This window comes from Cervus elaphus, chromosome 31, assembly GCF_910594005.1.
Source record: "Cervus elaphus chromosome 31, mCerEla1.1, whole genome shotgun sequence".
Lineage (NCBI taxonomy): Eukaryota > Metazoa > Chordata > Mammalia > Artiodactyla > Cervidae > Cervus > Cervus elaphus.
The window spans coordinates 41,701,104-41,765,674 of NC_057845.1; the positions used below are offsets into that span (position 1 = coordinate 41,701,104).

General features: G+C 37.3%; 4 protein-coding genes across 4 annotated transcripts; all 4 read left to right on the forward strand.

Moving 5' to 3' along the window:
- The first annotated feature begins 21,158 nt into the window (after positions 1 to 21,158).
- Positions 21,159 to 22,094, forward strand: LOC122687537 (olfactory receptor 5K4-like). The gene has a single exon (XM_043893077.1). The coding sequence runs from the start codon at positions 21,159 to 21,161 to the stop codon at positions 22,092 to 22,094; it is 936 nt and encodes a 311-aa protein (XP_043749012.1).
- Positions 22,095 to 32,733: 10,639 nt separating this feature from the next.
- On the forward strand, positions 32,734 to 33,660 carry LOC122687531 (olfactory receptor 5K3-like). Its single transcript, XM_043893069.1, has one exon. It carries the CDS (start codon positions 32,734 to 32,736, stop codon positions 33,658 to 33,660), a length of 927 nt encoding a protein of 308 aa, XP_043749004.1.
- Positions 33,661 to 43,942: 10,282 nt separating this feature from the next.
- Positions 43,943 to 44,869, forward strand: LOC122687532 (olfactory receptor 5K3-like). Its single transcript, XM_043893070.1, has one exon. The coding sequence runs from the start codon at positions 43,943 to 43,945 to the stop codon at positions 44,867 to 44,869; it is 927 nt and encodes a 308-aa protein (XP_043749005.1).
- An 8,415-nt stretch (positions 44,870 to 53,284) lies between these two features.
- LOC122687311 (olfactory receptor 5K3-like) lies at positions 53,285 to 54,214 on the forward strand. Its single transcript, XM_043892661.1, has one exon. It carries the CDS (start codon positions 53,285 to 53,287, stop codon positions 54,212 to 54,214), a length of 930 nt encoding a protein of 309 aa, XP_043748596.1.
- Positions 54,215 to 64,571: the final 10,357 nt, after the last annotated feature.

Consider the following 64,571-nt stretch of genomic DNA (forward strand, 5'->3'; position numbering starts at 1 on the left):
CGGACACGACTGAGAGACTGAACTGAAGGCTTTCCAAAAGAAACTAAAGTTTCTTCCCCTATGTTCATTATTTCAGTTTATTGCTAGCTTCTAATATTTATTCTGATTTTTCACATATTATTTATATAAATCAATAGCTTAAAAAAGCTGATATATTAAAAGAGACTCTTCTCTCATTTTATTATGAAACAAAATGGAAGGGCTTTTTCACATATTTCTTAGAACAGAAATCACCAAAATATTTCCCTTTTTCAGACTATCACTAATCTTTGGAAAATAATCCATCAGTTGAGATCACTGAGAATAGTACCTTGGCTAACTCTCTCATTCACTCATTAACTGTAGACATACAGACAATTAACACTCTCTGCTGAAAATACAATAGTGAACCTGAGAGTCTTCTCTAGAGACTCTATTAGAAGTTTGATGCTCAGAGATGAGGGCTAGGGAAACTTCTGTAATTGTAATTATGTATCCATAATCTACATGCAATGCTCAGTAGACATTATTAGGGAAGCAACAGGGATTTCTTAGGAAAGGTAACATTGGTGTCATCAAATGAAAATAATATTTACATATATGGACAAAACCCAAATCAACCTTGGCCTTAAGGGCAGAAGACTTTGCTCTGCCCTGGCCCTAGGCCAAACTGACTGCATTCTCCCACTCCTCATCCACTATGTACCTGAAGCTGACTCATTAAAGCAAAATGTTAATGGCAATGGTTGCTCCTGAAATCTCTTATAATACTTTTCTCTGTGCATTCTGATTCCTTAGCTCTGATTCTTTCCCCTCTAATTTCTAGCTTCATTTTCCATCCTATACTTTCTCAGGAATTCCCCAGATCTGGCAGTACTGAGTTATAGGTACTGCAAAGGAGGGGTCTCATTTTCCTAACCTTGATTGAAAGTTAGCTCTAGATTATATTAATAGAAATCGGCATCAGGAGTTCATTAGTACTTCTGATTCTCCCACAAATCTCCTTGGACTAATTATGTACAAGAAATGGGATATTGGCCTGATTCAGGCCAGCACTATCCTCATTATTAATGCTGACAATGCAGAATAGTTAAGTGCATAAACTTTTAGGTTTAGACTCCTGGGTTTTGAAGTTTGACTCTATCATTTACTAGTCATATATAGCCCTGGTTAAGTCACAAACTCTCTGCACCTCTGTTTTCCCATTTACGAGCCAGGTGGAGGGCGAAGGTGAAAATAATACTGACTGCATAGATTTGTTATGAAGATTTACAGGGGTAATTGTTGTAAAATATTTAATACAGAAACTGGCCCACATAAAGAGCCTAGAAAATGCTAGTTGGAATATTATAATATTCTTGGCAAACATGAGGTCTTCTTGGAATTATATATACACAACTATTTCAAGTCTGAGATGATAGCAATAAGTATATTTGAACATATGTAAGCTTTCATTACATTTAAATATTGAATGTTCTCATCATTTTCCCAATGTGAATGAACAGGTTCTCTCAAGGATTTCTACAGGATTGAAACATTATTTTTTTACTTGGATGGCATTTTGTTTGATTACTAGACATTTTCCCCTATAACTACTGAGATATAATTGACATAGCAGAATCATGTAAGTTTAAGGTGTACTATATGGTACAGTCCACGGGGTCACAGAGTTGGACACGACCCAGCGACTTCACTCACTCACTCATGTGATAATTTGATATACTTATATATTGCAGTGATCACCACAATAAGGCTAGTTAACATATTCATAAACTCATATAGTTACCATTTTTGTGTGAATTTTTAAGATCTACTTTCTTTGCACTTTCAAGTGTATAATATAGTATCATTAAGTAGAGGCCTTATATTAGATCCCCAGAACCCATTCACTTATAACTGGAAATTGCTACCTTTTGACCACCTTGACCAATTTCTCCCACCTCCACTCCCACCCTTAGAAACCACAAATCTACTCTCTATTTCTATGAGTTTGGCTCTTAAATTTTATTAGTTTTGTTTATTTTTATTTTCAATTTATTTCTTTACATTGAGGTAAAATTAACACAACATTAGGTAAGTTTCAGGTATACAACATAACGATTTGCTATTTGTATGTATTGCAAAATGGTCAACTACATTTGGTCCACATCTGTTGCCATACTTAACTACAAATTTGTCTTGATGAGAACTTTAAAGATCCAGTCTCCTACCTAATTTCAAAAGTATGACATAGTATTGATTTTTATTTCCAATTGGAGGATAATTGCTTTACAATATTGCATTGGTTTCTGCCATATGTCAACATGAATTAGCCAAAGGTATACATATGTCCCCTCCCTCTTGAACCTCCCTCTCTCCTCCCACGCCATTCTACCTCTCTAGGTCATCACAGAGCACCGGCTTGAGCTCCCTGGGGCACACAGCAACTTCCCACTAGCTATCTGTTTTACATATGGTAATGTGTATGTTTCAATGCTGCTCTTTCAGTTTGTCCCACCTTCTCCTTCCCGGCTGGGTCCGTAAGTCTGGTCTCTATGTCTGTGACTCTATTCCTGCCCTGCAGATGGGTTCACTAGTACCATCTTTCCAGATTCCACATATATATGTGTGTGTGTGTGTGTGTATATATATATATTCATATACAATATCTATTTTTGAATCCATGTCTCCTGCAACGGCAGGCAGATTCCTTACCACTGAGCCACCAAGGAAGTCCTAGAAATTGTAACTTTTGACCCCCTTTACCCATTCTGCCCACATTCTATCCCAGGCAACTTTCAATATGTTCTCTATATCAGTGAGTTTGGAGGCTTTTTAGGGCAGGAGGGGAAGCTGTTTGGTTTTTGACTAGTTTTTTGGCTTCCCAGGTAGGCCTAGTGATAAATCCACTTGCCAAAGCAGGAAATGCAAGAGATGTGGGTATGATCCCTGTGTCGGGAAGATCACCTGGAGCAGGAAATGGCAACCCACTCCAGTGTTCTTGTCTAGAAAACTCGATGGACAGAGGAACCTGGTGGGCTACAGGCCATGGGGTTGCAAAGAGTCAGACATGCTGAGCACACATCACAATATATCAATGAGCTTGGGGGCTTTGGGAGTGGGGAGGTTGTTTGGTTTTTTGCTTGCTTTTAGATTTAATATATAAGTGAAATCATACAGTTTTTATCTTTTTCTGTATGACTTATTTTAGTTAGCATAATGCCCTCAAAGTCCATGCATGTTGTTGCAAATGGCAGGATTTGTTTCATTTTTAGGCTGAATAATATTGTGTGTATGTGTGTGAAAGAGACTCTGTCTCCATTTATACATACATAATATATATAACACTTTCTTTATCCATTCATCTATCAATAGACACTTGGGTTTTTCCATGTCTTGACTATTTTAAATAATGCTGCAGTGAACATGGGCTGCAGCTGTCTCTTAGAGATAGTGATTTCATTTCCTTTGGATATATCACCAGAAACAGGACTACTGGATCATATGGTAGATGATCCATATAAAAGATTTTTAATGAGCCTCTATACTGTTTTCCATAGTGACTATACAAATTTACATTCCTACCAAAGTGTAAAAGAGTGCCCTTTTCTCCACATCCTCACCAACACTTGGTTACTTCCTTTCGTTTTGATACAGCCATTCTGCCAAATGTGTGGTAATAGCTCTTTATGATTTTGACTTGCATTTCCCTGATGATTAGTGATGTTAAGCACTTTTTCATGTACTTGCTGCCCATTTCTATATCTTCTTTTAAAACATGTCTTTTCAGGCCCCTTGCCCATTTTTAAATCAGATTATTTATACTTTTCCTATTGAGTTGTAGTAGTTCTTTACATTCCTTTTGGATATTAACTTCTTTAGATATATGGTTCTCAAATACTTTATCCCATTCCACAGGTTTCCTTTCATTGTATTGCTTCTTTGGCTATGCAGAATTTTTTTAGTTTGATGTAGTCCTACTTACTTATTTTTGCTTTTGTTGCCTCTGCTTTTGATGTCATATCCAAAAAAATCACTGCCAGGATCAGTATCAAGAATCTTTGTCCCTATTTATTCTAGAAGTTGTAATGTTTTAGGTCTTACATTTAAGTATTTAATGCATTTGGAGTTAATCTTCATGAATGGTGTAAGATTTGTTGTTGTTATTCAGTCACTCAGTCAGGTCTGACTCTTTGTGATCCCATGGACTGCAGCACGCCAGCCTTCCCTGTCCTTCACTATTTCCCGGAGCTTGCTCAAACTCCTATACATTGAATCGGTGATGCTATCCAACCATCTCATCCTCTGTCATTCCCTTCTTCTCCTGCCTTCAATTTTTCCCAGCATCAGGATCTTTTCAAGTGAGCCAGCTCTTTGCATCAGGTTGCCAAAATATTGGAGTTTCAGCTTCAGCATCAGTACTTCCAGTGAATATTCAAGGTTGATTTCCTTTAGGATTGACTGGTTTGGTCTCCTTGCAGTTCAAAGGACTCTCAAGAATCTTCTCCAGAACCACAGTTCAAAGGCATTAATTCTTCAGCACTCAGCCTTTTTTACTGTTCAGCTCTCACATCCGTATATGACTACTGGAGAAACCATAGCTTTGACTATACAGACCTTTGTTGGCAAAGTAATGTCTCCGCTTTTTAATATGCTGTCGAGGTGTGTCATAGCTTTTCTTCCAAGGAGCAAGAGACTTTTAATTTCATGGGTGCAGTCACCATCCACAGTGATTCTGGAGCCCAAGAAAATAAAGTCTGTCATTGTTTCCCCTTCTATTTGCCATGAAGTGATGGGACTGGATGCCAAGATCTTCGTTTTTTGGATGCTGAGTTTTAAGCCAGCTTTTTCACTCTCCTCTTTCATTTTCATCAAGAGGCTCTTTAGTTCTTCTTCACTCTCTGCCATAAGGGTGGTGTCATCTGCATATCTGAGGTCACTGAGATTTCTCCTGGCAATCTTGATTTCAGTTTGTGCTTCATCCAGCCCGGCATTTCACATGTACTCTGCATATAAGTTAAATAAACAGTGACAATATACAGCCTTGATGTACTCTTCCCAATTTGGAACCAATCTGTTGTTCCATGTCTGGTTCTAACTGTTGCTTCTTGACCTGCATACAGGTTTCTCAGGAGGCAGGTAAGGTGGTCTGGTATTCTCATCTCTTTAAGAATTTTTCCACAGTTTATTGTGATCCACACAGTCAAACACTTCAGTGTAGTCAATGAAGCAGATATTTTTCTGCTTTTTCTATGATCCAATGGATGGTTGCAATTTGATCTCTCATTCCTCCGCCTTTCCTAAATCCAGCTCGTACATTGAGAAGTTCTCAGTTCACACACTGCTGACGCCTAGCTTTAGGATTTAGGACATTACCTTGGTAGCATGTGAAATGAGTGCAATTGTGCAGTAGTTTGAACATTCTTTGGCATTGCCTTTCTTTGGGATTGGAATGAAAAATGACCTTTAATTTTATTCCTCTACATGTGAATATCCAGTATTTCCAACACCATTTATTGAAGAGACTAACTTTTCCCCTTTGAACATTCTTGACTCCCTTGTCAAATATTCATTGACACATACATGTAGGTTTATATCTGGGCTCTCAACTATGCTCCCTTGATTTGTATATCTGCTTTTATGCCAATGCTATACTGTTTCACTTCTATAGCTTTGTAGTATAATATAAATTATTAAATGTGATGTCTCCAGCTTTATTCTTTTTCTAAACATTACCTGAGCTATCGGAGCCTTTTGTAGTTTCATATGAATTTTGGATTGCTTTTTGTATATCCATAAAAATTGCTGTTGAAATTGTGACAGGAACTACATTGACTATAGAGATGGCTTTAGACAGTATGGACATTTTAATAATATTAAATCTTCCAAATTATAAACACAGGATCTTTCACCTTACTGATTAAATTACTCCTAAGTGTTTTTGATGCTATTATAAATGGAATTACTTATTTTTTAGAATTTTCTTCATTAGTATATAGAAACAGAACCAACTTCGTATGTTGATTTTTCATCCTGCAACTTTACTGAAACCACTGATTAGTTCTAACAGTTTTTGGTGGGATCTTTAGGGTTTTCCATATATACGATTATGTTATTTGCAAACAACTGTATTCCTTTTATGAATTTTTCTTGCCTGATTGCTCTTGTTAGTACTTCCAGTTATAGACTGGGTAAAAATGGTGTATACTTGTATTGTTATTAATCTCAGAGGCATAGATTTCAACTCTTTTCACTAATGAGTACTATAATATTTCAGCTGTGAGTTTGTCACGTGTGTCCTTTTTTAATGTTGAGGTACATTATGTCTATGCTCAAGTTTCAAGAATTTTTATCATGAAATAATGTTGAATTTTGTCAAATGATTTTTCTGTATGTATAGGGGTGACCATATGGTTTTAATCACTCATTCTATTAATATGGTATATTTCACATGCTGATCTGCATATACTGAATCATCCTTATATCCCAGGAATAAATCCCATTTGATTATGGTGTATGATCCTTTGCTATTGAATTTGATTTGCTAACATTTTGTTGAGGACTTTGTAACATCTATATTCATCACAGGTATTAGTCTATTGTTTTCTTTCCTTTAATGGTCTTATATGATTTTAAGTCACATGAAAAAATTTTTTTATTTTGTGGTGCATATCAAAGATATGTTTACACTATCCTGTAGCTTTTTTTTCTCACTGCTTTCAAAATTTTTTCTTGTCTCGGACTTTTGACACTTTGACTACAATGTGTCCGGGTGTGGACTTCTTTTGGCTTTTCATTTGGGCATCTCTGGCGGGCTTCTTCAATCAGGATGTCCATTTACTTTCCCAGATTTGGGAAGTTTTCAGACATTTATTTTGTTGAATAAGCTTTTTGCCTCTTTCTTTTTTCTACTGGGATTTCTATAGTACATATATTAATCTGCTTCATGATATACCAAAGTCCCTTAAGTTTACTTCAGATATTTTCATTCTTGTGTTTCTTCTCTGACTAGATAATTTTCAATAACCTGTCTTTAATTCTGCAGATCTTTTATTCTGCTATTCTAAAGGGATTCTGAATTCCTCTAGTGAAGTTTTCAGTTCTAGTATTTTTTTCCTTTACTTCATGATGTCTGGTCCTTCTTTTAAATTTTGTATTTCTTTGTTGAAATTCTCCCTTTATCCATGTACTGTTCTGCTGACACTGTTGACTATCTTTATTAAAGTTATTCTGATTCTCTGTCAGGTAAATCATATATAGGGTTTCCCCTACTGTTCAAAAATAGGACATTTCTATAAAATCTTGCATAAACCAAAATTATATAAAACCAAGAAGCAAATGCTTTAGTACAAATGTTGCTAAAGAATGCACAAAATATATCAAGATAAAGCACAGACGCTCACAGACGAAGTTCAAAGCGGTGGCAGCATGATGCTGAGACGCTGGGTGCAGTTCCCAGGAAAGGAGCTTGGAGGAACTTGGGGAGTGCACGATCTCTATAACAGTTTACTGCAAAACACATGCTGAAAGCTGTTTTCACTTTTCCCTTTTCTCATAAAAGCAAAAATCCTCTTCAGATTTCTTTCAGTTAGTTAAAACAGGTACTACTGTAGGCCTTTCATAAAAGCAAAGTGGCATAAAGAGAACTGTTGAAAGCATGGGATATCTGTATTTTCATTCCATTGGGGTTGGTTTCTAGAGATTTGTCTTACACTTTCTTTAGGAACATATTTCACTGTTTCTTCATTTTTCTTAATTCTTTGTGTTGATATCTCAGCATTAAACAAACAGCCACCTCTTCTAGTCTTCTTGGATTGGCCTTGTACTGAAGAAACTCCTCACTGATCATCATGGCCAGAGATTCTGGGGGGCCTCTTAAATTTTTATGCTAGTCAAACCTACCAACTTTACTTTTAGTGATCCCCAGCTGTCTAGAATATGATGGATCATGATGGGCAAGGCAGAAGCCAATCCCTTGGATAGCATCTAGAAAAACTTGAACACTGGACACATTTAATTTTTTCCCTCTCCAGGGAGAAGTTGGGATCCAGTATTTTTTGCCCTCTTTACTCTGTGCTGTGAGGACTGGATGAGCTGTGATGAGTGCTAGCATGCTAGGTTCAAATTTCCTTCTTTATTCTCAGTGACCTCACAGACATCTGGAGTTTTCTGGGTCCCATCAGCATTCCAAGACAGGGAAGACAAAAGCAAGTGCCTTGGGCAGTCCCCAGAAAAATTAGACCGTTGGAAATACGATGCAGTCGTTTCCTTGTTCCCCAGTTAGAAGCTAGAATCTGAAAGTTTCCTCCCAATCACCTGGTACTGGGACATGATTCATAATTTCTGAGGGTAGGAATTATGGGATAAATAGGTCCCAAACTTTCCTATTGGCTTCAAGGTAACTGGTTTTATGCTCACTCAGGATGCAGTAGGCATTCAGCTTTCTGGGTTTTACGCAAAGGCAGTTGGTCTGTGTGTTGCTGTTGAATTGGTTTGTTCATGGGAGCAAGGAGAGTCCAGAAATTCCTATTCTGCCACCTTGCTTGTTTCTTATCAGACAGATGATGACTGAAGTTGAGCGTTAAAGGGCCTATGCTTGTTATTTTCTGTAAGCACTTTAGTGCACTCAGAATCCACCCCATGTCATAATTCTTATGGTCATTATTAGTGCCATATTGATCAAGTGAACTAGCCACTTTAGTTCCCAAAGAATATGCTTCAATTGACACTGTAGTTTATAGCTTAACTGTGATTGCTATTTATGTTGCCCTGAATCACTAGTTGGCATGTCCCATTGTCAAGGATTGTAGCACAATGATTAATCCAAGAATCAAACTTATTTCATAATTCCTTTTTTGTGGAATCTATCTCCTGAAACCACTCCTAGCACCAAACCTGGATCAGCAAGAGTCCAGTTAAGAGACAAAGAAGTTGGGAACAGGAGCAGATAACTAGAGAACTCGGAAAAATAGCCTATGGCTGAAGGAAAGTTCCTAAGTAAAGGTAAACTTGGAAGTAAATTTTTTCCCAAGGCTGGATCCAAACCTTGTTGTAGACTGGGACTTGCAGCCCAGTGGATGGGAGAGTAAATTTGCTAGATTGCTTTGGGCCAGAGTTTATCCAAAGCTAGCTGGCTAATGAAGTAACGAAGAAAACAAATGGGCCTGGAGCATCAATCAGGAAATCTACAACTGAGGTGACTCTAGCAATAAAATTTGCTGGTGAGTGAGTGCTGTGGGTATTGCTCATGAATTCATTGCTCATGAATGCTCTTGGTATTTATGTTGCTGCATCAAGAGGAGAAGACACTAACTGGAATTAGATAAGAACCAGCCTCTTATAATATCCTTCTAGTTCCCTCTACTGACAAAATTTATCACTGCACCATCTGACAAAGAAGTGTCCATGAGGTTCAGTTCCAGCATCACAAATAGATTAATAAATATTCCTATTTAGTAATAAAAAGCAATGAGCTGCTGGTATGTACAACAATGTAAATGAATCTCAAAAGTATGACACTGAATGTGCTGTGTGCTTAAGTCGCTCACTCGTGTCTGACTCTTTGCAACGCCGTGGACTTGTAGCCCACCAGGCTACTCTGTCCATGGGGAGTCTCCAGGCAAGAATACTGGAGTGGGTTGTCATGCCCTCCTCATTACACTAAATAAATATATCTAGACACAAGATCCTACAAACTGTGTTTTCATTTTGGAAAAGACATTTTAGCGGAGGCAAAACTATAGTGACAGGACACCAGGTTAGAGGCTGCCTAGGGCCAGGTTGGGGCAGGAGACTCACTGCAAAGAGATATTCAACAGCTTTTTAAGGTGATGAAAATGTCCTGAAATTTGACTGAGGTAGTGGTACAACTCTATACAGTTTAAGTGAATAGACTTCACTACATATAAAATATACCTCAAAAAGCTGTAAAATAATCTCCAGTGATTTTTGCTCTTCTCTCTGCTGTCTTATTTATATAAACTATCCAAATTTTGTAATTTCACTCTCAAAAATTAGTCATCAGACATCAACAAGATAAGATATCCCTAATAAGATATCCCTAACTCATACTCCCTCTCTAACAATAATAATCTGGCGTCCATCCACAGACAAGAATAACTTTGTGAGAGTTTTGAGATCTAGGTAGAAGACTGTGAAAACCCAGTGCTGTCCACAGTCTAGGAGAGCTGTTTTGAGAAAGACTTGTTCTCAGGTAGCTGATTTAACTGACCATAGTCCCAGGTACAGGCCTGGAAACAGCTCCATAACTCCTAAGAACTTGACTACAGCCCCATTTAGCTTTGGTTCCATGACCAGTACCATATACCAAGGATTCCAGGAGGAGTCATGCACACCCGTACATCACACCTGTGTGTCAGGCACACACACCTCTGTCTGAGGTGTTCCTGAAGCAGTCCATGAAATGGCTGCAGTCCCTCTCGGCTGTAGTCCAGGTGCCCCTGGAGGGCCTACCAAACTCAGTCTGACGGTAGACACAGAAAGAACCCTGTAACTGGAGGCCTTGCCAGTCACCATCCATGAACATTCCTCCTGGCTCAGGGACCCAAAGGACGTGCTTCTGTCTGCACCCCTAGAGATTTTGAAAGGGCCCTAAATTCAGTTCCTGCTTACTCCCAGCTGCTCAGAGATAGCACAACAAAGGAAAAAGTAAATATTAGAGCATAAACAAATAAGAGATTAGAAGGACAAATAAAAAGATCAATAAAACTAAGAGTTGGTTTTTGAAAGATAAACAAAATCAAAAGACCTTCAGCTAGACTAACCAAGAAAAACAGAGAGGACTCAAATACAGTTATAAATAAGAAGAGACATTAATCAATACCACAGAAATACAAGGGATGACAGAGGCTATTATGAAAAACTACGATCCAATAAATTGGATAATTTAGACCAGTGGATAACTTTCTAGAAATATACAACCTACCAAAACCGAATCATGAAGAAACAGAAAATCTGAATATATCAAGTAAAGAGATTAAATCAGTAATCAAATACCTACCAAGAAATAAAAGCCCAGGACCAGTTCATTTCACTGGTGAATTCTATAAGACCTTTAAGCAGAATTAAAGCTAATCCTCCCTAAATTTTTCTTAAAAATATAAGAGGAGGGAACACTTTCAACCTCATCATACAAAAATTAAATAATAACACTACAAATACACTACAGGCCAATTTACCTGATGAACATAGATACGAAAACACTCGGCAAAATACTAGTAGATCAAATTTCATAGCACATTAAAAGGATCATATACTATGAACAAGTGGCATCTATCCCTGCGTGGTCAACATATACAAATCAACAAATGTAATAAGCTACACTGACAGAATGAAAGATGAAGTCATATGATCATTCAAAAGATGCAGAAAAATTACTTAATCAAAATTCAACTTCTTTTAATAATAACAGATTTCAACAAACCAAATGTAGGATTAAAACACCTCAACATAATAAAGGCCATATATAACAGGCTCACAGCTTAAATCACACTCAACAGTGAAGACCTGAAATTTTTCCTTTAAAATCAGGAACATCAGGGTGCCTACTCTCACCACTCGCACTTAATACAATGTTAACAAGACTTTGCAGAGTAATTAGGCAAGAGAAAGAGACAAAGACATCCAAATAGGAAATAAAGAAGCAAAATCATCCTTGTTTTCAGATGGCATGCTCTTATATATAGACAAATCTAAATACTCTACCAAAATACTATTAGAACTAATCAACAGGTTCAGTAAAGTTACAGGATACAAAATCAGCATACAAAAATCAGCTGCATTTCTATACAACAAAATATATGAAAGAGAAACAAAGAGAATAATCCCACTCACAAAAGAATCAAAAACAATAATACACGAGAATATACAAAAGAGAAAAGATAGTCTCTTCAATAAGTGGTGCTGGGAAAACTGAAAGGCTACATGTAAAAGAACGAAATTAGAACACTCCCTAATACCAATCATAAAGATAAACTCAAAATGGATTAAAGACCTAAATGTAAGGCTGGACACTATAAAGTTCTTAGAAGAAAACAGCCAGAACACTCTTTGATATAAATTGCAGCAAGATCTTTGTTGACCCACCACCTAGGATCATGAAAATAAAAACAGAAATAAACAAATGGGATCTAATGAAACTTAAAAGCTTTTGCATAGCAAAGGAAACCACAAACAAAAAGAAAAGACAACCCTCAGAGTAGGAGAAAATATTTGCAAATGAAGCAATTGACAAGGGATTAATACTCAAACTATACAAACAGCTCATGCAGCTTTATATTAAACACAAACAAACCACCCCATCAAAAAATGGGCTGAAGACCTAAATAGAAATTTCTCCAAAGAAGACACGCTCATGGCCAACAAACACATGAAAAAAATGCTCAATATCACTAATTAGAGAAATGCAAATCAAAACTACAATGAGGAATCACCTCACACCCATCCAAAAATCTTCAAATAAATGCTGGAAAGGGTGTAGAGAAAAAGGAACCCTCTTACCCTAATGGTGGGGATATAAATCAATACAGCCACTATGGAGAACAGTATGAAGGTTCCCTAAAAAACTAAAAATAGAACTACCATATGACTCAGCAATTCCATTCCTGGGCATATACCCAGAGAAAACCAAAATTCAAAAAGATACATGCACCCCAATGTTCACTGCAACACCATTTACAATAGCCAGGAATGAGAGGAATCTAAACATAATCAACAGAGGAATGAAAAATGAAGATGTGGTACATAAATTCAATGGAATACCACTCAACCATAAAATAGAACAAAATTGTGCCATTTGCAGAGATGTGGATAGACCTAGAGACTGTCATACAAGAGTGGAGTCAGAAAGAGAAAAACAAATATTATATATTAACACGTATATTAACTTGTGGAATCTAGGAAAATGGTATGTATGTTAGTCTATCAGTCATGTCCAACTCTTCGCGACCCCATGGACTGTAGCCCACCAGGTTCCTCTGTCCATGGGATTTTCTAGGCAAGAACACTGGAGTGGGTTGCCATTTCCTTCCCCAGGGAGGAAAATGGTATAGAAGAACTTATTTGCAAAACAGGACTAGAGACACAAATATAGAGAACAAGAGTATGGATACCAAGGTGGGAAGCAGGGTGTGGGGTGGATTGGGAGATTGTTACATATACACTAGTACCTATAAAATAGATAATTAATGAAAATCAACTGTATAGCACAGGGTACTCGACTCAATGCTCTGTGGGGGTCTAAATGGGAAGGAAATCCAAGGAAGAGGGGATATATGTGTACACATGGCTGATTCACTCTGCTGTACATTATAAACTAACACAACATTGTCAAGTAACTATACTCCAATAAAAAGTAAAGTAAAAAAATAAAATATTCATAATATTACTTTGCTAGCTATGGGAAAACCTAGATGAGATCACCTATTGTGTTCTGCCTTTTTGCCAGCTACTATACATCAGTGATAATGATTGTCACCAAGTTTTCATTTATTATTTAACTTTGCACAAATTGCCAGAAGCTTTCGTGTTCCCAACAAACTTTTGAGGCTTCATTACCTTACTGTGTATAGAAGTCTTTATACTACTTTTCATGACTTTACTGTGTATAGAAGTGTACAGAAGTATACATACTGTATATATATTTTAATGCTATTAAAATAAATTAATTTTTCCTATTTAAGTTATAGCACAGATAAAATCATCCTTCATTTCAAAACACTCAGCCTTATAAGCATCCATAGTACATAAATTTATTCAAATGGTTCCAACTGACGATATAACAAATATACAACAAATATACAAAGTCTGGAGCCAAGAATGACATACAACCCTCTTGGTGGCACTCAACCTAAAGTGTCAAAACTAACTTCAGAAATACTTGCTCATGCTTGACATGAAACACACAACTAATAATACTCAGTATATGGCAGTTTAACAAAGAGAATTATAAGGACTGACTGGACCAAATTTTATGCTTACCACTCCTGTTTCTCAAGTGTACCCTCAAATTTAAACAAGTCTTTAGCAGAGAGTTAAGTCTAATATGATGCTTTAGCCAATTCCTAGAGAACACTTCTAAAGTATAAAATCAAGAATATCTTGAACCCCTGTTTAAGTCACATCTCTTTCCTCACTCTCCTTCTGATTCCTGTGAATCTGTTTAATCGGCATCACCTCAAATGATACTTTGGTAAGAAAACCTTCTCTCCAATTCCCCTGCTAAGGCTAAGTTTATTCTATTCTACTTCATTGTATTCTACTTCTACTTCATTCTATTCTACTTCATTGTAGCGTTTTCACAATTGTGAAGTGAAGTGAAGTGAAAGTTGCTCAGTCACGTCTGACTCTTTGCGACCCTATGGACTGTACAGTCCATGGAACTCTCCAGGCCAGAGTACTGGAGTGGGTAGCCTTTCCCTTCTCCAGGGGATCTTCCTGACCCAGGAATCAAACCGGGGTCTCCTGCATTGCACAACTGTAAATATAAACAATTCACACAACTTTGTTTAATGCTTGTCTCTCCAGTTTTATATCTGGCACATTCGTGCATGCTTAGTCACTCAGTCATGTCCGACTCTTTGTGACTCCATGGACCACAGACCGCCAGGCTTCTCTGTCCATGGAATTTTCCAGGCAAGGACACAGGAGTGGGTTGTATTTCCTACTCCAATATCTGGCACAGCGTTCAATAAATAACTGTTGAATGAAGAACAACAAAGAAACCCAATGATATACTTAGGAGTAAGATGAAACAAATAGGTAAAAGATTTACACACTAAAAACAATAAGGCGTTGATGAGAGAAATTAGAACAGATGCAAAAAAAAAAAAAATGGAACAATATCCCATGTCCATGACCTGGAAGAATTAATATTGTTAATACGTCCATACTACCCAAAGCCAACTATAGACTCAATGCAATCCCTATAAAAATCCCAATGGCAGTTTTCATCAAAATAGAAAAAAACAATCTTACAATTCATGTGGAAATCACAAAAAGACCCCAACAGCAAAAGTAATTTTGAGAAAGAAGGACATAAAAAAATATTCCAAAGAATTTCAATGAGGTGTAGGTCCATTTAAATATATATATGTAATGTATACATATATATATATATATATTCAACACATTCTGATTAGTTAGCAAGAACAGCTGACTGACATCAAGGAATATGGTAATTTACAAACTAAATATTAGAAAAATTCTTTTTACAGGACTTTCATGGCAGTCAAGGGATTAAGACTTCACCTTCCAATGCAAGAGGTGTGGGTTCCATCCCTGGTGGAGGAGCTACAATTCCACATAACTTGTGGCCAAAAAAACAAAACATAAAACAGAAACAGTATTGTAACAAATTCAATAAAGACTTTAAAAATGGTCTACATCAAAAAAATTTTTTTAAGAAAAATCCTTTAAATTAATAGTTTTTTAAAACAAAGTGCCATGATTTTTTAAATGTACTCAAGGATGGGCTTTTTTAATTAAACAAATATGTAGTTGTGAGGAAAAGAGGATCTAATATAACACTGAGAAAAAAGTCAGAGATGCAGGAATAAAAATTATTATCATAGAATCCTGAGGAGGCAATGGGTATCAGAGTGTGATCAATTGCTACTGCTAAGTCACTTCAGTCGTGTCCGACTCTGTGCGACCCCATAGACGGTAGCCCACCAGGCTCCTCCATCCCTGGGATTCTCCAGGCAAGAACCCTGGAGTGGGTTGCCATTTCCTTCTCCAATGCATGAAAGTGAAAAGTGAAAGTGAAGACGCTCAGTCGTGTCCAACTCTTAGTGACCCCATAGACCGCAGCCTACCAGGCTCCTCCATCCATAGGATTTTCCAGGCAAGAGTACCGGAGTGGGGTGCCATTGCCTTCTCTGTGTGATCAACAGTGACTAATTATTAATGTATAGCTAATTATAATCTCACATGCTAGTAAAGTAATGCTCAAAATTCTCTAAGCCAGGCTTCAGCAACACATGAACCGTGAACTTCCAGATGTTCAAGCTGGTTTTAGAAAAGGCAGAGGAACCAGAGATCAAATTGCCAATATCCGCTGGATCATCGAAAAAGCAAGAGAGCTCCAGAAAAACATCTATTTCTGCTTTATTGACTACGCCAAAGCTTTCGACTGTGTGGATCACAATAAACTGTGGAAAATTCTGAAAGAGATGGGAATACCAGACCACCTGACCTGCCTCTTGAGAAACCTGTATGCAGGTCAGGAAGCAACAGTTACAACTGGACATGGAACAACAGACTGGTTCCAAATAGGAAAAGGAGTACGTCAAGGCTGTGTATTGTCACCCTGCTTATTTAACCTATATGCAGAGTACATCATGAGAAACGCTGGGCTGGAAGAAGCACAAGCTGGAATCAAGATTGCCGGGAGAAATATCAATAACCTCAGATATGCAGATGACACCACCCTTATGGCAGAAAGTGAAGAGGAACTAAAAAGCCTCTTGATGAAAGTGAAAGAGGAAGCAAATGAAGCAACAGACAAAGGATTAATCTCAAAAATATACAAGCAACCCCTGCAGCTCAACTCCAGAAAAATAAATGACCCAATCAAAAAATGGGCCAAAGAACTAAACAGACATTTCTCCAAAGAAGACATACAGATGGCTAACAAACACGTGAAAAGATGCTCAACATCACTCATTATTAGAGAAATGCAAATCAAAACCACAATGAGGTACCATTACACGCCAGTCAGGATGGCTGCTATCCAAAAGTCTACAAGCAATAAATGCTGGAGAGGGTGTGGAGAAAAGGGAACCCTTTTACACTGTTGGTGGGAATGCAAACTAGTACAGCCGCTATGGAGAAGAGTGTGGAGATTTCTTAAAAAACTGGAAATAGAACTGCCATATGACCCAGCAATCCCACTTCTGGGCATACACACCGAGGAAACCAGATCTGAAAGAGATACGTGCACCCAAATGTTCATCGCAGCACTGTTTATAATAGCCAGGACATGGAAGCAACCTAGATGCCCATCAGCAGATGAATGGATAAGGAAGCTGTGGTACATATACACCATGGAATATTACTCAGCCATTAAAAAGAATTCATTTGAATCAGTCCTAATGAGATGGATGAAACTGGAGCCCATTATACAGAGTGAAGTAAGCCAGAAAGATAAAGACCATTACAGTATACTAACACACATATATGGAATTTAGAAAGATGGTAACAATAACTCTATATGCAAAACAGAAAAAGAGACACAAATGTACAGAACAGACTTCTGGACTCTGTGGGAGAAGGCGAGGGTGGGATGTTTCAAGAGAACAGCATCGAAACATGTATATTATCTATGGTGAAACAGATCACCAGCCCAGGTGGGATGCATGAGACAAGTGCTCAGACCTGGTACACTGGGAAGACCCAGAGGGATCGGGTGGAGAGGGAGGTGGGATGGGGGATGGGATGGGGAATACATCTAAATCCATGGCTAATTCATGTCAATGTATGAAAAAAACCACTACAATATTGTAAAGTAATTAGCCTCCAACTAATAAAAATAAATGAAAAAAAAAAAAAAAAAGAAAGTGAAAGAGGATAGTGAAAAAGTTGGCTTAAAGCTCAACATTCAGAAAACTAAGATCATGGCATCTGGTCCCATCACCTCATGGGAAATAGATGGGGAGACAGTAGAAACAGTGTCAGACTTTATTTTTTGGGGATCCAAAATCACTGCAGATGGTGATTGCAGCCATGAAATTAAAAGACGCTTACTCCTTAGAAGGAAAGTTATGACCAACCTAGATAGCATATTAAAAAGCAGAGACATTACTTTGTCAACAAAGGTCCATCTGGTCAAGGCTATGGTTTTTCAAGTGGTCATATATGGATGTGAGAGTTGGACTGTGAAAAAAGCTGAGCGCTGAAAAATTGATGCTTTTGAACTGTGGTGTTGGAGAAGACTCTTGAGAGTCCCTTGGACTGCAAGGAGATCCAACCAGACCAGCCTCAAGGAGATCAGTCCTGGGTGTTCATTGGAAGGACTTATGCTGAAGATGAAACTCCAATACTTTGGCCACCTCATGCGAAGAGTTGACATTGGAAAAGACCCTGATGCTGGGAGGGATTGGGGGCAGGAGGAGAAGGGGACGACAGAGGATGAGATGGCTGGATGGCATCACCGACTCAATGGGCATGAGTTTGAATAAACTCCTGGAGTTGGTGATGGACAGGGAGGCCTGGCGTGCTGTGATTCATGGGGTCACAAAGAGTTGGACATGACTGAGCGACTGAACTGAACTGAACTGAATTAAGATAATAATTGAAAAATGCATTTGAATTTGGTAATTAGGAAAGGAGAAGTTATCTCGGTGAGGTATAACCGAGATATGGAGGGTGTCAAAAACAGAACTAGTTACAACCAGAACCTCTCAGCCCCTCCTATTCCTAGAATACACACAGACTCTGGCTACCCAGTTTACTCTCTATTCCTTAAATATGCTGTTTCTTCCTATTACACCTTACCACACATGTTCTGCTTAGTGAAATTTAGCTTTTCCTTGAAGAATCATTGGAATTCTTTGAGATGCTTGCTCTTAGCTCTAAGTTATGCCCTTCTTTGTGTCCCTGTATACCTAGATCACAGTTATTTTGATCAAGTGTTTGAAAAGTCAACATGATCCTTAAGCTAGCTTTAGAGATGGCCATTTGATTTAACCTAAGACTTTCAAAAGATATCCATCTTAAATTGATGCTCTCTGGTTTACCTTTGTTTTGGGAACTACGCCTCTCAGGTTAAGAGTTTCTGCAGAAACACTGATGCAGATGCCAAGGAAATCCCTTTAGAATCAATGGAAAACTTTTACTTTGCTCCGAGGCTAACATAATTATTGTCACTGACATATTGGTGGATGGAGTGTTCTAAATTTTCATAATTGATTCCCAAATGTTTTCAAGACCAAGGCTTTAATATTAATTTTGCTAAAAACAAATAACATCAGGTGGCCAATTAGATACTATAAAATATCTATCAGTGAACTCAAAATATGAGGACTAATTTCTAATTTATTTAAAATGTTAAAATGCAGAAACACCCATTTTCCTAAAATGTCAGCATTTTTAATTGGTTGCTCATTTTATCTAATAATTTTCTTGGTTCCTCTCTAAATTGAAGACACTATGAAAGGCCATAACAAGACACAGTACCTATTCTGACTGCAAAAGTACCACTATCTTATCAGCAGATATACAGGTAAGGCTATAAACAATTCTGTAAAATAATTCTGGGAGATAAAGTAAACTGACTTCTAATTCAGTTTAATTTACACAATAATGCATGTTTCAAGTTGGGGAAGAGAAAATGAGTTTTCACTCAGGACTACTCTGATCCAATATCTTCTCTATAAAATATGATTATTGAAAACTAATCCACAGTCCACGTGACAAGTAACTTTAGTTGACTCACCATCAGGTATTGCTAAAATAATAATAAAACGTTGTCTTTGAATATTTTTACTAATTTTCATAAAATGCTTTAATTCTGAAAGATTTTTCAAACACTGTTATAGACCTACATTATAAAGGGTAAACATATTTTACTCATTTTACAGCCCTCTAGTGATAAAGATCCAGAAAACCTCATGATGCTATGTGAACAAAAAGTAAAACAGTGTATTAAATTCAGAATAGACAAGAAAGGGAAAAAAAGTTAAATGAAATATGTTCTTAAAGTAATATACTTTGAAGAACTTTCAGGTTCTTCTCCAACATTATTTATTTGAAAAATTCAGAAACCAAAGATTTTATCAATTTATGGAAAAGAAGAAATATGACTTTACCATTCCTTAAAACTTATCCTTCTTGTAATATTAACTAAACATAACTACATTAAATTTATACTAAATCTGGGTGATCAGTGAATTCCAATAAATATATAGTGCATTAGAAGGAAATGATGAGTTTGTAAACATAATCATATAATAAACGTAGAACTTCCATGGGATTCGCCAAAATGATATTAGTTGCTTAGAAGAGGTATAACAGAGTGTGTGATGTGCTCAATCGCTTCAGTTGTGTCCGACTCTGAGTCTCCATGGGCTATAGCCCACCAGGCTCCTCTAACCGTGGGATTCTCTAGGCAGGAATGCTGGAGTGGGTTGCCATGCCCTCCTCCAGGGAATCTTCCAGATCCAGGGATCGAATCCCTGTCTCCTGCATTGCAGGTGAATTCTTTACCCACTGAGCCACCTGGGAAGCTCATAATAGAGTACAAGATAGGTATTTATATAAACACTTTGAATGGAGACTTGGTAACCTCATAATCTCATAATGTTAAACATGTATTTAGGAGTTAAACCTAAAGACAGGAAGTATTAGGATAAATGAATAATTAGGAATAATAACTTCTTGAGGCAGCATGCCATATCACCATAGTAGTAGGATCCAGAATGTGATGAAATAAATATAAAAATGATAACAAAATTAACGTATTAGTAAAACTTCTAAAATTGCTATATTCTTACTGTCTTAAAGGCTGAAAATGTCTTCCTTTAAATTTATCCCTTGGTAAAGGGATACTAAGCAAGAGAAACAATTTTTAAAGCCAACTATGATTCTGGGCAGTTTTAAAAATTAGACATTTAAATGTCTAAATTAATTTATTTTCAAATACCACATCAATCCCATAGGACTGTATTTAAAACTTTTTTTTTCCTGGAGAAAAAAAAACACCATAAAATTTTCTTATGTCTGCTAATTTTGGAAATGTCAAATTATATATATTAACCAGGAATTAGTACATCAGCATTAGGTAATTCATGCATAAAAATGTTTTCTGCCCTGAGAATTTACACAGGATTTCTAGACTACCCCTCAGTACACAGTCTGTGATACTTTTATTGTCACAGACTTAATCTACTATGCATGTACTAGTATTCAGGACACAGCACAGGATGATTAAAAATGAGCTTCTTACTTTTTGTATGTGGGGAAATTAGAGAAAAGAACTGCTGCAGCTGCTAAGTCGCTTCGGTCGTGTTCGACTCTGTGCGACCCCATAGACGGCAACCAACCAGGCTCCCCCGACCCTGGGATTCTCCAGGCAAGAACACTGGAGTGGGTTGCCATTGCCTTCTCCAAGAGGAAAGAACTAGATACATTCTAATTTAGAATCTCATTTCTCTGCCATTTCTATCCCAGCTGAAAAGCCAGGAATGGCTAAGGAAAATCAATCTTTGACAACTGAATTCATTCTCAAAGGATTTACAGATCATCCAGAGCTGAAGCCCCTTCTGTTCCTGGTGTTCCTTGCCATCTATCTGATCACTACAGTGGGCAATCTTGGTCTGGTGGCATTGATTTTTAGGGAACGTCATCTTCATACACCAATGTACATCCTTCTGGGTAACCTCGCTCTGATGGATTTCTGTTGCTCCAGTGCCATAACCCCCAAGATGCTACAGAATTTATTTTCTAAAGACAGAATGATCTCCCTCTATGAATGCATGGCACAATTTTATTTTCTCTGCCTTGCTGAAACTGCAGATTGCTTTCTCCTGGCAGCAATGGCCTATGATCGCTGTGTGGCCATCTGCAAACCACTGCAATACCACACCATGATGTCAAAGAAACTCTGCATTCAGATGACCACGGGGGCCTACATAGCTAGTAACCTGCATTCTGTGATTCATGTAGGACTTCTATTGAGGTTAACTTTCTGTAGATCTAGTCAAATTGACCACTTTTTTTGTGACATTCTTCCACTATATAGACTTTCCTGTACTGACCCTTATATTAATGAACTAATGATATACATTTTTTCAATGCCAATTCAAATCATTACCATTGCCACTGTCTTGATTTCTTATGTTTACATTCTTTTCACTGTTTTCAAAATAAAATCCAGAGAAGGGAGAGGTAAAGCCTTATCCACTTGTGCATCCCACTTCCTATCTGTCTCAATATTCTACATTTGTCTTCTCATGTATATTCGACCATTTGAAGAAGGGGATAAAGATATACCAGTGGCAATTTTTTACACAATAGTAATTCCTTTATTAAACCCTTTTATTTATAGCCTGAGAAACAAGGAAGTGATAAATGTTCTGAAAAAAATTATGAGGACTTATAATATTCTTAAACAAGCTTAACCTTCTGTGGAAAACTGATTTTATTAAAATGATTTATAGATTAAGGGATATAGAATATGAAAAATATATTCTTATGTAAAGTATTAATCTATAAATCATTAGACTATGTTGGTTTAAAGATATATGAATGAAATTCAAAATTGTCTGGCAGCTCTTAATCTAAATTCCACAAATACCAGACTAAATCAGAAGGAAACTCAATAATAACTTTTATTACCAACTCAGATTATTCATATAGAATTGTCTCAGATCAGTGTTTTCAACTTAATAACTCAACAAAGAATCAAAATTAAATGTTTAGAAGAATCTGCCTTGATGTACCTTGTTTAGCTAAAGGAAAACATTGTATCTGATTCTGTGTAGACTGTTTGAAATACTTAAAATTTTCTGGCAGACTGAAAGGATAATTTTTATTCAGAAAACTGACCTGGTAGACACAAGTAGATGAGTCTGAGGGATAGAGAGACTAGAAGCAAGCTAACTAATTGCACGTGTGAGCGTGTGCTCAGTCGCTCATGATAGCTTATGGTGAACGGCGCCACTGGATTCATGGTCTCCAAATGAGAAGATTTAACTCTGGGACCAAAGACAGTCTCAGTCACTCAGAGCCTTGTGTAGAATTTATTAAAGTAAAAGGGATGGAGAAAACGTCCAGCAAGAGGCACTGGAAGGGGTCAGGACAGTACCCGCCTCACTAGTTTAGGCAGGGCTTTATGTACTTCTCAACCAGCTGCTGAGAATAGACAAAAATGTGTCAAGGCTATGAGAATTTTGCCCAGACCCTTTCCTGTAACACACATCCTGGGATGACATCAGCACAAGATTAGCCAGAAAGAACAGGTTAACTCAGAGCTCAAGACTGTGGAAGTTTTTACCCAGACCTTCTCCCGTAACATACATCTGCAGCTCAAAAAAAGGCATGTCCTTGAACAAGTGATACTGCTGCCTACAAGGCCTACTTGTTTCAGACAAAAGAAAGTGAAAAAGAAGGAATGTTTACCTTCTCCTTAAAGGAGACTTAGGCTTGGACTCATCAACCTGCCTTAGTTAACTATTTTACTCAAGTCGTATCCAACTCTTTGCAACCCCTTGGACTGTAGAAGACCGTCAGGATCTTCTGTCCATGGAATTTTCCAGCGAGAATATTGGAGTGGATTGCCATATCCTACTCCAGGGAATCTTCTTGATCCAAGGATCAAATCTGAGTCTCTTGCACCTCCTGCACTGGCAGGCGGATTCTTTACCACTGCACAACCTGGAAAGCCCCTAACTTTGCAATGATCTATATTTAAAGTAATGAAGTTTGATCTAGATCCAATTACAAGAATGGGGAAAAAAGGAGTGAGAAGGAATAAACACACACACACACAGTCACATAGCCATTTTGTAGAGTAATTAACAACAAATTATAACAAGGTGGCTACAGTAGATTCAGATCTACTTTAACCTGAAGTATGATTAAGGTCCTTCACCTTTTTGAAGGCATCAACCATATTATATATTAGGGAACACAGAATAGCAACTTACATAATATATTCTCAATAAGCATTCTAAAAAATATTACTGAAGGCAGTTTTGTTATTGTTCTAATTTTTGAGTAATGCTGAAATACATTAATATTTTATTTGTTTTCTGGCCATTTTTACATCTATGAATTTTCTATTCACTTTCTCTTTGTCTTACTAATTTTTTCCTCATTTATTTGTACCAATGTTTATAGAGAAAAATATTAAAATGTTGTGACTATTAGTGGTAAATAATTTCTCTGTGTGCTGAGAGTATTTTCATACTTGTTTGTGTTATTTACAATTAATAAAATTATAAAATTGATATATTATTTTTTTAAATACAATCTCTTTCAGGCACTTTTGTTTAGAATTTCTTTTCTTAATCCAAATTCTATTAGCCAATATTTCTGTTTCTCCTACTTTTCTATTTTTTTTCTCCTTTTCCTCCCCCTTGTTTTCCTCCTTTTTTGTGTGTGTGATAGTTTGTATTTGACCTTTGATTCTTCCTGGAAACTATTTAGTATATGGCATGAATTGAACATGTAACTTTACATGGCTGTTTAATCCAAAAATAATCCACAACTTAATTCAACTCAAATAAACATCAAAGGAGGACTTCTTTGGGAAAGCAGCAAAATTAATTCTAAAAGTTTTGTAGAAAAATAATAATCAATAAGCAAACAGACTTGATGTATTATATATTAAAATATATAATGAAGTACCAGTAACTGAAATAATTTGGTTGCAAATTAAGAATCAGTATATAGACAAATGAAAAAATGAGATTATCCAAAAGTAAATTCCCAAATAAAACAGGAAGAGCAAAACAAACCAATCAGGAAAGAAAAGGTTGTTTAATTAATAGTCTTCCATCAATTGATTAACTGTTTCTTCAATTTGTATTAAACTTTACAAATCTCCTCTCATTCAGAGATATCCTATAAATTTACTTCATATTTTTTTCCACCTTAAGTTTTTATACATAGCACTTTTACTCAACTGGAATTCATTCTATAATGTTGTGAAGTAAAAATTAAAATTTGGCTTTATGGCTAAACGGCATTTATTAGCTAACTCTTCTCTTACTAAATATGTATGCCTCCTTTCTGTTTATATACTCACATACACATGCATACACAAGAGGTCTATTTCTAGCTCATCTAGTCTGCACAATAAAAATAAGACGGTTCTAGGGGATCAATGTGGCAAATTAGGAGGGTGTGGACCTCATCTCCCACCATGAACACATCAAAATACATCTATGTGTAGAGTAACTCTCACTGAAAACAAACCGGAGACTGACAAGACTCTTGTCCAACCAAGGCTGTAAGAGAGCGCCACATTGACTTAGATAGGAAGGTAAGAAAAGTGAACAGATCAGGACTTGCACCTCTTAGAGGGGACAGAGAAGAAAAGAGGGATTACACAAGTGGCGATACTTTCTGGCGAGTGAGAGGTAGGAGCAACATATTGGGTACTCCAGTCCAGGGCTGTAACACTGAGAAGTGGAGTCCCCTTACCTGGTTTGAAAAGCAGGAGAACTACCAGGAAGGCTGTAAGAGAGCTAGACTGCTTATGAAGAGCATGCATATACTTGCTTGCTCCCAAAGCGAGATAGAGGAAGCAGATTTCCCATGACTGCCCTGAACTGAGCACTTGTTTCATCCCTGCTTGTTCTACGGCATAGCTCTGCGCGAGAGCCAGGGCTGCTGTGGCTGAGAGGAAAACTCAGCTGTGAGAGATGGAGTAGGCTTGGATCTTGAACACATCTGAAAGAGGTGAGTGAAGTGAAAGTCGCTCAGTCAGACTCTTTGTAAAACCATGGACTGTACAGTCCATGGAATTCTTCAGGCCAGAATACTGGAGTGGGTAGCCTATCCCTTCTCCAGGGGATCTTCCCAACCCAGGAACAGAACCAGAGTCTCCTGCATTGCAGGCACATTCTTTACCAACTGTACTATCAGGGAAGCCCCTGAAAGAGGTGGGACAGCAATTAATGGTATTTAAGAAGGCAGTGCATCAGAAGCATTCTGCAACTCGGAGTAAGCCCAGAACCACCATAGCTCTTACCAGACCCATGTAGAGTATCCACTCCAGCTCCAGCACTGCTTCCTTCTGGGATGTGGGCACTGGTGCTGGGACGGGGAGAACCCACACATAGAAGGAACAGAGCTACCTCAGACTTGACACCTCTGGCTCCAACCTTCTCACCTCCCGCCCTGCCTGCTACCAACGTGATAACTGTCAGGACATCCAGAGAAAATGCTAAGTCAGATGCAGGTTTCCCACCAATTCTACTAGGCACAGGCAGACTGTACAAGCATGCTCCCACAAAAGGACACCACTTTAAGACCAAAGTAAGTAAATGTTTCACCTAATTTCACAGAAAGAAAGTGAAGCAAAAAATGAGGAGACAGGCAAATTTGTCCCAATTATGTGTTGTAAAAAAAAAAAAATAAAAAAATAACAGGACAAAATCCATGAAATAACAACTAATGAAACAGAAATAAATGATTTACCAGATAAGGAGTTCAAAGCATTAGTAATAATAATGCTAACTGAATTAGGGGAAAGAATATATGAATACAATGAGAATTTTAACAAGGAATTAGAAAATATAAAAAAGAATCAATCAGAACTGCTAAGGGTAGACTAAGTGCATTCATCATACACACAAATGATAACTATGTGAGGGGATGATATGTAAGTTAGCTTGACTGGAGTAATAACTGTTCTATGTATATGTTAAATCATGTTGTACATCTTAAATATCTACATTTTTATTAAAAGTGCATAGAAATATTATAAAAGAAATAACATTACCTAATTTCAGTAATGAACGCGGTTCTTACCTACTTCAGGGTTGACTGGTTTGATCTCCTTGCAGTCCAAGGGGCTCTCAAGAGTCTTCTCCAACACCACAGTTCAAAAGCATCAATTCTTCAGTGCTCAGCTTTCTTTATGGTCTAACTCTCACATCCGTACATGACAACTGGAAAAACCATAGCTTTGACTATACAGAACTTTGTCAGTAAAGAGATGTCTCTGCTTTTTAATATGCTGTCTAGGCTGGTCATAGCTTTTCTTTCAAGGAACAAGCACTTTGAGTTTCATTGCTGCAGTCACCACTTGCAGTGATTTTGGAGCCCAAAATAATAGTCTGTCACTGTTTCCGTTGTTTCCCCATCTATTTGCCATGAAGAAATGAGACTGGATGCTAGGATCTTAGTTTTTTGAATGTAGAATTTTAAGTCAGCTTTTCTTTTCTGCTCTTTCACTTTCATCAAGAGGCTCTTTAGTTCTGCTTCACTTTCTGCCATAAGGGTGGTGTCATCTGCATATCTGAGGTTTTTGATATTTCTCCCGGCAATCTTGATTTCAGCTTGGGCTTCATCCAGTCCAACATTTCGCATGATGTACTCTGCATATAAGTTAACTAAGCAGGGTGACCATGTACAGCTTGACATACTCCTTTCCCAATTGGAATCAGTCTGTTGTTCCATGTCCATTTCTAACTGTTCCTTCTTGACCTGGATAGAGGTTTCACAGGAGGCAGGTAAGGTGGTCTGATAATACCACGTCTTTAAGAATTTTTCACAGTTTGTTGTGATCCACACAGCCAAAGGCTTTAGCATAGTCAATGAAGCAGATGTTTTTCTGGAATTCTCTTGCTTTTTCTATGATCCAACAGATGTTGGCAATTTGATCTCTGTTTCCTCTGCCTTGTCTAAATCCAGCTTGAACATCTGAAGTTCTCGGCTCACTCAATGTTGAATCCTAGCTTGGAGAATTTTGAGGATTACTTTGCTAGCGTGTGAGATGAGTGCAATTGTGTGGTAGTCTGAACATTCTTTGGCATTGCCTTTCTTTGGGATTGGAATGAAAACTGACCTTTTCCAGTCCTATGGCCACTGCTGAGTTTTCCAAGTTTGCTGGCATACTGAATGCAGCACTTTCACAGCATCATCTTTCAGGATTTGAAATAGCTCAACTGGAATTCCATCACCTCCACTAGCTTTGTTCACAATGATGCTTCCTAAGGCCCACTTGACTTCACATTCCAGGATGTCTGGCTCTAGGTGAGTCATCACACCATCGTGGTTATTTGGGTCATTAAGATCTTTTTTGCATATTTCTTCTATGTATTCTTGCCACCTCTTCTTAATATCTTCTGTTTCTGTTAGGTCCATACCATTTCTGTCCTTTATTGTGCCTGTCTTTGCATGAAATGTTCCCTTGGTATCTCTAATTTTCTTGAAGAGGTCTCTTATCTTTCTTATTCTATTGTTTTCCTCTATTTCCTTTTCATTGATCACTGAGGAAGGCTTTCTTATCTCTCCTTGCTATTCTTAGGAACTCTGTGTTCAGATCAACTAGTATGTATAAAATAAAGATGCAGAAGGATATATTGTACAACACAAGAAGTAGCCATTATTTTATAATAGCTTTAAATGTAATATAACCTATAAGAATATTAAATCACTATGTTGTACACATGACCTGAATGTAATATCATAAATCAACTGTATTTCAATAAAAGAGAAAACAAATGATAGTTTATAGTTTATATTCTGGTAGGTATGACAGACATTTTCTAAATGATTATACTAAATAGTATTATGATTGGGGAAGACTTTTTGCCTCTACCTGAAGTCAACATGTTAGGATGCAAGAAGGTTCAACATGGAAGCCTGGAGTGCTGCAGTCCATGGGGTCCCAAGAGTCGGACATGACTGAGCAACTGAACTGAACTGAACTGACTGAAGCTTCAACTACACAATTCTCTGATATATTCAACCAAGACACACAAAGTCACACTTGGGGAAAGTGTCAAATGCATTACAAAAACAGATAATTATTTTGTAAATGAAGAAAATGAAAAAACAATTTAAATAACCCAGGAAAGTCCCTCATGGAGATCTGATTTGAGTCAAGAATTAGTAGGATAGAAAGGAGAGAGAAAAGAAGGGGTTAGGTGAGAGAAACGTTAAGAGTAAATTAATGAAACAGGTGCATAAAGGAACAACAGAGGGATAAACATGGCCAGTATCCTAAGGTGAGAAGTCAAGCTTCAGTTTAAGATGCAGAGATAATGTAGAGCATCTGGAATACTGAATTAAGGAAAATGAGTTTGTTTGAAAACAGACCATTTTCAAATTCTTGAGCAAGTAAATATCATTTTTTTCATTCATGGGACAAAAATTTGATGCAAAGTATCACATACTATTCAAGGTGTAGGAAATATACAAATGAAAGTAACAGAGAAATCACCTCCCTCTCAAGGTTATACACTAATGGTGGTTGGGGAAATGGGACTGACCGATTATTATATTGAAGGATGATTAGTGGAATGAAGTGGGAAAAAATCAAAACAGGGTCAGGGTAAAAAAGATAAAGGCAGTTGGGGTAAATTGAAAAGAAAGGAGAATCATCACAGTAATTCATTTGTGGGGTTACATAATGATATCAGAGTCTCCAATGAGATTTTTGTAAAACAGCAGAACAAATTCAACTCACAGAATGAAACTGAAGACCCTACCACATCTTTTAGCCTTTTCTCAAAATCTAATCATATTTCATGAATTGTATTAATTCTCCCTGTCAAAAAAGAAAGGTCAAGTCAATATGACATTCTTTCTGCTCATTTCACATTTAGGTAGTAAATCAAAGAGAATTTTTAAATGAAGTCAGTTACATAATAATCAACAAGGTGATCAATGAATGATGTTAGGTTACTTCACTAAGTAACCTTAGTGAAGATAATTTGCTTTAACCTCATTATCTCACAGGTCATTTTTATATGTTTATGGATTAAATCTCCCCACAGAAATACCCTGATGTTATTGCAGGAAATCCCTTAGGATTTGATGGAAATTTTTAACTTTCCATTGTTAGAAACATACTTAATGACTCTGACCTCTTTGTAGTCTCCCAGATTTTCGTTTTTTAATCCCAAATGTTTTTGAGACCAAGGTTTATATTCTGAAATTCTAAGGCTTAATATCAAGAAGCAAAAATGAGGTGCTGGAAGACTTTACAGTGTAAGCTACATAAGGGAAGTATTCTTACTTATTTTTACTTTTAGTATTAGCATCCACTAATACATATTTATATGAATTATTACACATTTTTTCATTGTTGTTAGATTTCAACTACTCAGTGATCCTTACAGATCCTCTCAAAACTGAAGGTTATGGGAAACTTTTAATCTACTTGTATATCTACTTCAGAAAATCTTACATAATTTTTGTTGAAATAGAAAAATAATAGATGAGTCAATTCAGATTAATGAAATGTGTAGGATATTTTGATTATATAAATATATGCATGCATATATAATATTATGCATACATACAGATATATATATATATATATATATAAAAGACACATAACATTGTGTTAAATCCCCTGGAGAAGGAAATGGCTACCCACTCCAGTATTCTTGCCTGGAGAATCCCATGGACAGAGGAGCCTGGCAGGTTACAGTCCATGGGTCGCAAGAGTTGGACATGACTTAGCGACTAAACCACCAACATACTGATTTGATAAAATGGTAAATGGAAATATGATTGCCATTTATTGAAGCATTAGTTGGCACTCTATCACATCACACAGTTGTCATTTAGTCTGTTAATAATTTTGATGATAATGATAAAATATTGTTGGTTTACATCCACTATACAATGAATTAGATTTCCAGGAATTATTTGTTGCAAGTCTGTACCCTTAAACAGGCTTCCTTTGGTGACTCAGTGATAAAGATTCTACCTGCCAATGCACGAGAAGTGAGTTCTATCCCTGAGTCTGGAAGATCCCTTGGAGAAGGAAATGGCAACCCACTCCAATATTCTTGCTGAGGAAATCACTTGGACAGAGCAGTCTGGCCGGCTACAGTCCACAGTTCGTAAAGAGTCAGACAGGATATAGCAACTAAACAACAGCTGCCCTTGAACACCATCTCTATTCCCTCAACCCTTATCCCCATGTATCCACAACTGCTTTTACGAATTTGGTTTTTTTTTAGGTTCACATGTAAATAGTATATGTCTTCTTCTGTCTGACTTATTGCACTTTGTATGATGTCCGCAGGGCCCATCCATACTGTCACAGAAGACAGGATATTCATCTTCTCGGGGCTAAACAATATTTGATTGTATAGAAAGACCTCAGTTTCTTTACCCATCCGCCTTTTAATGGGCACTGAAGTGTTTCCATATCTTGACTACTGTAAATAATGCTGCAGTAAACATGGGAGTGCAAATATCCCTTTGACAGCCTGCTTTCATTTCCTGAGTATATAGCCAAAAGTGGAATTCTGTGATCATTTGGCAGTTCTATTTTTAAGTTTTTGAGAAACCTCTATATTGTTATCCCTAGTGGCTGAACCAATTAACATTACCACCAACAGTGCACAAGATTTCCCATTTCTCCACATCCTTGCCAATGCTTGTTATCTCTTGTTTTCTTGATGACAGGCATTCTGACAGGTGTGAGGTGATATCTCATTGTGTTTTTTATTTGCATTTCCTTAATGATTAGTAATGTTGATCAATGTTTCATGTTCCTGTTGAACATTTAAATGTTTCTGGAAAAATTTCTTTTGAGTTACTATGCCCATTAAAAAAAAATCCAGTTGTTTATAATTTTGTTATTGAGTTGTATGAATTTCTTAATACACTTTAAATGTAAACCCTTACTTTTTACTGATAACTTTGAATAATTTTCTCTGTATATTCTTCTTAAAATTAAAAGGCTCAGTTTGCAGAAGAGGTCACTAAGGATAATCGGTAGGATCATCGAAGAAGTCATTAAGGGCCATTGACAGGACACTGAAAACAATTCCACTCATCTCAGGTCTCCGGAGTGGAGGTAGGACTGGAATCAACAGTGCTTTTCCCCGTAACAACACATAGCTATCTTAAGAAGTATAAGTCACAGTTAAACTCAAGATGCCCATAATTTAATAAGGGAATTCTCCATACACATATTTTCAAAAAGCAATGTAAATTACACATAAGGCATTCTAAAACATGTTGTGTACATAAGACAAGCATAAGAGTAGAGAAAACGGAGATAAGTTTGGCCTGGGACATTTAGTTAAATGTTTATGAGGTAACATTTTATATAAATTTGCTTTATAGAGGGGAGACAAAGATTCAGATATATGGGTAAAAATCAACAGGAATATGGCACAGACAGAATCAATGTTTATGGAAATGTATATGACACTGGGGAAAGGAATGAAAAAAGTGAATGATAATCAATGGATAATTAATCCCTTAGCTTTCCAAAATCACTTTCTATAAAACTGAATAGTCCCCTCTTTAATCCTTAGTGATCTTCATGTAATTTCTAACATACAAATTTAACATATTTATTGTATGCTATTTTTAAATATTCACTCCTCCGAGAAAACATATGAAAACCTTTGCTCAAAAAAAAAAAACCTTTGCTCAAGAGAAAATATCTTTCTGACCTACTTCACTCTGTGTAACAGGCTCTAGTATCATGTGTAAAATAGATAGCTGGTAAAAAGTTGCTATATAATACTGGGAGCCCATCCTGGCACTCTCTGATGACCTAAAAGGCTGCACTGTGGGAAGAGGAGGGAGGCTCAAGTGGAAGGTGATATAGTTATATTACAGCTGATTTGCGTTGTAGGGCAGAAGCAAATACAACATCATAAAGCAATTTTCCTCCAATTAAAAATTTTAAAAAGTGAAAACAAAAGATCTATATACAGGAAAATGAGTTTTGATTTATTTTTAATTTTTAATTTAAAATTGACAATGAACTTATTTGAGAACACTGTGACAAATATGGGTACCCTAGGTTTGTACAGTAGCAAAAATTCATAAAGACATATCTTTTCCACAGTAACCATCTTCCCTAAAATGATCGAAATAGTCTCACAAATCTTGAGTTTGAAGAGCTGAGGTCATAAAAGATGATATGTTAGTGAAACAAGTGTCCCCCAGAAGTCTGTGTGCCTATATCACAGAGACAGTGTTAGAAGCTTGAAGAAAAAGCTCCTCTCATCACTGTAAAAAAATATATGTTGGGAAAATTATACACACTCTAGATTAGAATCTTATCTCTCCATAATTTCTATCTCAACAGACAACATAGAGATGACTCAGGATAACCTCTCCTTGGCAACTGAATTTATTCTCATAGGATTTACAGACCACCCACAGCTGAAGCCCCTTCTGTTCCTGGTGTTCCTCACCATCTATCTGATCACCATGGTGGGGAATCTTGGCCTGGTGGCATTGATAGTTACAGAGCATCATCTTCACACACCAATGTACATCTTCCTGGGTAACCTCGCTCTGATGGATTCCTGTTGCTCCAGTGCCATTACCCCCAAGATGCTACAGAACCTCTTTTCCAAAGACAGAATGATTTCCCTCTATGAATGCATAGTACAATTTTATTTTTTCTGCCTTGCTGAAACTGCAGAATGCTTTCTCCTGGCAGCAATGGCCTATGACCGCTATGTGGCCATCTGCAAACCACTGAAGTACCACACCGTGATGTCACAGAAACTCTGCGCTCAGATGACCGCGGGGGCCTACACAGCTGGGAACATTCATCCCACGATTCACGTAGGGTTTCTGTTTAGGCTAACTTTCTGCAGGTCTCATCAAATCAACCACTTCTTTTGTGATGTGCTTCCATTTTACAGACTCTCTTGTGTGGACCCTTATATCAATCAACTGATGGTATTTATCTTTTCAGGGTCAATTCAAACCTTTACTATTACCACAGTAATAATCTCTTATCTTTTCATCCTTTTCACAATTTTCAAAATGAAATCTAACAAGACCAGAGGCAAAGCCCTATCTACTTGTGCGTCCCACTTTCTCTCTGTCTCAATTTTCTACGGTTCTCTTCTCTTCATGTACATTCGACCAAGTTCAGTTAATGAAGAAGAAAAAGACATACCTGTTGCTATTTTTTATACTCTAGTTATTCCTTTACTAAACCCTTTTATTTATAGTCTAAGAAATAAGGAAGTAATAAAAGTCATGAAAAGAATTATGAAGATTTCATAACATTCTGAAACAAATATCATGCCCTACAGTTAATTGATTTTGAGTAAATTTTTTTTTCAAAATCAAGGATTATTGAATGGAAAAGTGAACATGTCCACTATTTAATATATAAAATAACTAAAATACAATTGGTTTCTAAACCAAATAGCTTCAGAATGGAGAGACAGAGATGTAGAGAACAAATAAATAGATGCCAAGGGGGAAGGGGGAGGGATGAATTGGGGGGCTGGGACTGACATATACAGTCTACTGGCACCATGTATAAAACAGATGGCCAATGAGAGCCTACTGCATGGCAGCTCAGGGAACTCTGCTCAAGGCTCCGTGCTGACCTAAGCGGGAAGGAAATTCAAAAAGCAGGAGACACATGCTAAAATGTAGCTGACTCACTTTGCTATTCAGCAGAAACTAACACAACACTGTGAAGCAACTATACCCCAATAAAAATTAATTTAAACAAGAGTGAAGTGATGCCATTTGCAGCCACGTGTATGGACCTGAGATTATCACACTAAGTGAAGTCTGAGAGAAAGACAAATATCATATGATATAGATTAGACATGGAATCCACAATGAACATATTTACAAAACAGAAATAGACCCACAGACTTAGAAAGCAAACTTCTGGTTACCAAAGGGTGAGGGAGTGGGATAAACTGGGAGTTTGGGATTGATTTATACAAACTGCTATATTTATAATAGTTAACCAACACGGATCTACTATCCTGCACAGGGAACTCTGCTCAATATTCTATAATAGCCTAAATGGGAAACGAATTTGAAAAAGAATATTATATATATATATATATATATATATATACATATACATACATATATATATTTGTATAACTGAACCACTTTGCTATACACATGAAATGAAAACATCTTAAATCAACTATATTCCAATACAAAATAAACATTTTTAAATTAACCAATACATAAAATAAAGTTTATATAAACTTCCAAATTTGGTTATCTCCACCTTAAGAACATTTTTGGAATGAGACTTAGACGACAGCTGTCACCTCCTCGCACTCTTACAGCTTGAGAAATCAGGTGGGATCTGGGATGGAACCACAGACACAGTACAGGCTGCGTCTTACACTGCTCAGAGTTACTTGTTACTTATACTAAGCTCTGGGGCAGGCCCCACCTGGAGGTAGCTCCTTCTCTCTTCCTGGAGAATTTTACAAGATGAAGGTTAATCGACACCTGCAGCTCCCACTGTTACAGCTAGTCTCAAACACATGCTAATATTCACCTTATTCCTCTGTTATAGCCATGCTTTCAGGGAAACAAACTCACTCAGAAGGACAATGCAGATAGTGGAGTGCAGTTTATTACACCGCCGGGTCCAAGGCAGAGTCTCCTCTTAGCCAAGGACCCCGACCAGCATTTGTGAAAATCTTTTATACCCCATGTGTACGTGTCCAAACCCACCAGCCCAAATCCCTTGAGGCTTACAAAGGAAGGGTAAATACAATCACAATAACCCCACCATTCACGTGTTATGTGTTCAAACAGTTAATAATCAATAAGCCCGCAGTTATATTCCAACCAGTTAATAACTGGTAAGCCTGTGGTTACATTCCAATATATACTGTGCGGAGGCAGGGGTGATTAGTGTGTTTTCTCTTAGGCAATGAGTAACCTGGATGTGATCTTGAAGATTCCCCTGCCCAGAGAGGGTCTTATCCTTCCCTTGTCATTCCCACAGGCGCTAAGCACAGAGTTCAGAGTCCACTGGAGAGGCGGCCTAGCACGATCAGCACGGACAGGCCTGAGATGGAGTCCAGGCCCTATGAATACCTTCTTCACCTCTGCTTGATTCATTACACTTCTGCTGCTCCAGATGACTATCCTAATGGGATGATCAAGAAGCAGATCCCTTGAGGGGGTGGGTCCTAAGCCTGGGCTGTCTGAACCATTTCAGTACAAGGTTATTTGTCTATTTACTGTCAAATCTGAGCAAGAGAATACCAACAGACGCATATGAATCATCTCCATATCTAGATTATGCTGATTCTACTCAAAATGAATTCCTTGCCAAAACAAATTTCTTCCTACTTTAGAGTAAAAAAGGTTCAGAGTAGCACTCTTACCACCAAGTGGCTGACTGATCTCCTTGAGTGATGCTGCCAACTGGGGGCCAGAGTGGTCTCTTTCTGGGCAAGTTGAACTTCTAGAAGAAACAGTTGCTAAATCAGCCTAGAAACACTGGAACCTCTGCTATTAGGCAACATGCAAGCCTCCATCCCAGCCATTTTTCATGTGTCCACAATCCAGCCCTGGGGTGATGGATGAACAAAGCTTTATGACCTCAACTGGCTGAGTCACTCTAATTTGGTTCTTTAATAGCTCTTCCATAGTAGATGTTCTGTGGAGGACATTTACATTACAATATGAGGTGCTCCATACTTCGTATCCATTCCAAGAGATCCATTCATATGCCTCTTCTTCCTGGACTCTGACCTTCTCATCTCTCTCCCCCCAGGGCACTGACCAATATCCAAATCATTCACCTCTACCCTGAATCCATATAGTTTTAACTTGGACCACTTCTCTTTCTATACAGTAGAAATGGATAAGCATTCCAACACTCTAAAGGAGGAGTTCCCCTTATTAATGCCTTTCAAGATCACTCTGGCTGGGGCTATAGCTCAGTGGGAATTGACTTGTATCAACAGACCAAGCTTACTGTCCAAAAACTAACTTGGCCATTTAAGGCAAGACGCATGAGTTGAGGGAAAGAGGTCATTGCAATGGTAGTAGATAACAAGGCAGTCTGGGTCACCTACTTGTGTGGTTTATGGTATTTCTGGCCCTGCTCATAATAAATCCTTAAATGGTCCATCTTTGTCTTCTAATGAACTGTTCCTGGGCTCACTCAACCTTATACTCAATAGTCTGATAAATTCCAGTTCATGAGTCAGCTCTGGCTTCTTGGTCGCCTGATGTTCCAAAGTCAGGAACTCTTCCTCTAGCAGTGTTCACGGCACACCAGGGAGTTATGTTTTAAATAGTTGATTATTCTCTGCTGCAGAAAATAAGGCTTGCCCCAACACCATAAGCAACTCTCCTCCTAGAGTTTTCCATTAACTTTCCATTCACCCTATATCCTCTTCCCACCTCAGATGTCTCTAACACCATTGGTCTGATGAGTCATTGGACTCAAATATCAGGGCTCTTCACCCCCAGCTTGAGCCTGTTGAAGAGCCCATCCCTGTGTTGGGACCCACCAAAACTTGCCTTCTTCTCCATTTGGGCAGATCTCTTTGTATAGGATCTTTTCCTCTATCTCAGACATTTTAAATGTTTGGAAATAGATTCAAACAAGTACATGAATTGCTATATCACAGCCCTAAGATTTTAATTATATTATATACCATACATCTTTATACCTTTTTTTGAATATAAGATTCCTAATTTTAAAATTGAAAATAGTGTTAGTGGGAGTAACATTGTTTTTAAATACACAAAACTTTTAATACCACTTCTTTAATTCTTATTCTATTTTCATATTTTATACTACACATAATACTTTAGCAAAGTGATAATTCTACTAAGTCATAGATAAAATGCACATATTCAGAATACACTCCCCAAGACTTTAGTAATATGAATATATACCAAAAATGGCTTGGAACTCTCCACTGGTGAAGCCACCATAAGATGAAACAAAGTGGAGTTACATAATTAGATGTGACAATCTAGAGGAAAATCTAGTATTAAAGAGGAAGGTCAAGTATAAAACTAAGGGAAACACAAGCATCATTAAACAAAACAAATAAAAAAAAATCTGCATAAAAGACTAAAATGGAAGAGTCAGGAAGACAGAAACATGAGTACTATCACAGAACCAGAGGTGAAGATTTTAAAAAATACCAAACATCACAGCTGGGTTAGAAAGATAGTTACATGTTCTTTGTTTCACTAGGAGTCAACATTTAGAGTTGGTTGTGACCTTATTGAGAGACAGGGTTTGGTGAATTGGCAGGGACAGAAAAGAATGGGAAGGAACCAATCAGAACAATTTCTAATCTATTTTCCCATTCCGTTTACTACCTGTATCTCCTATATCCCTTGGACTGTAAGGAGGTCCAACTAGTCCATCCTCGAGGAAATCAGTCTTGAATACTCATTGGAAGGACTGATGCTAAGGCTGAAACTCCAATACTTTGGCCACCTGATGTGAAAAACCAACTCATTGGAAAAGACCCTGTTGCTGGGAAAGATTGAAGGCAGGAGGAGAAGGGGACGACAGAGGATGAGATGGTTGGATGGCACACCTACGCGATGGACATGAGTTTGAGTAAGCTCCGGGAGTTGGTGATGGACAGAGAAGCCTGGCATGCTGCAGTCCATGGTGTCGCAGAGAGTCAGACATGACTGAGTGACTGAACTGAACTGAATCTCCAACATCATGTATGGGTAAGCCTCAGCCACCCTAGTTTACAATTTTTATATATTTTATATAAAGTACATTTATATTATATTATTATAATATATATACTATTTATATATTTTTAATTAGGTCTTGCTGTTTCAAGATTCCAGAATTTTTACATATCTCCCATTAGTCTTCTTATTTTCCTTAAGTGCATCACTTATTATAACTCTACTTATCCTGCAAAGTTAATCTGAAATGGCACTTCCAATGAGGAATCTTTCTTTTTTCCTCTGGGTCTCCATCCACTTCATTCACCATGTTTATATGTGACCTACTTACACTTTTTAATATCACAGCCTGAATTGCCTTCTCATTAGCAATGCAAGTGCCTTTCTCTCACTAGATTATGAGCTTCTTGTGGAGCCATTTCTAAAACCTAAATATTTCTCATCCTGTGCTCATTCTACCCACCATCTCTTCCAGCATCCTGTATATTAGAAGTACTTGATTGAAGTTAAACAGAATTGAAATTTTAAATATCAGTGAAGCATTTATTGAGGATCTAACTCAGTGTGTTATGAGAAGCACAAAATACGTTAAGACATGATTGGTACTTTATGGATATTTAGCCAACACTTCTGGAGAAGGAAATGGCACCCCACTCCAGTACTCTTCCCAGGAAAATCCCATGGACGGAGGAGCCTGGTAGGCTACAGTCCACGGGGTCACGAAGAGTTGGACACAACTGAACGACTTCACTTTCACTCTTCACTTTCATGCATTAGAGAAGGAAATGGCAATCCACTCCAGTGTTCTTGCCTGGAGAATCCCGGGGATGCAGTAGCCTGGTGGGATGCAATCTGTGGGGTTGCACAGAGTTGGACACGACTGAAGTGACTTAGCAGCAGCAGCAGCAGCCAATTCTTTTATAATCAACACATAAGAAGTCACATTTAACCAAGTGGCAAATGCAGTGTGATAGCAGGTCGTTACTAAGCAGAAGAGGAAAAGGAACATCAATGTAACTGAAAGGAATGTCCTCATGGAGATTGGACTTAAGATCAAGAATGAGTATATTGGGCTGAAAAGAGAGGCTGAAGAAGGAGTTTTAACTGAAATAAACTGTAAATGTAAATTAATCAAGCAGGCGTGCATAAGACCAGTGAAGGGATAAACACGTCCATGTTCTGAGGTCAGAAGAAGAAATCAGGATCATAAGTAAGATACTTAAAGACTGTGGACCATCTAGAATACTAAGTTCTTTTTAAAAATGGATTGTTTGAAACTAACGAAAGTTCATTTCAAATTCTTGAGCAGGAAAATATAATTTCTTTCATCTAACAGGTATTTGTTGACCATTACAATCTGCCACATACTATCAAGGCATTATAAACACGGAAATGAACATAATAGAGAAAAAAACCTTTTCTATTTAGCTCCACATGCTAATGGTGGGGGAGATATTGATTGACTATAAATGTACCAACAAATAAATATGTAGTATACTGAAGAGTGATTAGTGGAATGTAGTGGGAAAAAACAGGGTGAGAAGGATAAAGGCAGCTGGGGAAAGCTGAAAAGGAAGGAGAACCGTCTAGGTGATTCAGGCCGTTGCTGGTATTGTCATTTAGTCACTGCTTTAGTTGATAAGTTGTGTCCGACTCTGTGGCGACCCCACGGACTGTAACCCCTCTGTCCATGCAGACTCTGTGGCGACCCCACGGACTGTAACCCCTTCTTACCCAGGCAAGAATGCAGGAGTGAGTTGCCATTTCCTTTTCCAGGGGATCTTTCTGACCTAGGGATCGAACTCACATCTCTTTCTTCCATTGCAGGTGGATTCTTATTGCTGAGCCACCATGGAAGCCCAAGGTAATCCATGTGTGGGACTAAATAATAATATCAGAGTTTCCAATGATATGTTGCAAAACATCAGGACACATCAACTCACAGACGACCCTGTGATAAAACGACCACATCTTCTAGCCTCCTCTCAAAATTCTAAGCATCTTTCATAAACCATATTAATTCCTCCAGTAAAAAAAGGTCAAGCCAACATGAGAATCTTTCCTGCTCATATTGCATTTAAGCAGAATAATAAACAGAATTTTAAAATGAGATCAGTTACATATTAGTCAATGGGTAATGATCAAATAACCTTAGTGACCTTAATGAAAGGAGTATGTTTTAACCTCATTATTTCACAGGTCATCCTGATGTGTGTTGGTGTCTGAATCCCCATAGGGAAATATACTGGTGCCACTGCAGGGAAATCCCTTAGGATTTGATGGAAAATTTTACTTTGTAATGTAAGGAACATAATTATTGACTCTGACCTATTTATATTTGCCCATATTTTCATTCTTTTAATCCCAAATGTTTTAAGAGACTAAGGTTTATATTCTGAAATTCTATGAGATCCAAGATCACAAGGCAAACATAAGATGCTGCAAAACTTTCTGCTGTGAAATCTAGGTCAGAGAAGTACTCTCATTTATTTTTAATATTAGTATTCCTTGATATTTGTTTATCTAAAGGACTTTGTTGTTATTAGATTTCAATTACTCACTTATCTTTCTACTTCTTCCCCAAACGGAAGGCTAGGAAAAAACTAGAATGATATTCAAACTGTAAAGTACCCTGACCTTCCTTGTCAGTTAGAATTTTAAAAAATACACAGGTAAAGACAGAAAGTAATCATTAAATAATTTAGGAACTTTCACTGAATGCTTTCCTAGCTTAGCCCAATAATCCAACAGCTAATATTTAATATTTTACAACAAACATTTTTCAGCTAAGTTATTTTATACTTGATTATGGAAAAAAAACCCATTTTCAACATAGAATTCATATGAGTAGATATCAGTCAATATTTCTAGTGGGTCACTAAATAATGGTAGAAGATAGCCATCTAAAGGAAATAAAAATTTGTTCTAAAAGTATATTAAGGTTTAAAGAAATTTCTCTTTTTCTAAATGTTAGAAAACTAAAGCATAAAGTTTATTTTAATTTATTAACTTTGAATCTATTGTGATATACTTCAGAAAATCTTATATAAATTTTTAAAAGCAAAAAAAAATTGTAGATAAGTCAACTCAGATAATATATACCTAAAAGTTCTTATTATATACATATATATATATATAATTGAAAAATATTTGACATACATTGTGTAAGTTTAATGCTTATAACATGTTGGTTTGAAAAACTAGTAATTCACTGCAATTGCAGAATGTTAGCTCTCTATAATGTGACATAATTTTCATATTAGTGGTTGAAATAATTGAGATCTAGTCTCTCAGCAGTTTAGATGATTATAGTAAAATATTGTTCACATTCACTGTAGTGTGTACTAGATCTTATCTGTCAAATTCAGATAAGATCTTATTTATCTGTTAATTTCAAGTTTGTACCAATAAAGAATATCTTTCCGGTTTCCTCATCCCCCAGAGTCCCTGGTAACCACTATTTTACTCTGTTTTTATCTTTGGTTGTTTAAGATGCACATTTAAGTTATATCTTACAGCTTTTGTCTTTCTGTGACTTATATAACTCGGCATAATGTCCCCAAGGTCAATCCATGATGCTGTAAAATGGAAGGATATCCTTCTTTCTCAAGTCTGAATGCCCTTTCACTTCTATCCATTCATCCTTAGACAGATACACAGATGTTTCTGTATTTTAGCTACTGTAACTAGAAATATAAGACTGCATATATCCCTTTCATAATTTGTTTTCATTTTCTTAGAGTATATATACAGAAGTGCAATTGTGGGATTGATTACATGGTAGTTCTATTTTAAATTATCTGAGGAAACTCCATGCTGGCATCCACAGTGGCTGAACCAATTTACATTTCCACCAACAAAGTTCTTGCCACATTCTCTGTTCTCCCCAGTCTAGGCAACAATGGTTATCTCTCATCTTCTTGATGATAGGCATTCTAAAATGTGTGAGGTAACATCTCATTGCTTTTGATTTGCATTTCCCTAATGATCAGTGGGGAGACAGTGGGAACAGTGTCAGACTTTATTATTTTGGGCTCCAAAATCACTGCAGATGGTGATTACAGCCATGAAATTAAAAGATGCTTACTCCTGGGAAGGAAAGTTATGACCAACCTAGACAGCGTATTAAAAAGCAGAGACATTACATTGTCAACAGAGGTCCGTCTGGTCAAAGCTATGGTTTTTCCAGTGGTCATGTATGGTTGTGAGAGTTGAACTGTGAAGGAAGCTGAGCGGCAAAAAATTGATGCTTTTGAACTGTGGTGTTGGAGAAGGCTCTTGAGAGTCCCTTGGACAGCAAGGAGATCCAATCAGTCCATCCTGAAGGAGACAAGTCCTGGTTGTTCATTGGAAGGACTGATGCTGAAGCTGAAACTCCAGTACTTTGGCCACCTCATGCGAAGAGCTGACTCATTGGAAAAGAGCCTGATGCTGGGAGGGATTGGGGGCAGGAGAAGAAGGGGACGACAGAGGATGAGATGGTTGGATGGCATCACTGACTCGATGGACATGTGTTTGAGTAAGCTCTGGGAGTTGGTGATGGACAGGGAGGCCTGGCATGCTGCAATTCATGGGGTTGCAAAGAGTCAGACACGACTGAGCGACTGAACTGACTGACTGACTGAACTGAATGATTAGTGATGCCAACCATCTTTTCATTTGTCTGTTGACCATTTGGATGTCTTTTGTAAAATTATCTTGGTAGTTGCTCTGCCCATTTTTCAATCTGAATGTCTATACTTTTATTATTGAGCTGTATGAGTTTTCACATATTTTAGATATTAATCTTAATTTTTAAATGATTTTTGAATAATTCTCCTTGTAGAATCTTCTCAACCTGCAGAAGAGTTTACTAAGGATCACTGTAAGTACCACCAAAGACGTTATTAAGGATCAGTGGTAGGACCCTGGAAACAAGTTCATCCATCCCAGGTCACTGGGAGGGAAGTAGGACTAGAATCAATACTGTTCTTTCTGCTTTTACACCGTACAGCTGCTATAAGAAGTATAAGTTACAGCGAACCTCAAAATGTTTATTGTACAATAAGTTAATTATACACACTTATGAAAAATGCAATGTCAATTAGATATGTTATCAAAGATTGTGTTGGGTATACAAGACGTGATGGAGAGTCCAGAAGGTGAAAATTAGTGTGATCGGGGGATCTGGTTAACTTTATTAAGTAGTAGTATATACAAACCATGCTTTAGATGAAGGAGAAAAGGATGCAGATATCCTAGAAATAGGAATAATGGCATGGACAGTCAGTGCTTATGAAAATGGGTATGAAACTGGGAAAAGGGATAAAGAGGTGATAATCAATTCTTATTTTACTCCTTAGCTGTCTGAGTTTACTTTCTTTAAAACTGAACAGTTCTCTCAATAATCCTTAGTAATCTTCAAACAATTCTTAAGACATAAATTAACACCTCTATTCTAAGCTATTTTAAAATATCTATTCCACTGGGAGAGTATATGAAATTTAATTTTAAAAAGTTTCTATATATAGAAAAAGTAATTTTAAATTCATTTTTAAAGCCTAATATAAAAATGGAAACAAACTTTATGGGCAAAATGAAGCAAATATGAGTACCTAGATTTGTACACCATACTTCCATAAATTCATAAAGACAAACCTTTTCCACTGTTAGCATCCCCCCTGTGATTACCAAATAGCCATGTGAATGTTGAGTTTCAGAGTTGAGGTCATAGGCACTGACACATTTTGGAGATGAATATTCCCTAGAAGTTTGTGTCCTTGTATCACAAGACAGCAGGAGAAGCTTTCTCCTTATTAAAAAAAATATTAAAAGGAAAGTTATACACATTCTACATTGGAATCTTATCTCTCCATAATTCCTATCTCAACAGACAACAGTAGAGATGACAGAGGATAACCTCTCCTTGGCAACTGAATTTACCCTGACAGGATTTACAGATCACCCAGAGCTGAAGCCCCTTCTGTTCCTGGTCTTCCTTACCATCTATCTGATCACCATGGTGGGGAATCTTGGCCTGGTGGCATTGATAGTCACAGAGCATCGTCTTCACACACCAATGTACATCTTCCTGGGAAACCTCGCTCTGATGGATTCCTGTTGCTCCAGTGCCATTACCCCCAAGATGCTACAGAACTTTTTTTCCAAAGACAGAATGATTTCCCTCTATGAATGCATGGCACAATTTTACTTTCTCTGCCTTGCTGAAACTGCAGATTGCTTTCTCCTGGCAGTGATGGCCTATGACCGCTATGTGGCCATATGCAAACCACTGCAGTACCACACCGTGATGTCACAGAAACTCTGCGCTCAGATGATCACGGGGGCCTACACAGCTGGGAACCTGCATTCCATGATTCACATTGGATTTTTGTTTAGGCTAACTTTCTGCAGGTCTCATCAAATCAACCACTTCTTTTGTGATGTTCTTCCATTATACAGACTCTCCTGTGCTGACCCTTATATCAATGAATTAATGATATTTATCTTTTCAGGGTCAATTCAAACCTTTACCATTACCACAGTAATAATCTCTTACCTTTTCATCCTTTTTACAATTTTCAAAATGAAATCTAACAAGACCAGAGGCAAAGGCTTATCTACCTGTGCGTCCCACTTTCTCTCTGTCTCAATATTCTACGGTTCTCTTCTCTTCATGTACATTAGACCAAGTTCAGTTAATGAAGAAGAAAAAGACATACCTGTTGCTATTTTTTATACTCTAGTTATTCCTTTATTAAACCCTTTTATTTACAGTCTAAGAAATAAGGAAATAATAAAAGTCATGAGAAAAATTATGAAGATTTCATAACATTCTGAAACAAATATCATGCCCTACAGTTAATTGATTTTGAGTAAATTTTTTTTCAAAATCAAGGATTATTGAACAGAAAAGTGAACATGTCCACTATTTAATATATAAAATTACTAAAATACAATTGGTTTATAAATAAAATAGCTTCAGAATGGAGAGACAGAGATGTAGAGAACAGATAAATAGATGCCAAGGGGGAAGGGGGAGGGATGAATTGGGGGGCTGGGACTGACATATACAGTCTACTGGCACCATGTATAAAACAGATGACCAGTGAGAGCCTACTGCATGGCAGCTCAGGGAACTCTGCTCAATATTCTATAATAGCCTAAATGGGAAAAGAATTTTAAAAAGAATATAAATATATATATATGTACATATATGTATATTTGTATAACTGAATCACTTTGCTATACACCTGAAATGAAAACATTTTAAATCAACTATATTCCAATACAAAATAAACATTTTTAAATTAACCAATACATAAAATAAAGTTTATATAAACTTCCAAAGTTGTTTATCTCCACCTTAAGAACATTTTTGGAATGAGACTTAGATGACAGCTGTCACCTCCTCGCACTCTTACAGATTGAGAAATCAGGTGGGATCTGGGATGGAACCACAGACACAGTACAGGCCACGTCTTACGCTGTTCAGAGTTACTTGTTACTTATACTAAGCTCTGGGGCAGGCCCCACCTGGAGGTAGCTCCTTCTCTCTTCCTGGAGAATTTTACAAGATGAAGGTTAATTGACACCTGCAGTTCCCACTGTTACAGCTAGTCTCAAACACATGCTAATATTCACCTTACTCCTCTGCTTGATTCATTACACTTCTGCTGCTCCAGATGACTATCATAATGGGATGATCAAGAAGCAGATCCCTTGAGGGGGTGGGTCCTAAGCCTGGGCTGTCTGAACCATTCGAGTACAACGTTATTTGTCTATTTACTGTCAAATCTGAGCAAGAGAATACCAACAGACGCATATGAATCATCTCCATATCTAGATTATGCTGATTCTACTCAAAATGAATTCCTTGCCAAAACAAATTTCTTCCTACTTTAGAGTAAAAAAGGTTCAGAGTAGCACTCTTACCACCAAGTGGCTGACTGATCTCCTTGAGTGATGCTGCCAACTGGGGGCCAGAGTGGTCTCTTTCTGGGCAAGTTGAACTTCTAGAAGAAACAGTTGCTAAATCAGCCTAGAAACACTGGAACCTCTGCTATTAGGCAACATGCAAGCCTCCATCCCAGCCATTTTTCATGTGTCCACAATCCAGCCCTGGGGTGATGGATGAACAAAGCTTTATGACCTCAACTGGCTGAGTCACTCTAATTTGGTTCTTTAATAGCTCTTCCATAGTAGATGTTCTGTGGAGGACATTTACATTACAATATGAGGTGCTCCATACTTCGTATCCATTCCAAGAGATCCATTCATATGCCTCTTCTTCCTGGACTCTGACCTTCTCATCTCTCTCCCCCCAGGGCACTGACCAATATCCAAATCATTCACCTCTACCCTGAATCCATATAGTTTTAACTTGGACCACTTCTCTTTCTATACAGTAAAAATGGATAAGCATTCCAACACTCTAAAGGAGGAGTTCCCCTTATTAATGCCTTTCAAGATCACTCTGGCTGGGGCTATAGCTCTGTGGCAATTGGCTTGTATCAACAGACCAAGCTTACTGTCCAAAAACTAATTTGGCCATTTAAGGCAAGATATGTGAGCTGAGGGAAAGAGGTCATTGCAATGGTAGTAGATAACAAGGCAGTCTGGGTCACCTACTTGTGTGGTTTATGGTATTTCTGGCCCTGCTCATAACAAATCCTTAAATGGTCCATCTTTGTCTTCTAATGAACTGTTCCTGGGCTCACTCAACCTTATACTCAATAGTCTGATAAATTCCAGTTCATGAGTCAGCTCTGGCTTCTTGGTCGCCTGATGTTCCAAAGTCAGGAACTCTTCCTCTAGCAGTGTTCACGGCACACCAGGGAGTTATGTTTTAAATAGTTGATTATTCTCTGCTGCAGAAAATAAGGCTTGCCCCAACACCATAAGCAACTCTCCTCCTAGAGTTTTCCATTAACTTTCCACTCACCCTATATCCTCTTCCCACCTCAGATGTCTCTAACACCATTGGTCTGATGAGTCATTGGACTCAAATATCAGGGCTCTTCACCCCCAGCTTGAGCCTGTTGAAGAGCCCATCCCTGTGTTGGGACCCACCAAAACTTGCCTTCTTCTCCATTTGGGCAGATCTCTTTGTATAGGATCTTTTCCTCTATCTCAGACATTTTTAAATGTTTGGAAATAGATTCAAACAAGTACATGGATTGTTATATCACAGCCCTAAGATTTTAATTATATTATATGCCATACATCATTATACCTTTTTCTGAATATAAAATTATTAATTTTTAAATTGAAAATAGTGTTAGTGGGAGTAACATTGTTTTTAAATAAAACTTTCAATACCACTTCTTTAATTCTTATTCTATTTTCATATTTTATACTACACATAATATTTTAGCAAAGTGATAATTCTACCAAGTCATAGATAAAATGTACATATTCAGAATACACTCCCCAAGATTTTAGTGATATGAATATACACCAAAAATGGCTTGGAACGCTCTGCTGGTGAAGCCACCATAAGATGGAACAAAGTGGAGTCACATAATTAGATGCGACAATCTAGAGGAATATCTAGCATTAAAGAGGAAGGTCAAGTATAAAACTAAGGGAAACACAAGCATCATTAAACACAAACCGAGAAAAACAACCCTGATAAAAGACTTAAATGGAACAGTCAGGAAGATAGAAACAGTGAGTACTATCACAGAACCAGAGGTGAAGATTTTAAAAAATACCAAACATCACAGCTGGGTTAGAAAGATAATTACATGTTCTTTGGAGTCAACATTTAGAGTTGGTTGTGACCTTATTGAGAGACAGGGTTTGGTGAATTGGCAGGGACAGAAAAGAATGGGAAGGAACCAATCAGAACAATTTCTAATCTATTTTCCCATTCCATTTATACTATCTGTATCTCCTATATCCCTTGGACTGTAAGGAGGTCCAACTAGTCCATCCTCGAGGAAATCAGTCTTGAATACTCATTGGAAGAACTGATGCTGAGGCTGAAACTCCAATACTTTGGCCACCTGATGTGAAAACCCAACTCATTGGAAAAGACCCTGTTGCTGGGAAAGATTGAAGGCAGGAGAAGGGGACGACAGAGGATGAGATGGTTGGATGGCACACCTACGCGATGGACATGAGTTTGAGTAAGCTCCGGGAGTTGGTGATGGACAGAGAAGCCTGGCATGCTGCAGTCCATGGGATCGCAAAGTCAGAGATGACTGAGTGACTGAACTGAACTGAATCTCCAACATCATGTATGGGTAAGCCTCAGCCACCCTGTTTACTATTTATATTTATATTATATATAATTTATATTATATTAATATATATATACTATTTATATATTTTTAAATTAGGTCTTGCTCTTTCAAGCTTCCAGGATTTTTTCATATGTTCCCATTAGTCTTCTTATTTTGCTCATGTGCATCATTTATTATAACTCTACTTATCCTGCAAAGTTAATCTGAAATGGCACTTCCAATGAGGAATCTTTCTTTTTTCCTCTGGGTCTCCATCCACTTCATTCACCATGTTTATATGTGACCTACTTACACTTTTTAATATCACAGCCTGAACTGCCTTCTCGTTAGCAATGCAAGTGTCTTTCTCTCACTAGATTATGAGCTTCTTGTGGAGTCATTTCTAAAACCTAAATATTTCTCATCCTGCGCTCATTCTACCTACCATCTCTTCCAGCATCCTGTATATTAGAAGCACTTGACTGAAGTTCAACAAAACTGAAATTTTAAATATCAGTGAAGCGTATATTGAGAATCTAACTCAGTGTGTTGTCAGAAGCACAAAATACATAAGACATGATTGGTACTTTATGGATATTTAGCCAATACTTTTAAAATCAACATGTAAGAAGTCACATGTAAGCAAGTGGCAAATGCACTGTGATAGCAGGTAGTTACTAAACAGAACAGGAAAACAAACATCAATATAATTGAAAGGAATGTCCTCATAGAGATCTGACTTAAGATCAAGAATGAGTATATTGGGCTGAAAAGAGAGGCTGAACAAGGAGTTTTAGCTGAAATAAACTGTAAGTGTAAATTAATCTAGCAGGCGTACACAAGACCAGTGAAGGAATAAATACAACCAAGTGTCATATCCTGAGGTCAGAAGAATAAATCAGGATTATCATTAAGATACTGAAAGACTGCAGACCATCTAGAATACCAAGTTCTTTTTAAAAATGGATTGTTTGAAACTAATGAAATATCATTTCAAGTTCTTGAGCAGGAAAATATAATTTCTTTCATCTAACAGGTATTTGTTGACCATTACAACCTGCCACATGCTATCAAGGCATTATAAACACGGAAATGAACATAACAGAGAAAAAAACCTTTTCCATTTAGCTCCACATGCTAATGGTGGGGGAGATATTGATTGACTATAAATGTACCAACAAATAAATATGTAGTATACTGAAGAGTGATTAGTGGAATGTAGTGGGAAAAAACAGGGTAAGAAGGATAAAGGCAGCTGGGGAAAGCTGAAAAGTAGAACCACCTAGGTAATTCACATTGTTGATGTTGCTGTCGTTTAGTCACTGCTTTAGTTGATAAGTTGTGTCTGACTCTGTGGTGACCCCATGGACTATAACCCCTCTGTCCATGTAGTTACCTGGGCAAGAATACTGGAGTGAGTTGCCATTTCCTTTTCCAGGGGATCTTTCTGACCTAGGGATCGAACTCGCATCTCTTTCTTCCATTGCAGGTGGATTCTTATTGCTGAGCCACCAGGGAAGCCCTAGGTAATTCATATTTGGGACTAAATATCAGAGTTTCCAATGATATGTTGCAAAACATCAGGACACATCAACTCACAGACGACCCTGTGATAAAACGACCACATCTTCTAGCCTCCTCTCAAAATTCTAAGCATCTTTCATAAACCATATTAATTCCTCCAGTAAAAAAGGTCAAGCCAACATGAGACTCTTTCCTGTTCACACTGCATTTAAGCAGAATGAGAAACGGAATTTTAAAATGAGGTCAGTTACATATTAGTCAATGGGTAATGATCAAATAACCTTAGTGACCTTAATGAAAGGAGTATGTTTTAACTTCATTATTTCACAGGTGATCCTGATATGTGTTGGTGACTGAATCTCCATATGGAAATATACTGGTGTCTCTGCAGGGAAATCCCTTAGGATTTGATGGAAATTTTTACTTTGTAATGTAAGAAACATAATTATTGACTCTGACCTATTAGTATTTGCCCATATTTTCATTCTTTTAATCCCAAATGTTTTAAGAGACTAAGGCTTATATTCTGAAATTCTATGAGATCCAAGATCACAAGGCAAACATAAGATGCTGCAAAACTTTCTGCTGTGAAATCTAGGTAAGAGAAGTACTCCAATTTATTTTTCATATTAGCATCCCTTAATATTTATTTATCTAAAGTATTTTGTTGTTGCTGCTGCTAAGTCACTTCAGTCGTGTCCGACTCTGTGTGACGCATAGACCGCAGCCCACCAGGCTCCGCCGTCCCTGGGATTCTCCAGGCAAGAACACTAGAGAGGGTATTTTGTTGTTATTAGATGTCAATTACTCAGTTATCTTTTTACCTCTTCCCCAAACTGAAGGCTATGGAAAAATTAGAATGATATTCAAACTGTAGAGTACCCTGACCTTTCTTGTCAGTTATAATTTTTAAAAATACACAGGTAAAGACAGAAAGTAATCAAATAATTTAGGAACTTGCACTGAATGCTTTCCTAGCTTAGCCCAATAATCCAACAGCTAATATTTAATATTTTACAACAAACATTTTTCAGTTAAGTTCTTTAATACTTGACTATGGAAAAAATAAACCCATTTTGAAAACAATATAGAATTCATATGATTAGATACCAGTCAATATTTCTAGTGGATCACTAAATAATGGTAGAAGATAGCCACCTAAAGGAAATAAAAATTTGTTCTCAAAAAGTATATTAAGGTTTAAAGAAATTTCTCTTTTTCTAAATGTTAGAAAACTAAAGCATAAAGTTTATTTTATTAACTTTGAATCTACTGTGATATACTTTAGAAAATCTTATATAAATTTTTAGAAGCAAAACAAAATAGTAGGTGAGTCAACTCAGATAAAAGATACCTGAAAGTTCTTATTATATATATATATATATACATATATATATATATAACTGAAATATATTTGACATACATTGTGTAAGTTTAATGCTTATAACATGTTGATTTGAAAAACTAGTAATTGATTGCAACTGCAGAATGTTAGCTCTCTATAACGTCACATAATTTTCATTTTTGTGGCAGAAATCATTGACATCTAGTCTCTCAGTGGTTTAGATGATTATAGTAAAATATTGTTTATATTCACTGTAGTGTGTACTAGATCTTATCTGTCAAATTCAGATAAGATCTCACTTATCTGTTAATTTCAAGTTTGTACCAATAAAGAATACCTTTCCTGTTTCTTCATCTCCCAGAGCCCCCAATAACCACTATTTTACTCTGTTTTCATGTTTTGTTTTTTTAGATGCACATTTAAACTATATCTTACAGTTTTTGTCTTTCTCTGACTTATATAACTTGGCATAATGTCCCCAAAGTCAATCCACGATGCTGTAAAATTGAAGGATATCCTTCTTTCTCAAGTCTGAATGCCCTTTCACTTCTATCCATTCATCCTTAGACAGATACACAGATGTTTCTGTATTTTAGCTACTGTAACTAGAAATATAAGACTGCATATATCCCTTTCATAATTTGTTTTCATTTTCTTAGAGTATATATACAGAAGCGCAATTGTGGGATTACATGGTAGTTCTATTTTGAATTATCTGAGGAAACTCCATGCTGGCATCCACAGTGGCTGAACCAATTTACATTTCCACCAACAAAGTTCTTGCCACATTCTCTGTTCTCCACAATCTAGGCAACAATGGTTATCTCTCATCTTCTTGATGATACGCATTCTGAAATGTGTGAGGTAATATATCACGGTTTTTGATTTGCATTTCTCTAATGATTAGTGATGTCGACCATCTTTTCATGTGTCTGTTGACCATTTGGATGTCTTTTGTAAAATTATCTTGGTAGTTCCTCTGCCCATCTTTTAATCTGAATGTCTATACTTTTATTATTGAGCTGTATGAGTTTTCACATATTTTAGATATTAATCTTAATTTTTAAATGATGAGTTTTGGATAATTCTCCTTGTAGAATCTTCTCAACCTGCAGAAGAGTTTACTAAGGATCACTGTAAGTACCACCAAAGACGTTATTAAGGATCAGTGGTAGGACCCTGGAAACAAGTTCATCCATCCCAGGTCACTGGGAGGGAAGCAGGACTAGAATCAATACTGTTCTTTCTGCTTTTGTACTGTACAGCTGCTATAAGAAGCATAAGTTACAGCTAACCTCAAAATGTCTACTATACAATAAGTTAATTGTACACACTTATGAAAAATGCAATGTCAATTAGATATGTTATCAAAGATTGTGTTGGGTATACAAGACGTGATGGAGAGTCCAGAAGGTGAAAATTAGTGTGATCGGGGGATCTGGTTAACTTTATTAAGTAGTAGTATATACAAACCATGCTTTAGATGAAGGAGAAAAGGATGCAGATATCTTAGAAATAGGAATAACGACATGGACAGTCAGTGCTTATGAAAATGGGTATGAAGCTGAGAAAAGGGATAAAGAGGTGATAATCAATTCTTGTTTTACTCCTTAGCTGTCTGAGTTTACTTTCTTTAAAACTGAACAGTTCTCTCAATAATCCTTAGTAATCTTCAAACAATTCTTAAGACATAAATTAACACCTCTATTCTAAGCTATTTTAAAATATCTATTCCACTGGGAGAGTATATGAAATTTAATTTTAAAAAGTTTCTATATATAGAAAAAGTAATTTTAAATTCATTTTTAAAGCCTAATATAAAACAAACTTTATGGGCAAAATGAAGCAAATATGAGTACCTAGATTTGTACACCATACTTCCATAAATTCATAAAGACAAACCTTTTCCACTGTTAGCATCCCCCCTGTGATTACCAAATAGCCATGTGAATGTTGAGTTTCAGAGTTGAGGTCATAGGCACTGACACATTTTGGAGATGAATATTCCCTAGAAGTTTGTGTCCTTGTATCACAAGACAGCAGGAGAAGCTTTCTCCTTATTAAAAAAAATATTAAAAGGAAAGTTATACACATTCTACATTGGAATCTTATCTCTCCATAATTCCTATCTCAACAGACAACAGTAGAGATGACAGAGGATAACCTCTCCTTGGCAACTGAATTTACCCTGACAGGATTTACAGATCACCCAGAGCTGAAGCCCCTTCTGTTCCTGGTCTTCCTTACCATCTATCTGATCACCATGGTGGGGAATCTTGGCCTGGTGGCATTGATAGTCACAGAGCATCGTCTTCACACACCAATGTACATCTTCCTGGGAAACCTCGCTCTGATGGATTCCTGTTGCTCCAGTGCCATTACCCCCAAGATGCTACAGAACTTTTTTTCCAAAGACAGAATGATTTCCCTCTATGAATGCATGGCACAATTTTACTTTCTCTGCCTTGCTGAAACTGCAGATTGCTTTCTCCTGGCAGCAATGGCCTATGACCGCTATGTGGCCATATGCAAACCACTGCAGTACCATACCATGATGTCAAAGAAACTCTGCGTTCAGATGACCATGGGGGCCTACACAGCTGGAAACCTACATTCCATGATTCACATTGGATTTTTGTTTAGGCTAACTTTCTGCAGGTCTCATCAAATCAACCACTTCTTTTGTGATGTTCTTCCATTATACAGACTCTCCTGTGCTGACCCTTATATCAATGAATTAATGATATTTATCTTTTCAGGGTCAGTTCAAGTATTCTCTATTATCATAGTAATAATCTCTTATCTCCTCATCCTTTTCACGATTTTTAAGATGAAAACCAAAGAAGGAAAAGGCAAAGCCCTATCCACCTGTGCATCCCACTTTCTCTCCGTCTCAATGTTCTACGGTTCCCTTCTCTTCATGTATATCAGACCAAATTCAGTTAATGACACAGATAAAGATATACCTCTTGCTATTTTTTATACACTAGTTATCCCTTTGTTAAATCCTTTCATTTATAGTCTAAGAAATAAGGAAGTAATAAATGTTATGAAAAAAATTATGAAGAAAACATCATAAGATTCTAAAATATCATTCCATAGGGACAACTGATTTTAATTTGATAAAACTTTATTTTCAAAATCAAGCAATATTGAAAAAGTGGTAAATGACAATTTTGCATGGAAAATATTAAATTACTTAAACATGATGTTGTATAAGTCATGCAAACAAGTTAAGAAAGGAGAGATTCTGCTGCAATGTATTTCAAAATATAAGTGACTAGGTTCCATCTCAGATAAACTAAATAATTATTCTTGAGGTCACAGATTATGTCAGGATGTATTTACATATACTAGCAACTATTTGTTTCAGAGTATAATGAGCTACAATTTTCAATAAATCCAATAAATGCTAGAAATAGAAGTAACTATATATGAAAGTCTCCTCCATTTAATACTGTTGGCAACATCCTCAAATCCCTCAAGGCATAATGTTACAAAATCTCTCATATTCCAGGTTCTCTAATACCAAACCCTTCTTAAGCAACAGCATGTGATAGAAGTAAACTATGTTTGAATTTGAACCACAATATTGAGTTTGCTTTAGAAATTATACTTGACTATGAAATCAAGCAGAACATATATTCTCTAAGCAGTTTCCTTCTAGTGTTAGTTTTCTCTCAAGTTCTCTGAAATACAGTATCTGAATATATCACTGATTTACCAATATGAAGTTGAAAGTGAGGCTATTTATATGACATCTCTATGAATTTTACATTTTCATGTACTTTGGCTGACTATCTATCATAAGATAGTGTAATTTATTAATTAAAGGGCTTTGTTCTCTGATAGTATTACTTGCCTTGTTTGCCATTAGAAATACCACTAACATGGACTGACTGCAATGTAACATACTGATATAAAAACAGCATTAACAAAAAAGCTGGAGGTGCTTTTCAAGCATAAGAGAGGCAGAAAAAAGTGAAAATTCTGATTATCTAAACTATGTATTGATTCTTACATGGGCAAATATGAAAGAAAAAATAATTTACTGACAAACTATTATCAGCTGTTCACTAAGCTAGACTTGATGCACCCCCTCAACTAGTTAGACCTTTTTCATGCTGGTCCAGAGTATAAAAATATCATACTCTGAAATACTGAGGAACATGCCCGACTCATCCAATTCACCTGGTCTGACCTACAATTTGAATCTATACTGTCTTTTCCTCTATATGCTTTGGGAGTTCAGAAAATTGACAGCATGTAGCTTGGGGTATTGAGTTCTTACGTAGCATGGGAAGTAACCTGTGCTACTGAAAACTGGCGGGGGGGCGGGGAGGGGCGGGAAATGTAGTATTTGGAGAAACACAGGAACAGATATGACCAGAGTCAATATTTATAGAAATGAGTGTGGTACTGGGAGTGGGAGATGAGGAAGATGAACCAAAGAACAGAGCCAGAAAGTGGGCAAAACTGTTGGAGAGAGCTGTTGGTGAATGTGGGGAGAAGGGGGAAAGAGGATCAGGTTACTGAGAAACTTATACACTACCCTGAAGAATCCGAATTTATCTTAGAGCCATCAAACACTGAAGATAACCTGGCGCAGAGTGATGTGATTGTACAGTTCAGAAGTTTGATCTTGCAACTGACTGGAAGGAGACTTGAATCAAGGAGACTAACTTACTTTTAAGGAGAACTGAAACTGGAGAATATCCTAAACAGAGAGAAGTGGACAGAAAGAAGCAACATTTAAAAAAAAAATAGTAAATTGTACCTGTTAGATAATAAAATGAAAGCCTATCTTCTTCCTGAATCAAACATGACATAACTGATTTCATACTTAACAAGGTACCTGACATATGGCCATTCAATAAGCATTTCCTTCAATATGCTTTTAATATAATTGAGTATGTTAAAGTGTAATAGGCTCATTATTTTTCTTTTAATAAAATAATATATTTTATTTTCTCAATTTCAAATCTCATACTGTAAATACTGATAGATATAACCCAAAATAAAGCTTTTTAGGATTTAACATATTTTAGAAGCAAAAAGAAGTCTACACAGCAAAACTTTGAGAAGCTCTGAATTAAATAGATGCTCTAATCCTGTATCACCCTCTATTTTAGTGGATATTTTGTTATTAGACTTCCATGCGTTGATTTCATTTCCTTTTTCTAAGGGTACCGTGATTTCTGTCATGGACATCTGTAGCATTCATCTCACCATTAGCAACACTGAATCCCAGAGGTCTGTTAAGGGAAAGTATGTAACTTACTTGAGGACAGTGAGAAAAAAAGAGGTGATTTTCCAGAAGTTTATAGGAAATATGGATCCTTTATTTTAATATAGGTCCACAAAACAGGTAGTGTTTATCTCTCTGATTTTCATGAAGCTTGGCATAGTCAACATTGCTTTTGTTAGCAAGAGTGAAACCAGCCTAGAGATGAAGTCAAATAGACAAGGAAGACAGCTGAAAAATCACAGAGAAACAGACTTAGAATCACTGGAATAAACCATTCTTCCAGTTGCATAATCCAAAAGATCTTCTTACAGTCTGAGGCGCCTTATCTGCAAGTGAATAAATATTAACTGAAACACTTATTATTTACAAGTTTACAAATAACTTTTCAAAAAACTTTTTACCCATATCCATTTAATGCTCTATTAAGTCTTTTATTTTAATTTTTAAATTTTAATTTCCCATGTGTTATAGGTCAGTCATGTCTGACTCTTTGCAGCCCCAAGGACTGCAGCATTCCAGGGTTCCCTGTCCATCACCAACTCTCGGAGTTTGCTCAAACTCACGTCCGTCGAGTCAGTGATGGCATCCAACCGCCTCATTCTCTGTCATCCCCTTCCCCACATGGCCTCAATCTTTCCCAGCATCAGGGTCTTTTCCAATGAGTCGGTTCTTCATAATAGGTGGCCAAAGTATTGGAGTCTCAGCTTCAGCATCAGTCCTTCCAATGAATATTCAGGACTGATTTCCTTCCGGATGGACTGGTTGGATCTCCTTACAGTCCAAGGGACTTTTCAACACCACAGTTCAAAAGCATCAATTATTCTTAGCTCAACTTTCTTTATAGTCCAACTCTCACATCCATACATGACTATTGGAAAAACCGTAGCCTTGACTAGATAGACCTTTGTTGGTAAAGTAATGTCTCTGCTTTTTAATATGCTGTCTAGGTTGGTCATAACTTTTCTTCCAAGGAGTAAGTGTCTTTTAACTTCATGGTTGCAGTCACCATCTGCAGTGATTTTGGAGCCCCCCCAAAAAATAAAGTCTCTCACTGTTTCCATTGTTCCCCCATCTATTTGCCATGAAGTGACGGGACCAGATGTCATGATCTTAGTTTTCTGAATGTTAAGTTTTAAGCCAACTTTTTCACTCTCCTCTTTCACTTTCATCAAGAGGCTCTTTAGTTCTTCTTTGCTTTCTGCCATAAGGGAGACGTCATCTGTGTATTGTAGAGTGAGTGAATAAAAAGCAACACAGTAGGTTGTCAGAATAAACAAGGAGATATAAGAAGCTAAATAATAGTGCAGAAACTAAAAACTCAGAATATGACAAAAGCATAATTTCAAAACAATAGATAAATGATAGTGTTTGGAAAACTATTCTGCATTGAGAAATAAGATTAGATTTCTATTTATATTTATACTAAAATATGTTTCATGTGTACTGAAAACATAAGAATCAACACTGAATACAAATAGTAGAAGTAATTCTGAGAAAGGAAAAGATTTACTGTAAAAACACCAAATCTAGAAATCATAAACCGGATAATTGATATATATAATTCTCCAGATCATTGCCTATTTGCTCTCAATCCATTTCTCAACTTTCACATGTATGTTTTGTTTTATAAGCAATTTCCACTGTAAACTATTTGCCAGACTCCCTTTCAAATGGCTTCGGGCTAGGTTTGGACAATGAGAGGCACTGATAAGAAACTTCAGAGTGGAGGAAAAGAAATCACAATATCTCTCCCCTTTTTCTCTGCTACAGGCAGTGTCTCCAGCACAACTTGGATCTTCTCACTGAGTCCAGCCCCGGCAGGAAAATTGCTCAAGGCTGAAATCAATGGTTCTGTTAACATCACTGATCCCTGTAGGAGCTTCCCACCATTAGTAATCTTTCAATTGTCTTACTATTGCCTGTTTTAATCTTTGCTTTTATAATGCTTTGGAACTGTTCACTAAATTAAATTTTCCTCATTTTAACTAGTGGGCAAGATCTCAGTTTTGTTGAGTTGACTTAAAATGACTACATAAAGTGTTAAAACCTTTACAGAACAATAAAAAAGCAGAGTAAACAGTCAAATAAAAATACAAAAAAAAAGAAATTTATGAGAGAAAGAAAAGTTAAACATCTATATGTTTATAAGGAGTTCTTATAATTCATATAAAAAATGCAAACCTCTGAACAAAACAAGGACCAATGGCCATTCAAAAAAATTAAAATGTGCAGTATGTTTAAGAAAATATATTATTTTAAATTAAGGCTATTAAAACAGTATGGTTTTATTTATTTCACTTTGGGAGTAATAAAGGGACGTGAAAGTGAAGTCGCTCAGTCGTGTCCAAATCTTTGCAACCCCGTGGACTGTAACCTACCAGTCTCCTCAGTCCATGGAATTTTCCAGTCAAGAACACTGGAGTGGGTTGCCATTTCCTTCTCCAGGGGATCTTCCAGACCCAGGGATCGAATCTGGGTCTCCCGCATTGCAGGCAGACGCTTTACCCTCTGAGCCACCAAGGAAGCCCGATAAAGGGAAAGAAGAGCTATAATTCTGGCAAATAGCTAAAGGAGTATGATAGCAAATTTGTTGGGACCATAATGGAGTAGGTACATTACTCAGATTGAAACAGTCTTTCTGGAGGACAGTGTAACAAAACAGATTAAAAACTTTCATAACTCTCATAAACTTTGATCCAGGCTGTTCTCTTCTATTAATATCAGAGGTAAAGAATATATTTATATAGATATTAATAAGTAGCTTGTTTACAGTAAAAGAAAATGAAATTAAAACATTCTTCAAAAAAGAAGTACACTTTAAATGATACATAAAATCTCACGGTAACTATAAAGCAAAAATCTAGTGTAGAAACACAAAGGCTAAAGAGAAGGGGATCAAAGCATACAACTAAGAAAAGTATTAATATCAAATCACAAATGAGAGAGCAAGAGATGAATAACAGAACAGAGGAATTACAAAATAGTATGAAAACAACAGAATGATATTAGTAAGCTCTAAATATCAATAATTACTTTAAATTTGCCAATCAAAGGATGTAGAGTAGCTAAATGAATTTTTTAAGTCTTCCATATGCTGCTTATAAGACACTCATTTCAGATATAAGGAGACACAAAGACTGAAAATGGAGGGATGAAAAAAAAAAAATCTAGGCAAATGAAAACCGAAAGGATGCTGAGGTAGTATACTGACATCCAGAAAATAGACTTTAAGACACAGACTTTAGTGTGAGATAAAGAAGATTATTTTAAAATGATAAAGGGGATATAACATTTGTGAGCATTATTGCACCCAAAATAGGTGTACCTAATTTTTATAAAGCAAATATTAAGTAACCTAAAGGGAGAAATAATATAATAACAGTAGAGGACTTCCCACTTTTACCACACAGAAACTCAATAAGGAACTTTTGCTTTAAATTATATATTACACCAAGTGAACTTAACAGACATATAAAGAATATTCATCCAAAGGTAACAGAATACACAATCTTCTCAAGTGCACATAAAACATTCTCTAATATAGGTTATATGTTAAGTCATAAAATAAATCTTAAGAACTTTAAGAACACTGAAAACATATGAAGCATCTTTTCCTAGTCCAAAGATATGAAATAAATTATCACAAAACTGGAAAATGCAAAAACATATGGGGATAAAAGGATTCCTTGGTGGCTCAGGGGTAAAGAACTGCCAATGCAGGACATGTGGGTTCCACTCCTGGGTCAGGAAGATCCCCTGGAGGAGGAAATGATAACCCACTACAGTACCTTTGCCTGGAGAGAATGAGGATAGAGGAGCCTGGTGGGCTATAGTATATGGGGTTGCAAAGAGTAGGACATGACTGAGCACACACACACACACACACTTTGCATAATCAAAATAATGGGAAATTTTCTAGAAACATACAACTTACTAAAACTGAATCATAAAGAAACTGGAAATCCCAGAATAATGACTGGTAATTACTAGACACTGATTCACTAATCAAAAACTACCCAAGAAACAAGCCCAGGATCAGACGGCTACACTGCTGAATTCTTCCAAATATTTAGAGAAGAATAAATACCAATCCTTCTCAAACTCTTCCATAAACGGAAGATGAGGGAGCACTTCTAAACTCATTTAGAAGGCCAGAATTACTCTGATACCAAAACTAGACAGACTGCACGAGAAAAGATAATAAGAAGCCAATATTTCTAGTAAACAACCATCAGAATAATCATCTTAATGAATGCAGAAAAAAGCACTTGACGACATTTAACATCCATCTATAATAAAAACCATAACAAAGTGGGCATAGCGGGAATGCACCTCAACATAATAAAGGTCACATATGACAAGCCTATAGCTAAATGATATTGAACAGTGAAAATATGAAACTTTGCCTGTGACATCAGAATCAAGACAAGAATAACCACTCTTGCCACATTTACTGAATACAGTATTAGAAGTCCTAAACACTGCTGCTGAGTGAGTGATAATCGCTCAGTCATATCCTACTCTTTGCAAACCCAGGGACTGCAGCCCCTGCCAGGCTCCTTTTTCCATGGGATTCTCCAGGCAAGAATACTGGAATGGGTTGCCATTTCCTTCTCCAGGTTATCTTCCCTACCCTAGACAAAAACAAAAAAATACAGGCCTCCAAATCTGTAAGGAAGTAGTAAAAATGTCATAATTTGCAGATGACATAATATTACACATAGAAAACCTTCAAGATCCCACCTAAATACAGTTAGAAATAAGTGAATCCAATATACTTTCAGTACACAAAATCAATATGCAAAAATCAGTTGATTTTCTATGCAAACTAACAAAGTAAAATTAAGGAAAAGATCAAATTTATAATTGCATCACACAGAAATAAAACAACTAAACGTATAAAGAAGGAACTACAGCAAGACAATAGGAGGGGTGCACTCACAATACAGTCAAATCTCACAACCCCAGGAGGGTGACCCAAAAATGGGAGAATAGTTAAAATTGTAGGGGCTCTCCCCAAGGAGTGAGGGGTCTTAGCCTCACATTGGGTGACCCAGTTTAAAGATCCTGGGCTGGGAAGACAAGTCCCTGGAACATTTGGCTCTGAAGGCCAGTGGGGCTTACTTTTAGGAGTCCCAGAGGGCTGTAGGAAATAAAGAATTCATATTCAAAAGGCACACACAAAATCTCACATGCTCTGGGAACCAGGACAGAAGCAGTAAGCTGAGAGGAACCGGGGTCACACCTATCTGCTGATCTTGGATTGTCCCCCAGAGAGGCAAGAGGCAACTGCATATCACCATGGAGACACATACATCAGAGGCAGCCATTTGGGGGAGCTCTTTCTACCAACAGGTAAATACTGGTGCTGGGAAGCACCATGCTGGAATCCTTGCTATAGCACACTATCCACAGGACGCATCTTTGTTCCTACCCAATAGCATATAGGTAGGAGTGCGGGATGCTTCTAGCCAAGCAGCTAATTGGGTGAGCATAGCCCCATTCACCAGCAGAGAAGCTACCTTAAGACCAGTGAGCCAACTGAGGCCCTGGCCACCAGAGCGCTCAGGCCTTGCCCCCACACACCATGCACAGGAGCTAGACCAGGAGCTCCCAGAGTCCTGCAGCCAGAGACCCCGGGAGCCAGTTCTATCCACCTGTGGGCAGGCGCCAGCCCCAGAATTCCTGGACCAACCTCCAGGATGCATGCTCTAGCCTCAGGCTCAGAATCGCACCCAGTGGGCAGATAAGCCACAGAACAATCACATCCCTGCAGCCTCCTGACCTAGCACTCCCACCAGTAGGTCACCATCTGCCCCAGAACCAGCTGGGCCCTGTCCCTACCCACCAGCAAGCCAATGCAAGCTTTGAAACAGCCCTAATCCCATTGCCAGCTATGTCAGGAATTGGTCCCACCAAACAGTTGCCTGACATTAGCTCTGGGATACCTGGGCCCTACAGTCAGACCACAGGACTTGGCTCTGCTTGCTGTAAGCCAGTAGTAGCCTCAGTGTCTGGATTAACACACCAGTGGGTTGTCACCAGCCCTGGGGTCTCCTGGGCCTCACCTCTGCCCACCAGTGAGCCAGAACAAGTTGTGGGGCTCACTGGGGTCCTGCAGCATGAAGCCCTGTGACCAGGTCCCATCAGCCAATGGTAGCAGGCTCCACACAAGGCATGGCCTGGCAACCAACATGGACCAGGAGACAACCAAGTCTACTAGACCACCCACAGTAGTCAGCCTGCCACAACAGAAGGAATAATGCAGCCCACACAAGGGCACTCCTACAGCATCCAGCTCTGGTGATGAGAGGGGAGTGCATTGCTGGAATACATAGGACATCTCCTATAAAAATACCACTTCCCTAAGCTTGGGAAACATGACCGACCTACAAGACACTCAGAAATAAAAACCAGTTAAGCAAAATGAGATGACAGAGGAACATGTTCTAAATGAAGAAACAAGATAAAACCCCAAAAGAAAAACTAAGTGAAGATAGGCAATCAACCCAAGAAAGAGTTCAAGGCAAGGATCATGCTAATTATCAAATAACTCAGGAGAAGAACGGATGCACAAAGAAAGAAATTAGAAGTTTTTAACAAACAGTGTATGGCTGTGAGAGCTGGACCACAAAGAAGGCTGAGTACCAAAGAATTGATGCTTTCAAACTATGGTGCTGGAGAAGACTCTTGAGAGTCCCTTGGGCAGCAAGAAGATCAAACCAGTCAATGCTAAAGGAAATCAACCCTGCATACTCATTGGAAGGACTGATGCTGAAGCTGAAGCTCCAATACTTTGGCCACCTGATGTGAAGAGCCAACTCATTGGTAAAGACCCTGATGCTGGTAAATATTGGGGGCAGGAGAAGAAGGGGGTGACAGAGGATAAGATGGTTGGATGACATCATCGACTCAATGGACATGTTTGAGCACACTCTGAGAGACAGTGAAGGACAGAGAAGTCTAGCATGCTGCAGTACACGGGGTCACAAAGAGTCAGACACAACTGAGTGACTGAACAAAACAACAGCTAGAAAATACAAAGGACATCCAAAGAGAGGTGAGTAATACAATAACTGGAGAAAAATACACTAGAAAATATCAACAGTATATTAGGACATGGATCAGCAACATGGAACAGAATAGTAGAAATTACTAACATTGAACAGAAAAAAGAAACGAGAATGGAATGGAAAGAAATTTAAGAGTCCTCTAGGACAACATTAAGCATACTAATATTTATATTATAGGGGTCCCAGAAGGAGACGATAGATAAAAAGATGTTGAGAATAAAATTTGAAGATGTAACAACTTAAAACATCCCTTAAAACACTCCTAACCTGGGAAGGACTTCCCTGGTGGCTCAGACAGCAAAGTGTCTGCCTACACTGTGGGAGACCCGGGTTCAATCCCTGGGTCAGGAAGATCCCCTGGAGAAGGAAATGGCAACCCACTCCAACATTCTTGCCTAGAGAATCCCAAGGACAGAGGAGCCTGGCGGGCTATAGTGCATAGGGTCGCAGAGAGTAGGATACGACTGAGTGACTAACACTAGGGTGTAGCTAAAGGATTCATGCTTAGTGAAATGAGTTCAGCAGAGAAAGGCAAATGCTGTACTATATCACTTATATGTGTAATCTAAAAAATAAGCCAAACTAGCAAATGTACAAAACAGAAACATATTTACACAGCTAGGAACAAACTAGACGATATCAGTGGGTAGAGGGAAGAAGTGGGGGGCAAGACAGAGTCAGATGATTAAGAGGTACAAACTACTATGTATAAAATAAATAACCTACTATCCCTGTGGGATAGTAGGGATAGCATTATGAAAACAGGTGAAATTTTCTATCAATAAACGACTATTAGCTATGAAAATTGTGAAATGCTATCTTGTACAACTGAAACTTACATAATATACTTCAACTCCACCTCGATAAAGAAAAAATTAAGTACATAGCAAAAAATAATACACAGCAAAAAAATTATAATGGCATTTTCCACAGAAATAGACAATTTTAAAATTTGTATGGGACCACAAAATACCCCAAGTACCCAAAGCCATCCTGAGAAAGAAGGCAGACGCATTATATATAATGTATAATATTGTATTAGGTTCAGGTGTAAAACATAGTAATTCATTATTTTATAGATTATGCTTCATTTAAGGTTAACATGAAATATCGGC

Coding starts and splice junctions, on each gene's coding strand:
- LOC122687311 (XM_043892661.1), top strand. CDS start 53,285: ATGACAGAGGATAACCTCTCCTTGGCAACTGAATTTACCCTGACAGGA.
- LOC122687532 (XM_043893070.1), top strand. CDS start 43,943: ATGACAGAGGATAACCTCTCCTTGGCAACTGAATTTACCCTGACAGGA.
- LOC122687531 (XM_043893069.1), top strand. CDS start 32,734: ATGACTCAGGATAACCTCTCCTTGGCAACTGAATTTATTCTCATAGGA.
- LOC122687537 (XM_043893077.1), top strand. CDS start 21,159: ATGGCTAAGGAAAATCAATCTTTGACAACTGAATTCATTCTCAAAGGA.